This window comes from Periophthalmus magnuspinnatus, unplaced genomic scaffold (assembly GCF_009829125.3).
Source record: "Periophthalmus magnuspinnatus isolate fPerMag1 unplaced genomic scaffold, fPerMag1.2.pri scaffold_67_arrow_ctg1, whole genome shotgun sequence".
In the NCBI taxonomy this organism is placed as follows: domain Eukaryota; kingdom Metazoa; phylum Chordata; class Actinopteri; order Gobiiformes; family Gobiidae; genus Periophthalmus; species Periophthalmus magnuspinnatus.
The window spans coordinates 68,801-138,005 of record NW_022986788.1 but is presented as its reverse complement, the minus strand read 5'-3'; the positions used below and the strand labels follow the sequence as shown (position 1 = coordinate 138,005).

Sequence of the window (69,205 nt, the reverse complement as noted above, 5' to 3'; positions counted from 1 at the left end):
TGTGAGCTCTGTAGGGCAATGCCTGTGGTTGTGAGAGGACATCGAAAAAACAGGAAACGAAGGCGTATTTCGGTGGCGGTGTACGGGCGAACCGTGTGGAATTCGGAGAAAACGTGGATAACTTCTGAAAACCCATGTGTCTGGATGTGGCATGTGAAATCTGAGCTCATTTGGACCAAAAACCTGAGACTAGTAGCATTTTGAAAACACGCAACGAAAAATTTGGCGAATTTTCGATTCAATATAGCCGACTTCCTGTCCGTCCTAGGGCCGCACTATGATTGACTTTTTTGCTTGTCTCCATGAGCTCTATCACTGGTGTGAATTTTGTCAAGCTAGGGCGAAAAATGCGTGTCGGCTCCCAATTCATTTTAAAATTTTGAATTTTCTAGGTGGCGCTGTCGAGCCGGTGTGCTTCGGACATTGTCGCGATGCCAATTTTATGAAATTTTTCGCCAAGCCGGTCGATCCTATACCTATATGTGGGACTTTTCATCGACGTTCAGGGGGAGAAAAATGCGATTGTTTTGGCGGAAAAACGAAGAACAATGTTAATATGCAGTGTGGCCCTGAGCTGTGTGGCCCTGATTCTATATGAGAGGGGTCTGTGGCTTTTCACCGGCAACCGCGTACATAATACAGGTATAGTGTAATTGACTTTTTTGCCCCTTTTAATGCCCACAATTATCTCCCCAAGTGTCATGCCAATCGGACAAAGTTGTGTATTTTACCAATACTGTAGGGGGCGCTATAGTGTTCATTTAGATAACAATTAATAGTGCATTCTATTAATACCCTCACATCACACGTGTGATGTGAATTTGAGCTGTGTAGACCAATGCATGTGCGTGTCAGGAATTTTTTTATGATTTCTTTTTTAGTATTTTCGCCCCTGGTGGCCAACTGTGGAAAATGACTCATGGCCATAATGTAATTTTTTGTTTCATCTGATGCCACTGATTTATTACCCGAATTTCGAAGGAATCCGATAATGTTGTCGTTTCACCCCTATGGTAGGGGGCGCTATAGTGTTCATTTTTATTACAATTAATAATCCATTTTATTAATACCCTCACATCACACGTGTGATGTGAATTTGAGCTGTGTAGACCAATGCATGTGCGTGTCAGACATTTTTAAATGATTTTATTTGCAGTCTTTGCGCCCCTGGTGGCCAAGTGTGAAAAATGACGTATGCCCGTAATATTATTTTTTGGTCCACATCATGCCCCCAATTTATTCCCCGAATTTCATAGGAATCCGATAATGTTTGCGTTTCACCCCTATGGTAGGGGGCGCTATAGTGTTCATTTTGATTAAAATTAATATTGCATTCCATTCATGCCCCAATCTCGCATATGTGATGAGAATGTGAGCTCTGTAGGGCAATGCCTGTGGTCGTGAGAGGACATCGAAAAAACAGGAAATGAAGGCGTATTTCGGCGCCGGCGTACGGGCGAACCGTGTGGAATTTGGAGAAAACGTGGATAACTTTTGAAAACCCATGTGTCTGGATGTGGCATGTGAAATCTGAGCTCATTTGGACCAAAAACCTGAGACTAGTAGCGTTTTGAAAACACGCTGTGAATGAAGTGGCGAATTTTTGATCCAAAATGGCCGACTTCCTGTCTGTCATAGAGCAGTGCTTCAATTCATATTTATGCTTTTCCCCCCATTCTCTATCACTGTTCTGATTTTTGTGTGTGTTTTCCAAAATAAACCAGGCTCCTCTTCCATAGGGGTGAAATTTTAGGTGGCGCCGTCGAGTCAGGGGGCATGGAACATTTTGCCGACACCAATTTTATGAAATTTTTCGCCGAGCCGGTCGATTCTATACCCCCATGTGAGACTTTTCGTGAATGTTTAGGGGGTGAAAAATGCGATTGTTTTGGCGGAAAAAACGAAGAACAATGTTAATATGCAGTGTGGCCCTGAGCTGTGTGGCCCTGACTCTATATGAGAGGGGTCTGTGGCTTTGCACCGGCAACCGTGTACATAATACAGGTATGGTGTAATTGACTTTTTTTGACCCTTTTAATGCCCCCAATTATCTCCCCAAGTTTCATGCCAATCGGACAAAGTTGTGTATTTTACCAATACTGTAGGGGGCGCTATAGTGTTCATTTACATAACAATTAATGGTGCATTCTATTAATACACTAATATCACATGTGTGATGAGAATTTCAGCTGTCTAGAACCATGTATGTGCGTGTAAGAAATTTTTTAATGATTTTTTTTTTAGTATTTGCGCCCCTGGTGGCCAACCGTGGAAAATGACTCATGACCATAATGTAATTTTTTGTTTCTTCTGATGCCACTGATTTATTCCCCGAATTTCGTAGGAATCCGATAATGTTGGCGTTTCACCCCTATGGTAGGGGGCGCTATAGTGTTCATTTAGATAACAATTAATAGTGCATTCTATTAATACCCTCACATCACACATGTGATGTGAATTTGAGCTGTGTAGATCAATGCATGTGCGTGTCAGAAATTTTTTTATTAATTTTTTTTTTAGTATTTGCGCCCCTGGTGGCCAACCGTGGAAAATTTCTCATAGCCATAATGTAATTTTTTGTTTCATCTGATGCCATCGATTTATTCCCCGAATTTCGAAGGAATCCGATAATGTTAGCGTTTCACCCCTATGGTAGGGGGCGCTATAGTGTTCATTTTTACTACAATTAATAATCCATTTTATTAATACCCTCATATCACACGTGTGATGTGAATTTCAGCTGTCTAGACCAATGCATGTGCGTGTCAGACATTTTTAAATGATTTTATTTGGAGTCTTTGCGCCCCTGGTGGCCAAGTGTGAAAAATGACCTATGCCCATAATATTATTTTTTGGTCCACGTCATGCCCCCAATTTATTCCTCGAATTTCGTAGGAATCCGATAATGTTGGCGTTTCACCCCTATGGTAGGGGGCGCTATAGTGTTCATTTTGATTAAAATTATTATTGCATTCCATTCATGTCCCAATCTCGCATATGTGATGTGAATGTGAGCTCTGTAGGGCAATGCATGTGGCCGTGAGAGGACATCGAAAAAACAGGAAACGAAGGCGTATTTCGGTGGCGGCGTACGGGCGAACCGTGTGGAATTTGGAGAAAACGTGGATAACTTTTGAAAACCCATGTGTCTGGATGTGGCATGTGAAATCTGAGCTCATTTGGATCAAAAACCTGAGACTAGTAGCGTTTTGAAAACACGCAACGAAAAATTTGGCGAATTTTCGATTCAATATAGCCGACTTCCTGTCCGTCCTAGGGCCGCACTATGATTGGCTTTTTTGCTCGTCTCCATGAGCTCTATCACTGGTGTGAATTTCGTCAAGCTAGGGCGAAAAATGCGTGTCGGCTCCCAATTCATTTTAATATTTTGAATTTTCTAGGTGGCGCTGTCGAGCCGGTGTGCTTCGGACATTGTCGCGATGCCAATTTTATGAAATTTTTCGCCAAGCCGGTCGATCCTATACCTATATGTGGGACTTTTCATCGACGTTCAGGGGGAGAAAAATGCGATTGTTTTGGCGGAAAAACGAAGAACAATGTTAATATGCAGTGTGGCCCTGAGCTGTGTGGCCCTGATTCTATATGAGAGGGGTCTGTGGCTTTTCACCGGCAACCGCGTACATAATACAGGTATAGTGTAATTGACTTTTTTGCCCCTTTTAATGCCCACAATTATCTCCCCAAGTGTCATGCCAATCGGACAAAGTTGTGTATTTTACCAATACTGTAGGGGGCGCTATAGTGTTCATTTAGATAACAATTAATAGTGCATTCTATTAATACCCTCACATCACACGTGTGATGTGAATTTGAGCTGTGTAGACCAATGCATGTGCGTGTCAGGAATTTTTTTATGATTTCTTTTTTAGTATTTTCGCCCCTGGTGGCCAACTGTGGAAAATGACTCATGGCCATAATGTAATTTTTTGTTTCATCTGATGCCACTGATTTATTACCCGAATTTCGAAGGAATCCGATAATGTTGTCGTTTCACCCCTATGGTAGGGGGCGCTATAGTGTTCATTTTTATTACAATTAATAATCCATTTTATTAATACCCTCACATCACACGTGTGATGTGAATTTGAGCTGTGTAGACCAATGCATGTGCGTGTCAGACATTTTTAAATGATTTTATTTGCAGTCTTTGCGCCCCTGGTGGCCAAGTGTGAAAAATGACGTATGCCCGTAATATTATTTTTTGGTCCACATCATGCCCCCAATTTATTCCCCGAATTTCATAGGAATCCGATAATGTTTGCGTTTCACCCCTATGGTAGGGGGCGCTATAGTGTTCATTTTGATTAAAATTAATATTGCATTCCATTCATGCCCCAATCTCGCATATGTGATGAGAATGTGAGCTCTGTAGGGCAATGCCTGTGGTCGTGAGAGGACATCGAAAAAACAGGAAATGAAGGCGTATTTCGGCGCCGGCGTACGGGCGAACCGTGTGGAATTTGGAGAAAACGTGGATAACTTTTGAAAACCCATGTGTCTGGATGTGGCATGTGAAATCTGAGCTCATTTGGACCAAAAACCTGAGACTAGTAGCGTTTTGAAAACACGCTGTGAATGAAGTGGCGAATTTTTGATCCAAAATGGCCGACTTCCTGTCTGTCATAGAGCAGTGCTTCAATTCATATTTATGCTTTTCCCCCCATTCTCTATCACTGTTCTGATTTTTGTGTGTGTTTTCCAAAATAAACCAGGCTCCTCTTCCATAGGGGTGAAATTTTAGGTGGCGCCGTCGAGTCAGGGGGCATGGAACATTTTGCCGACACCAATTTTATGAAATTTTTCGCCGAGCCGGTCGATTCTATACCCCCATGTGAGACTTTTCGTGAATGTTTAGGGGGTGAAAAATGCGATTGTTTTGGCGGAAAAACGAAGAACAATGTTAATATGCAGTGTGGCCCTGAGCTGTGTGGCCCTGACTCTATATGAGAGGGGTCTGTGGCTTTGCACCGGCAACCGTGTACATAATACAGGTATGGTGTAATTGACTTTTTTGACCCTTTTAATGCCCCCAATTATCTCCCCAAGTTTCATGCCAATCGGACAAAGTTGTGTATTTTACCAATACTGTAGGGGGCGCTATAGTGTTCATTTACATAACAATTAATGGTGCATTCTATTAATACACTAATATCACATGTGTGATGAGAATTTCAGCTGTCTAGAACCATGTATGTGCGTGTAAGAAATTTTTTAATGATTTTTTTTTTAGTATTTGCGCCCCTGGTGGCCAACCGTGGAAAATGACTCATGACCATAATGTAATTTTTTGTTTCTTCTGATGCCACTGATTTATTCCCCGAATTTCGTAGGAATCCGATAATGTTGGCGTTTCACCCCTATGGTAGGGGGCGCTATAGTGTTCATTTAGATAACAATTAATAGTGCATTCTATTAATACCCTCACATCACACATGTGATGTGAATTTGAGCTGTGTAGATCAATGCATGTGCGTGTCAGAAATTTTTTTATTATTTTTTTTTTTAGTATTTGCGCCCCTGGTGGCCAACCGTGGAAAATTTCTCATAGCCATAATGTAATTTTTTGTTTCATCTGATGCCATCGATTTATTCCCCGAATTTCGAAGGAATCCGATAATGTTAGCGTTTCACCCCTATGGTAGGGGGCGCTATAGTGTTCATTTTTACTACAATTAATAATCCATTTTATTAATACCCTCATATCACACGTGTGATGTGAATTTCAGCTGTCTAGACCAATGCATGTGCGTGTCAGACATTTTTAAATGATTTTATTTGGAGTCTTTGCGCCCCTGGTGGCCAAGTGTGAAAAATGACCTATGCCCATAATATTATTTTTTGGTCCACGTCATGCCCCCAATTTATTCCTCGAATTTCGTAGGAATCCGATAATGTTGGCGTTTCACCCCTATGGTAGGGGGCGCTATAGTGTTCATTTTGATTAAAATTATTATTGCATTCCATTCATGTCCCAATCTCGCATATGTGATGTGAATGTGAGCTCTGTAGGGCAATGCATGTGGCCGTGAGAGGACATCGAAAAAACAGGAAACGAAGGCGTATTTCGGTGGCGGCGTACGGGCGAACCGTGTGGAATTTGGAGAAAACGTGGATAACTTTTGAAAACCCATGTGTCTGGATGTGGCATGTGAAATCTGAGCTCATTTGGATCAAAAACCTGAGACTAGTAGCGTTTTGAAAACACGCAACGAAAAATTTGGCGAATTTTCGATTCAATATAGCCGACTTCCTGTCCGTCCTAGGGCCGCACTATGATTGGCTTTTTTGCTCGTCTCCATGAGCTCTATCACTGGTGTGAATTTCGTCAAGCTAGGGCGAAAAATGCGTGTCGGCTCCCAATTCATTTTAAAATTTTGAATTTTCTAGGTGGCGCTGTCGAGCCAGTGTGTGTGGGCCATTTTCGTGATGCATATTTTCTTGAATTTTTTGCCAAGCCGGTCGATTTGATACCCCCATGTGAGACTTTTCGTTCACGTTCAGGGGGTGAAAATTGCGATCCCAGGGGGGGAAAAAAAATAATAATAATAATAATAAGAAGAAGAAACCCAGGAAGAACAATGCCCCTCGCCATCACTTCGTGAGTGGCGAGGGCCAATTAAAGCCGCAAGCGGCGATGATGGCCCTCGCCCCCCATGCGACCGCCCCCCCATGCAACCGCCCGGGGCTGGCCACTGCCCCCACACACCATTTTCCCCGCCCGGCCACCCCACGGCCGCAATCCGCCCCCCTTCACACAGTTTCTATATAAATATGTGTGACCAACACATTATAATGGAGGTCCACGGCGTTGAATCGGCAACCTTGTGCACAATACAGGTATGGTGTAATGGACTTTTTTGCCTCTTTTGAGGTCCACAATGATATCACCAACTTTCATGCCAATCGGACAAAGTTGAGTTTTTTACCTGTACAGTAGGGGGCGCTATGGAGGTCACTGGCCACATATTTATAATGGTTCTCTATTCACAGTTTTAATCCGCATCAGTGATTAGAATTTGAGCTTTTTAGTCTGATCCACGTGTCTGTGAGAGGGAATCAAATATGCAGGAAAGCAGTCATATTTTGACAGTGTGCTGTGCATAAACCAGAAAGAATATCCCCAAAACGTGGATGATTATTGACAATCGACATATGTACATGCTGTATGCGGAGTTTGATGTAATTCGGATGAAAAACCTAGGAGTAGATATGATTCATAGACATGCAAGTCAAAGTGCCAAGTGCCAATTTCTTTTCAATTCATTGCGCCCCTGGTGGCCAACAGTGGAAAATAACCCATGGCCCTAATGTAATTTTTTGTTTCTTCTGAGACCATGAATTGATGCCCCAAATTTCATAGGAATTGGATAATGTTGGCATTTCACCTCTATGGTAGGGGGCGCTATAGTGTTCATTTTGATTAAAATTAATATTGCATTCCATTCAAGGCCCAATCTTGCATATGTGATGTGAATGTGAGCTCTGTAGGGCAATGCCTGTGGTCGTGAGAGGACATTGAAAAAACAGGAAACTAAGGCGTATTTCGGTGGCGGCGTACGGGCGAACCGTGTGGAATTCGGAGAAAACGTGGATAACTTTTGAAAACCCATGTGTCTGGATGTGGCATGTGAAACCTGAGCTCATTTGGACCAAAAACCTGAGACTAGTAGCGTTTTGAAAACACGCTGCGAATGAAGTGGCGAATTTTTGATCCAAAATGGCCGATTTCCTGTCCATCATACAGCAGTGCTTCAATTCATTTTTATGCTTGTTCCATGGTGCTCTATCACTGTTCCGAATTTTGTGCATGTATTCCAAAATTAAACAGGCTCCTCTCCCATAGGGGTGAAATTTTAGGTGGCGTTGTCGAGTCAGGGGGCATGGGACATTTTCCCGAGACCAATTTTATGAAATTTTTCGCCGAGCCGGTCGATTCTATACCCCCATGTGAGACTTTTCGTGAATGTTCAGGGGGTGAAAAATGTGATTGTTTTGGCGGAAAAACGAAGAACAATGTTAATATGCAGTGTGGCCCTGGGCTGTGTGGCTCTGACTCTATATGAGAGGGGTCTGTGGCGTTGCACCGGCAACCACGTACATAATACAGGTATGGTGTAATGGACTTTTTTGACCCTTTTAATGCCCCCAATTATCTCCCCAAGTTTCATGCCAATCGGACAAAGTTGTATATTTTACTAATACTGTAGGGGGCGCTATAGTGTTCATTTAGATAACAATTAATAGTGCATTCTATTAATACCCTCACATCACACGTGTGATGTGAATTTGAGCTGTGTAGACCAATGCATGTGCGTGTCAGACATTTTAAAATGATTTTATTTGGAGTCTTTGCGCCCCTGGTGGCCAACCGTGGAAAATTACTCATGGCCATAATGTAATTTTTTGTTTCTTCTGATGCCACTGATTTATTCCCCGAATTTCGTAGGAATCCGATAATATTGGCGTTTCACCCCTATGATAGGGGGCGCTATAGTGTTCATTTTTATTACAATTAATAATCCATTTTATTAATACCCTCATATCACACGTGTGATGTGAATTTGAGCTGTGTAGACCAATGCATGTGCGTGTCAGAAATTTTTAAATGATTTTTTTTGGAGTCTTTGCGCCCCTGGTGGCCAAGTGTGAAAAATGACCTATGCCCGTAATATTATTTTTTGGTCCACGTCATTCCCCCAATTTATTTCCCGAATTTCGTAGGAATCCGATAATGTTGGCGTTTCACCCCTATGGTAGGGGGCGCTATAGTGTTCATTTTGATTAAAATTAATATTGCATTCCATTCATGCCCCAATCTCGCATATGTGATGTGAATGTGAGCTCTGTAGGGCAATGCCTGTGGTAGTGAGAGGACATCGAAAAAACAGGAAACGAAGGCATATTTCGGTGGCGGCATACGGGCGAACCGTGTGGAATTCGGAGAAAACGTGGATAACTTTTGAAAACCCATGTGTCTGGATGTGGCATGTGAAATCTGAGCTCATTTGGACCAAAAACCTGAGACTAGTAGCGTTTTGAAAACACGCAGCGAAAAATTTGGCGAATTTTCGATTCAATATAGCCGACTTCCTGTCTGTCATAGAGCAGTGCTTCAATTCATATTTATGCTTGTCCTCCCATTCTCTATCACTGTTCTGATTTTTGTGTGTGTTTTCCAAAATAAACCAGGCTCCTCTCCCATAGGGGTGAAATTTTAGGTGGCGCCGTCGAGTCAGGGGGCATGGGACATTTTGCCGAAACCAATTTTATTAAATTTTTCGCAGAGCTGGTCGATTCTATACCCCCATGTGAGACTTTTCGTGAATGTTCAAGGGGTGAAAACTGCGATTGTTTTGGCAGAAAAACGAAGAACAATGTTAATATGCAGTGTGGCCCTGGGCTGTGTGGCCCTGACTCTATATGAGAGGGGTCTGTGGCTTTGCACCGGCAAGCATGTACATAATACAGGTATGGTGTAATTGACTTTTTTGACCCTTTTAATGCCCCCAATTATCTCCCCAAGTTTCATGCCAATCGGACAAAGTTGTGTATTTTACCAATACTGTAGGGGGCGCTATAGTGTTCATTTACATAACAATTAATAGTGCATTCTATTAATACCCTGATATCACATGTGTGATGAGAATTTCAGCTGTCTAGAACCATGTATGTGCGTGTAAGAAATTTTTTTATGATTTTTTTTTAGTATTTGCGCCCCTGGTGGCCAACCGTGGAAAATGACTCATGGCCATAATGTAATTTTTTGTTTCTTCTGATGCCATTGATTTATTCCCCGAATTTCGTAGGAATCCGATAATGTTGGCGTTTCACCCCTATGGTAGGGGGCACTATAGTGTTCATTTTTATTACAATTAATAATCCATTTTATTAATACCCTCACATCACACGTGTGATGTGAATTTGAGCTGTGTAGACCAATGCATGTGCGTGTCAGAAATTTTTTTATGATTTTTTTTTTGTATTTGCGCCCCTGGTGGCCAACCGTGGAAAATGAGCCATGGCCATAATGTAATTTTTTGTTTCTTGTGATGCCACTGATTTATTCCCCGAATTTCGTAGGAATCCGATAATGTTGGCGTTTCACCCCTATGGTAGGGGGCGCTATAGTGTTCATTTTTATTACAATTAATAATCCATTTTATTAATACCCTCATATCACACGTGTGATGTGAATTTGAGCTGTGTAGACCAATGCATGTGCGTGTCAGGCATTTTTAAATGATTTTTTTTGGAGTCTTTGCGCCCCTGGTGGCCAAGTGTGAAAAATGGCCTATGCCCGTAATATTATTTTTTGGTCCACGTCATGCCCCCAATTTATTTCCCGAATTTCGTAGGAATCCGATAATGTTTGCGTTTCACCCCTATGGTAGGGGGCGCTATAGTGTTCATTTTGATTAAAATTAATATTGCATTCCACTCATGCCACAATCTCGCATATGTGATGTGAATGTGAGCTCTGTAGGGAAATACCTGTGGTCGTGAGAGGACATCGAAAAAACAGGAAACGAAGGCATATTTCGGTGGCGGCGTACGGGCGAACCGTGTGGAATTTGGAGAAAACGTGGATAACTTTTGAAAACCCATGTGTCTGGATGTGGCATGTGAAATCTGAGCTCATTTGGACCAAAAACCTGAGACTAGTAGCGTTTTGAAAACACGCTGCGAAAAATTTGGCGAATTTTCGATTCAATATAGCCGACTTCCTGTCCGTCCTAGGGCCGCACTATGATTGGCTTTTTTGCTTGTCTCCATGAGCTCTATCACTGGTGTGAATTTCGTCAAGCTAGGGCGAAAAATGCGTGTCGGCTCCCAATTCATTTTAAAATTTTGAATTTTCTAGGTGGCGCTGTCGAGCCAGTGTGTGTGGGTCATTTTCGTGATGCATATTTTCTTGAATTTTTTGCGAAGCTGGTCGATTTGATACCCCCATGTGCGACTTTTCGTTGACGTTCAGGGGGTGAAAATTGCGATCCAAGGGGGGGAAAAAAAATAATAATTAAAGCCGCGAGCGGCGATGATAGCCCTCGCCACCCGCGCGACCGCCACCCCACGCGACCGCCCGGGGCCGGCCATCACCCCCACGCACCATTTTCCCCGCCTGGCCACCCCACGGCCGCAACCCGCCCCCCTTCACACAGTTTCTATATAAATATGTGTGACCAACACATTATAATGGAGGTCCACGGCATTGAACCGGCAACCTCGTGCACAATACAGGTATGGTGTAATGGACTTTTTTGCCCCATTTAATGCCCACAATTATCTCCCCAAGTTTCATGCCAATCGGACAAAGTTGAGTATTTTACCAATACTGTAGGGGGCGCTATAGTGTTCATTTATATAACATTTATTAATGCATTCTATTAATACACTAATACCACATGTGTGATGAGAATTTCAGCTGTCTAGAACAATGTATGTGCATGTAACACATTTTTTAATGATTTTTTTGAGTGTTTTCGCCCCTGGTGGCCAAACGTGGAAAATGACTCATGGCCATAATGTAATTTTTTGTTTCTTCTGATGCCATCGATTTATTCCCCGAATTTTGAAGGAATCCGATAATGTTGGCGATTCACCCCTAAGTTAGGGGGCGCTATAGTGTTCATTTTTATTAAAATTAATATTGCATTCCATTCATGCCCCAGTCTCACATATGTGATGTGAATGTGAGCTCTGTATGGCAATGCCTGTGGTCGTGAGAGGACATCGAAATAACAGGAAACAAAGGCATTTTCGGCGGTGGCGTACGGGCGAACCGTGTGGAATTCGGACAAAATGTGGATGTTTTATGAAAACCCATGTGTCCAGATGTGGCATGTGAAATCTGAGCTCATTTGGACCAAAAACCTGAGACTAGTAGCGTTTTGAAAACACGCTGCGAATGAAGCGGCAAATTTTTGATCCAATATGGCCGATTTCCTGTTCGTCATAGAGCAGTGCTTCAATTCATTTTTATGCTTGTCCCCCCATTCTCTATCAGTGTTCCGATTTTTGTGCATTTATTCCAAAATAAACCAGGCTCCTCTCCCATAGGGGTGAAATTTTAGGTGGCGCTGTCGAGTCAGGGGGCATGGGACATTTTCCCGACAACAATTTTATGAAATTTTTCACCGGGCCGGTCGATCCTATACCCCCATGTGAGACTTTTCGTGCATGTTCAGGGGGTGAAAAATGCATTTGTTTGGGCAGAAAAACGAAAGGAGGGAAGGAAGAACAATGTTAATTTAAAGCCGCGAGCGGCGATGATAGCCCTCGCCACCCGCGCGACCGCCACCCCACGCGACCGCCCGGGGCCGGCCATCACCCCCACGCACCATTTTCCCCGCCTGGCCACCCCACGGCCGCAACCCGCCCCCCTTCACACAGTTTCTATATAAATATGTGTGACCAACACATTATAATGGAGGTCCACGGCGTTGAACCGGCAACCTCGTGCACAATACAGGTATGGTGTAATGGACTTTTTTGCCCCATTTAATGCCCACAATTATCTCCCCAAGTTTCATGCCAATCGGACAAAGTTGAGTATTTTACCAATACTGTAGGGGGCGCTATAGTGTTCATTTATATAACATTTATTAATGCATTCTATTAATACACTAATACCACATGTGTGATGAGAATTTCAGCTGTCTAGAACAATGTATGTGCATGTAACACATTTTTTAATGATTTTTTTGAGTGTTTTCGCCCCTGGTGGCCAAACGTGGAAAATGACTCATGGCCATAATGTAATTTTTTGTTTCTTCTGATGCCATCGATTTATTCCCCGAATTTTGAAGGAATCCGATAATGTTGGCGATTCACCCCTAAGTTAGGGGGCGCTATAGTGTTCATTTTTATTAAAATTAATATTGCATTCCATTCATGCCCCAGTCTCACATATGTGATGTGAATGTGAGCTCTGTATGGCAATGCCTGTGGTCGTGAGAGGACATCGAAATAACAGGAAACAAAGGCATTTTCGGCGGTGGCGTACGGGCGAACCGTGTGGAATTCGGACAAAATGTGGATGTTTTATGAAAACCCATGTGTCCAGATGTGGCATGTGAAATCTGAGCTCATTTGGACCAAAAACCTGAGACTAGTAGCGTTTTGAAAACACGCTGCGAATGAAGCGGCAAATTTTTGATCCAATATGGCCGATTTCCTGTTCGTCATAGAGCAGTGCTTCAATTCATTTTTATGCTTGTCCCCCCATTCTCTATCAGTGTTCCGATTTTTGTGCATTTATTCCAAAATAAACCAGGCTCCTCTCCCATAGGGGTGAAATTTTAGGTGGCGCTGTCGAGTCAGGGGGCATGGGACATTTTCCCGACAACAATTTTATGAAATTTTTCACCGGGCCGGTCGATCCTATACCCCCATGTGAGACTTTTCGTGCATGTTCAGGGGGTGAAAAATGCATTTGTTTGGGCAGAAAAACGAAAGGAGGGAAGGAAGAACAATGTTAATTTAAAGCCGCAAGCGGCGATGATGGCCCTCGCCCCCCGCGCAACCGCCCCCCCACGCGACCGCCTGGGGCCAGCCACCGCCCCCATGCACCATTTTTCCCGCCTGCTATCCGCCCCCCTTTACAGATTATTTATCTTTTTTTTGGCCACACATATATAGAAACCGTGTGAAGATAAGATATGCCTTTATTAGCCCCACAGTGGAGAAATTCAAGAAAGGTTTTTTCTGCCCCATCCAGGAATCGAACCCTGGTCTCCCACATGACAGGCAGGGATACTCACTACTAAATGTGAAAAATGTACATTAATTATCCCTTTAAAAAAAACAAAAAAAAAAAAAAACTGTGAAAGGCTGTGAAAAATGTAGATTAATAAAATAAAAATATAAAATGAAATAAATGAAGTGAAGCAATTATTCTGAGAAGAAAGACAAACAAGTGATATGATTTTCATGGACTTGTTTATTAAGTTGTTGACATGCTAGATACAAAACATTAATGTAGTACAAAGAAGTCAAAGCAAGCAAAAAGTAACAAAATGAAACTTAGATCATTTCAAAACTAAAAGAAATGCTAGTAAAAAGAAAAAAAAGTCCAAAAACATTAAAAAAAAAAAAAAAAAAAAAAAGGAAAAGTAATCGGTGATGGTAAGACATACATGTATTAGCCCTACAGTGGGGAAATTCCAGAAAGGTATTTGCTGCCCCGTCAGGGAATCGAACCCCAGTCTCAAACATGACAGGCAAGGATACTCTCCACTACACTAATTAAGAAAGACAGGGATCAGAAATGTGAAAAATGTACATTAATTATGCCTTTTAAAAAAAAAAAATAATAATAATAATAAAAATAACAATAAAAACAGTGAAAGAAAAACAGAAAAAAAGAGATAATGTTTTGTTTGTAAGTAAGTAAAAAAAAAAAAATTAACGTTGATCATTGCAAAACTAGATGAAACGCCAGTGGAAAAAAAAAAAAAAAAAGGAAGAAAACACCCAGCTGCATAAAGCCAAAAAAGAAGTTAAGACATACCTTTATTAGCACCACAGTGGAGGCATTTCAGAAAGTGATTTGCTGCATCGTCAGGGAATCGAACCCCGGTCTCCCACGTGACAGGCACGGATACTCACCACTATACTAATGGAGTAAGACAGGGATCTGAAATGTGAAAAATCTATGTTAATTATGCCTTTAAAAAAAGAATGATAAAAAAAATAAAAATAACAATAAAAACAGTGAAAGAAAAACAGAAAAAAAGAGATAATGTTGTGTTTTTAAGTAAGTGAAAAAAAAATAAATGAACGTAGATCATTTCAAAACTAGATGAAACGCCAGTGAAAAAAAATAAAATTAAAAAAAGCCAACAAAACACCAAGCTGCATAAAGCCAAAAAATAAGATAAGACAAACCTTTATTAGTATCAGAGTGGAGAAATTCCAGGAAGTGATTTGCTGCATCAGCAGGGAATCGAACCCCGGTCTCCCACGTGCCAGGCATGGATACTCACCACTATACTAATGGAGTAAGACAGGGACCTGAAATGTGAAAAATCTATGTTACTTATGCCTTTAAAAAAATAACAATAAAAAAAATAAAAATAACAAAACAGTGAAAGAAAAACAGAAAAACAAGGAAAAAAGAGATAATGTTGTGTTTTTAAGTAAATTTAAAAAAAAAAGAACGTACATAATTTCAAAAGTAGATGAAACGCCAGTGAAAAAAACAAAACAAAAAAATGGAAAAAAAAAACAAGCACCGCAGTGGAGAAATTTAAATACCCCTTCAAAAAAAAAGAAAAAGATAAAAAAAGAGATAATTGCCTGTTGTGTTTTTAAGTAAGTAAAAAAAATGACATAAAATAAAAGTAGATCGGAAGCTAGTCAAAAAGAGATGACACACAAAGCTGCATAAAAGCAAAAAAAAGGCCAAAAAAAGAAACTGAAAGGCTTAAAAAAAGGGAAATGTTATTTTAATTGGCTGTTGTGTTTTTATGCTTAAAACGACAAGCTATCCCTTCATGATCACTGAAGTAAGTTGGTACCACAATTGTGTCAACTTCAAACTGAGAGGACTTTAAGTACATGTGATCAATTAAAGTGCCTCTTTCTGTAGTGGGAGAGGCGACACATTGAACAAATCCCTTTTTTTGCATGAAATTGCAAAGACTGGAAGATTTCAATATGTCGTCATTAAAGTCCCCTACGATTGCGATGTGATTGTAATTTGAGTCAAGCCAATTCACCAGTGTGTTTAAATTTTGTTTGAATACAGTCATTGGGTATGATGTGGGGCGGTAAATGACAGCAATGAGAATGTCATGTTCAGTGAAATGTTTAGCCAAACATTCCAGATTAGTGTTTTGTAATGACACAGTGTCGTAGGAATAACCGTCTTGACAATAGATTCCAACTCCACCATGTAGCTGTGTGCGCAAATTGACCAGTGCAGGGTGACGGCTGCTTTGATATGCCAAACTGCGGGTTTGACTGTGGAAATGATATCCTGCAATGCTATTGGATTGGTGGTGTGAGCGTTCAGTGAGCCAAGTTTCTGTAACGGCAATGCAGTGGGGATGGAATTTCTGCATACATGACTGTAAGTCAGGCACATGTTGCGGAAGTCCTTGCACATTCATGAAAAACAAGTTGAAAACTTGTGTTTCATGTATGTCCAATGACGGCCCTGTGAACATGAAGGGAAGCATTGTGTCTAATGCCGGTCTGACCTTACTGTTGCAGTAGATTTTCTTTGGTTTGAATTTTTGAATGATGAGACCTTCTAAACTCCTGACACGGCTTAAGGCGACATAGGCTTGACCTGCTGTAAAAGTTTGGTCCAGACAGACCACAGCTGCATCAACAGTAAGACCTTGTACCTTGTGCACCGTGCAAGCCCATGCTAATTTAAGGGGGAACTGACGACGCTTTTCCCCCTTTTTATTAGCTTGATCTTCCACTGGCTCTATGCGTGTAGAACCAGTCAGGCCCGGTGGAGTGACAGTGCGGCTTCTTTTTTGTGCGCCAATTTTGTCGTCGTCAAATTGCACGTAAATAGCCAGTGGGAGCCTTCTGTTTGGTGGATTGTCTATGTGAGTGACGGTGCCACATATTCCATTCACCAGTCCGTCGGCTACATCCACGTTTTTAATCAGCATGACCCGTGCATTGACACCAACAGGCAATTCATCGAGTAGCGAGGTATGCTTTGTTTTAACAACCCCGTCTGTGAATTCAATGAGTTTGCCAGTTTTTTTACTGTAGCTGTAATCTTGAGCTGTGATGGTGATGTAATCTGGGCAGATGCGTTGGACCTGTTCAGAGTTGTGATACTGGACTTGCGTGTTAGTGGGGAAGATGTGTAGGGCAGTAGATGTTTGTCCTGTGACACGACTTCTTAAAATGGCTTCATCTTCTGGGAGCAGGGGCGTGTCTCTTGACCGGGTTCTTAGGCGATTGAGTAGATCAGCAAATGTGGTGTCTTGCTGTCTTACAACTGTTGTCAGCTCTGCAATGTGAAACAAATCTTGCCAAAGATTATAGCCAACTCGTGTGTCATACAAAGGTTTACCTTTAACTGGAGGTAATTGGTAAAAGTCTCCGACTGCAATAACGCTAACGTTTCCAAATGGGGAATCACCAGTTTGTTTGATCTGCCGTAATCTACCATGAATGTAAACCAGCAAGTTGTAGGAGACCATAGAAACCTCATCTATGATGAGAATGTGAACATCCTGGAACTGAACTCTCAGAGTATTGATTTTCTCTTCACCGAGTGGAACATAGGGGAGGCGGCAGTCCATGCCTATGCTAAATGAAGAGTGAATGGTTGCAGCCTTTAGATTATATGCTGCTATTCCAGTAGGTGCAGTTAGCAAAACGCTAACACCATCTGGAGTAGAGCATAAAGGTGCCAAAAGTCTTGTAGCTTCGTATTGTATTGCTCTAATGAGATGGCTTTTTCCAGTGCCTGCTCCGCCGGTAATGAATGTGTGTAGTGGCTCTGGGTTTTGATTATTAATTTTTTGCAAGCACCAGTGTCGAATTTGGGTGAAAATGGCCATCTGTTGTTCATTTAACGATCGGATTAAGTTTAAACCCTCTTGTCTAGTTAATGTTTTGGTTTTTTCAAATGGATTGATAGATGATTGGATACTGTCTGTTGGAATGGCCAATTCAGGAATTTCGACAAAGTCAGCATGGTCTTCCCCCGCCATCTCCACAACCTCTTCCTTATCTTCCATCCTTTCAAGTTGTTGTACTGGGCAGAGAGCAGACCATGCATCTTCCAGATTTGCATTGACGCTGACTTCATTACAAAGTGTTTCCAAGTCCTCAGTGTGTTTGTCAAATCTGTTTCTATTTGCATCAACCACAGATTTAACTGAACACACTGATCCATTGGAAAGAACAATGTGTCCGTGAGTGTAAAACTGTTCAAACGCAGTGAATGGAGGTGGCATGAGGTCGCTCTCTGCACGATAGGGGAGAAACAACTGTAAAATACTCTGATGGAACAGTTCTGGATGTTCAGTTTGAGAGAAGCGGGCATACCTAATCACTGCAGGTTGGGTACGAATGCGCTTTGTTATGGCACCCATAGAGTTTTGGAGCAGAATTGGGTTCCGGCTGGTTTGACCTTTGCACAACACACGATATTCGGACACAAAAACAGAAATGCACATGTCATTAAAAGTACTGTCATCTGGCCTATTGATATAACGGTCTGTTATGTTAGTCATCCAAATGTCCTCAGATGAACTGTTTTCAAGCTGTTTTATGGGTTTAGTAAGCCGGACTATGTTATCACCTGTAGGAATAAAAGACACTTTGCGGGAGAATTCTTTGAGATGCATTCCAGTGACTCGATAAGCAGCTTCCTGGGCTGACACCTCACGATTTTGTACATACACATTTCCCATTTTTTTCATAGCATCTTTAGCACTTTCATTGCCTTCTAATGCTTCCTTGTGTGCGTTTCCAAGCAGCAAGCCCACTTCTGTTTCACTTTTAGAGATGTATGTCACCATGTAAGCCGCACAAGCAAAACCATCAACGACATACTGGATATCAATATTAGCCGCCCAACAAAACAGCAGAAAACCGTTAAATTGATTGTTCCACATATCAGACAGTTCCCTTTTTAAAATAATACTGGTGTGGCCGTCTGAAACTTGAAAGGCTTCTTCATAAAGTTCCTGTGTGATGCCAAGTCGTGCAAACAGTTCTGCGTTGTCTTTGGGCGGGTCAATGACACTCAGCGCAGCCTCTTTCACGTCAGATATAATGCGATCTGCACGCTCTTTGGACATGCGATTTGGGTCATCTGGTGGACATACACAGAGTGCATCATCTTTTTTCAAATGGCATTTTGGACAAATGGGGGTTTGCCGTGCCCTTTTGATAAAAGTTCTCCGAGATGGTGGGCGTGGGAATTTAAATCTACAGACTGTCTTCTTTTTTCGACAACTTTTAGAGTGGTGTTTTGAGTGGGTCTGCAGAGTTTTCACCATTTCCGCCAGTTTGGGATCATTTTGTGGAACCTCACAGGTGACATATTTATCAATAAAAGTAGTGACTTCTTCATCGGTGTTTTCATCAATTCTAGGGGCATTTTCTACCCAGAAGAGAGCGTGTATGTGGGGGGAGCCTCTAGCCTGGAACTCAACCCGGCAAAAATAATCCACAATTTTTCCAATGGGATTAGCAGGGGACATGAGAATCAACTTCAAGAACCAATGCCATCTGTAGTCAAACATTTGAGCTGCAACCAGAGGGTTCTTCCTCAAAAGATTACACCGTTCAGCCCAGTTCAAATGTTCAACTGTCTGTGTTCTTCCATCCTGTATGAGAAGTGCTTCAATTAGATTTTCCCAGCGCAAGTCAGCAGCACTGAAAGAACAGAACCAAGTTGGAATTCCTAGCTGACGTATCATTGAAAAAACCTCACGCTTACATTGTTGCCAGTAAGCAGGTGAGCCAACGATTGGTGACAAAAACCGGAAACCACCATTAAACTGAACCACGTGTCTCAAAACGTTACCGTCACTGTCCTGAGCGTTACCTCTTGTAATGCCATCAAATTGTCCTTTGCGTGTTGCAATGGAGACACAATTAATGACATTATATAAGATCAACGTGTTATCTGCATAAAACAGATATTCTATATTGTTTGCACATCTCGTGTCAGCGTTCAAAAGGCGTAATTTGAAATATTTGGATAAAGTGAGTGGAAATTTTCTCGGGGTATGAAATGTATTTGTGCCAGTCACAAAAATGGCGGGAAAACATTTGGCCTCGTTTGTATGGTCATGGAGTTTGCTCACTGGGTTGTTTCCTTCAGCCGGAGCAACACTAACGACATTATCAAGATACTGGTCCAGCGTCTCCTGACCCAGGTCTAGTGGCATAGAGCATGTGTCATTGTAGACACCATGCTGCTGGTTCTCATACAGATGTTCAGCTTCTATGGGGTCTTGTGGCCGTGGATCGGTATGTTCAGCAGTGACTTCATTTGTGTCTTGTTGTTCTTGTTGTTCCTCAGGCTCCTCTCTGCTAAAATCATTGATCCAGTCTTGATTGAACTCGATGTCTTCATAGTGAATGTTAATTTGTTTAAGGCACGCCAAAGCTTCTGTCACATTTTGAGTGTTTGCAAACTGATACTCATAATGACCTTTATAAGACATTTTGCGTTTCAGTTTGACTTGCACCAGGCCAGGGGAGCCCGTTCGGGGCAACAATTTGTCACAGGTCTCTGTAACCCTACTTTGAACGCACACCACGGGACCTCGAATGCCTCGCTGTTTTGTTTTAGGCAATGTCATGTATTTACAAAACATAATGTTTGGTGAAATAAGATGAGTTTCTATACTGTTTAATCGTGTAAGTTCCTCAGGTACTGGGGGGAGTTCCAAATTGTTAGCTGCACACTCAGCCGGGATGGTACCTCGAATCAATTTACTGTTACAGGTGTGGCATATGTTTAGCTTTCCTCTATACACAGACATGTTACATGGCTTAGGGCAAGTCATGTCACATGTGTGTACATATTTATCAGAAATGCAAAAATCGAGATCTGACTGTGACATGTTCACATAATGTGACCTTTTGCAAGCCAAAACACCAGTTTGGAAGAAGCGTTTGTGGCACACACAACACACAAACTGTGGTCCATATTTGATCTTGCCTGAAAACATTTGCCTAACATGCTTCAAAATGTTGGATTTTTCCTTCCGTTGTTGTTTTCTGCTGAGGCTTCTGGATACAACATGTAGCTTGTGTTCAGGGTCGCTATATTTGTGTTTACTTAAATTTTTGCGTTTGTTCCGATAGTTTTCATCTGTTGCATATTTGTGGACACTAGTAGCTTTCTTGAGTTCCCGATGGTCCGAATTGGTTGAATATTTCTGACGGCTTAAATTCTTCAAATTTTGTCTGTGGATTTCATTTGTTTTATACTTATCAATGCTTTGTTTTTGAACAATTTGTCTGTGGCTTTCATCTGTCTTATACTTATGGATGCTTTTATTTTTAACAATTTGTCTGTGGCTTTCATTTGTTTTATACTTATGAATACTTCTCTGTTGCACATTATGACGATGGGCTGTGTTTTCATGGTACTTAATGACACTTTGTGATTGTAACTGTTGTCTATATGTTACATTTTCAGCATATTTTTTCATGCCAGCTTCTCTGAGTTTTTGTTGGTATTTTGGAGTGTTATGATATTTAGTTAAAACTTGCTTTATTTTCTTATTGCGTTCAAATTGGTCTGATTGATATTTAGCTTTTTTCTGCATGTTTTTCTTCGCTAAGATATATTTTGAGGATGTGGCTTGACATACATCAGAGTTACTCTCCCTGGTAGCTGTCTTTAGACATCGAGTTTTGTATGGTCTGACATTAACATTATCTTTACACAAGTTATAGCAACCCTGTCCATCAGCCAGAGAAACACAGATGACAGTTTCATAGTGATTTTCATTACAATGTTCCAAATAAATTGCAGCATCTGACAACTGTTGAGTGTTAGAACTATACCTAATCCAACGATTACTTGTGTAAGTATAGACACTGACACCCAAATAATCAGCCATTGCTTGAATTTCAGTTTGAGTAGCCCAAGTGTGAATTTTGTTCATCTTTGTGTTCTCAATGTATTCTTGAACAGATGAATATCCTTCAAATAAACCTGTGTATATGTGAGGATATTTTTTGAGCTGTTTCACTGCTGCGACCCTAAATTTTCTGTGATTTTTTTGTGTGCCACAAACTGCTTGGGAAATTGCACGGAAAAAACAGTTACCATCACCAACAATACTCTCATTTTTGCATGGATTGCCCAACAAACCAACAATGTCAATTGGAGGATAATCACTTTTTTCAAAGTCTATGTTCAATTTGTCACACAATTGTCTACAGACTTGTTCAGTCAAAGGTTTGAAGTGCAGGGCTGTGGTGGTCTCTCCAATAAACTGCACATCCAAATCCAATAGAGGAGCATCTGGCATGGAATGAGTAGTGGTGAAGTTAGCAGTTACACCTTGAATTTCAAAGTCCTTCTTCTTAAAACTTTTAGCCAATGAGCAAATGTGAATATATAAATCTTCCAAGCAACCAAAATATGCCACAATGCTTTTACCGTCAGGATGAATTAAACCAGTGGGAGAACGGGAATGAGAATCAACCACAGCATAGCAACCATTATTAGCAATAATTGCACAGGTGTTACAACCAACTGTGAGGAGGCAAGAATCATTCTGTGAAACAATCTTGCTCAAACCATCTCTTAAGTTAAATAATACACCATCTCGGATGAATTTACTATCATTGACATTGACATTTCCACTAACTGCATCCCCAAATGTAAATGTAAAGTGGTGGTCATCAACAATGTATTGTTTTGGCAAATCACCAACACACATAAAGTCATCTTTATCTGGATTATGGCACTGTGCGTACATTTGATCACCCAAATGAAGCACATTATCCAAATCAAATTGTTTCCATGTGAAAACATTTTTACGTTTATGTTGAGAAATGGCAACTAAAGCAATGGGCATGCACTGTTTCCCAGGGCACAACAGAGAGGACACCCCCTGATGAAAAGACCCCCGTATGTTGTTTGGGACAGGAAGAGATTGCGTATTTGATATAGCAATACAAGAAGCAGGAGGACATTGAACAGAAAGCATTTCTTCATCTGTGATCTCAGAGGTACTGTCAGGTTGACTACTAGCAACAGTGATTATTGCAGCATTAGTAACTTTACATGTCCTGCCATCGTGACTGTCGGCTACAGAAAGCATTTCAGCGTCAGTTACTTCTAATGAAAACTGAGCAACACCAGAGGCACGGCGGCCATCAGCAACAACTTGTGAAGCAAGACGACCATCAATAGCATAGCATGACTTAACTTTGTTGTCTTCATCAGAGCTTGCCTGGTGTTCTTGTGGGTTGCCCGGGGATGTCGTCTCTGGCACCTGAATGGGCAGAAAAGAGAAGACATGATTATTATATTGCTTAATTATGATATCAATTTATATGTCTTTACATCAGCGTGATAAGAGTGGTAAATGATTTACTTACCATGTGCAAGGTTGCACTTTGCTGCTCCCCTGCTGGCCGTGGAAGATGTGGGAACACCTCCAAGTCATGCAGCTGTATGAACACCAGACAAATGTATTACAATCAGCTCTGCATTTGATGAAATTCAATGCAATTGGAAAAAAAAAAAAAAAAAAAAAGACAACTAAAACAACAAACCTCCAAAGAAGATGTGGAGCTTTCAGAGGAACTTCTTGCATGCCTCCTGTAGCTCCTCTCGTCGACCGCCTCGTCGACCCTCTACATACAGAAACGCGAGTTAATATAGTAAAGACATGATGATTAATACAAATATTGCAAGCACATGTCAACCAACCTGTCTCTTCACGCGACGCTTCTTGTTCTTGGTCTTTGCACGCTTGAGAGAAGAAGTCTAAACACAAAGAAACACCATATTATTTTACATTTCTATGCAATACTGCCCAATATTATCCCTGAATCATTACTATCTCCTCTTACTAGTACATCTGTTAACAAGTTGAAATTACCTTTTCTGTTGCCGGGCATGATGTAGGTTTGTCACCGCTGGACAGACAAATGTTCTCCATCTCTACGGCCATGGCAGGGCTGAAGAGAACGGGTGACAGTGGGATGCCAACCTCGGTGACCTTCAAGGATAAATAGTAGATATGTTAATAATCATGAATTTTTGATTCCGACATGTTATAAAGGAAATATACAAACCTGTTCTGCAGTCTCAGGTGAACATGGTCTAAAAGGTGCGAACTCCCCAGATGGCAACTTCTGGTAACAACAAAACATAACACATGTTATTCATACAATAAAGGCGTCTATGTTAAATTGATGTATGTAGATGACATTGTTCCTTACCCTGCGAAAGCTTACAGATCCTTCAGGGCTGACGTCACGTACAAGGCGTGTGCGCTGCCTGGTGGAAGCTCTGCGAGGGGCTGCGGCGGGGACTGGAGGAGACACAGGCGCGGGAGGTGCGGGACGACGGCGGGGCTTGGCGTAGGTGGGAGATGGCAGCTTGGGGGGGCTGGGAGGAGACCGCTCGAACTCGTGAGTGCATGCGTCCAGCAGCTGCTCGACAAGAATGCAGAGGCCATGGTCATCACTGAGATGGGTCTGAAGCAGGAAAAAGAAAAAAAAAAAATGTTATCTACAGCATATATACATATATGGATGAAATCAAAATGAAAGTAAAACTGTATCATTGCCCTTACCCCATCTGTAGCCCACAGCTTGGTGTCACTCATGGAGAAATGGTGTGCAAGTAGGTGGTACGTGACTCCTGTAGGAATATAAATGAAATGTCCATTAAAAAGAAGCTTGTTGAACAGCGTATTACAAAAAAACAACATGTGCATTTACTTACCGGCTGTCGCTGCTACCCTGTGGTATTCCTGCCCAAGAGCTGTCTGATACTCGTCGTTGAAAGACAGACGAGGCGGGAAATCGATAACACACACCTGAGAACACATTGAAATGATATAAATATATTGGACATAAATGTATTAGAAATGTGTCAGTGCAACAAATTATCACAACATGTTTACCTTTCCGCACTTCTCCTTGGCAGATGCCAGTAGGTTCTTGAAGGTCCTGGCTGCCTCATCAATAGGGGTGATGTGGTCACGGGGCATGTTGGACGGCGCCAGAAGGCACAACAGGTCAGGCTCTAAAACAACAAAGTTGTACACATTAAAAGGAGAAGTTATATTGGGCTGAGACAAATCTTAACATCTTCTGCAGTCTACATACCGTAGTCGTCGTCTTTCATGTGCTTGTGATCCTCCCTCATTTTCACGTAATCAGCTCCAAGCTCCATCTGCAGCTGTGATGCAGTCGCCCCAGGAGTGCAGGAGAAGCCGAAAGTGAAGCTGTCCTCTGGCAAGTGCACTCTCTTGTCCACGATGGAGCTAAGATGAGAGTCCCCAGCAAACAGGACCAACTGGAAAAACAAGTCACATTTTAGTATACATGCATGAACATACACATGTGACAAGTGGGGAAAAAACATTTACCTTCTTGCTGGGGCTCTTTCTGGGCAGGAAGAAGTAGTGGCGCTTCTTGGTAACTCCTTCGCCCCACTCCTTTGCACGACCCGGCGTAGCACGGGACCCAGTGCCCCGTCCTAAATGACAAAACAATTTCAATTACATACTGATCCAAACACTCAACTATAGAGTAATGACAGATAACACTTACGTCCGTTGCTGTCACGCGCAACGTACTCAGGATGGCGGCGTTCGTAGCTCTCACCCTGCGCATGACAGTGGCCAGTGCCCGCTCCTGAAAGACAAAACAAATTCAATTACATATGGTTCCAAACACTGAAATATAGAGTAATGAGAGATAACACTTACGTGTCTTGCTCTCAAGCTGAGCAGCTCTGCGGTGCTGAGCAGCAACAGACTTGCGCAAAGGCCTCGGCATCTGAAAATTATAAGAAATGTATTATATCTATCTGTAAGTGCTAATACTTACACATTTGAAGTTACAATTTGGAAAGCCATAAGTAAGATTTGGACAGCGATGAGTAAAGTTTCACTGCTAATGTACTGACTAGAACATAAAAACATTATATGATTACATGTGACAAAGCAGCACACAGAGAAGGAAAACAGCAGCACATAGACAATAAAGATCAGAAGCACACAGACAAGAAATAAGATTTGGTTACAGTGTTTCTGGACTAAAGACCCCCCCCCCCCCACCCCCCCCATACACACACACACCCAGTACTGTCGCTCTCTCATGCACGCACACACACACGCACACACGCTCACACCCATGGAACATTTCAGTGTTAAGGCAAGTATATGTTCAAGTTAAATAATCAGTGAAGTAAAATTAGCATAAGTATACAATTAAGTATAATATGAGACATAATGACAGAAAATAGTTCTTACCTTCTTTGCAGATACACAAATTCAGTAGAATGTGTTTCTTCTCAGAAGATGCCCAAAATCACGAATGGGAGAAAAGATAAGAAAGAAAGAAATGATAGTATCCTTGACAAAGAAAAAAAGAAGGTCACTGTAACCAACAAAATAAAGAAATCGCCTTGAAACAGCTGTGAAAACACTTTGCTTCTTCAAGTAAGAGGGTGGATGTTTTCCATGGGCTTTTATAGAGACATACCTATATGTAAAAGGGGGTGGGGTCTAGAGCAGTGTCTAATGCATGTGATTGGTCTGTCAAATTTTTCAAGTCTAAGAGGCCAGAGCTAACTACCATCCTCCATCAGGAAAAATGTGTTTCATTTACATGTAAATGCTTAAACACAGTAGCTGCACTCACCGGTAAAGAAAACATAAGATTGTTACATTGGACTTAATAAGAACTGCAGAAAGTGCACTTTTTGCATGATTTTCTATTACTATTATATCATACATGATGCAGGTTTATATAAGTATTATCTTAAAATATAAAACAGTATATTCCTTTGTACACGATTGTGACAGCAAATATTGAGTCTAATTACTGTATTAAGTATTTATTGACTATTTACAACTAACAAAAGTGACAAAAGATAGGTCAAACAATAAAAATAAAAACAAAACAAACAAATGCCATATAAAATGTTTAGATTTCAAATATTTACATTCCAGATAAAATTGTATTGTTGGGTTCAAAGAGGTAGAGAGATGGTCGCAATTGGGGGGAGCTGCATAGATGTGACTGGGAGGAGGTGGGGGGAGTCGATGTCTCCTGGTTAGTTTTTGTGGAAGCTGTGGAAGTATCATGTGTTATTACACATGTTATCTAATGTAAATGTAAATTTAAATGCAGTATTTAATTACAGTACATACATACATACGTATATAATTATACATACTGGTTCCATCTTCATACAAATTCAGTCTTTCTTACTGTTGGAGAATTTTTTCTGTGGGCGCACCCGCTCCCCCACACCACCTCCTTGTCATATTCTCCCCATTTGGGCAATGCCCAGCCGCTATCCACCCCCATTCACACCTCTTCTAGAAGGCAGTGCGGCCATCGCATTATAATGGCTGTATTGGCCAAAGTTAGTGTGATTCTAATAATGTTGGAGGTGAAATGTATGTATTAAATAAATGTAAATGAACGAATGAGTACTTTTATGAGTAATGAAAGACCAATGGCCAATTGGCTCATTACTCTGCTTATTCAATGTGTTCTTTTGTATCAGCGTTTAAAATTTTAGCTCTTTAGGCTAATAAGTATTATATGAATATAGAAAATCATTTTACATTGTTCAATTTGTATTGTGTATGTATGTATGTACGGCGACCTTGAGAGCCTTGAAAGGCGCTTAACAAATAAAATGTATAATTATTATTATTATTATTATTATTATTATTATTATTATTATAAAATAGTGTATTCCTTTGTACACAATTGTAACAGCTATTATTGAGTCTCAATTTCTGATAATTATGTCTTTGAATAATATGACATGTCACTTACACAACACTATGTATTCATAGTTCATAAATAGAAAAGCAGGTCATTGCTTATTACTGTCCAAAGTATTTATTTGGTATTTACAAAAAACACACATCAAAAGATAACTCACATACAATATAAAAAACAAAATGTCAAAAACTAAAACCCTATTAACAATGTTAATATGTCAACTATTTACAGTCCTCATTAAGAGGCATTTTTGGCTTCATTTACTTAGAAGGTCGGAGATATTGGCAAGTCTGGCTGGGAGGAGGTGGGGGAAGGCGATGTCTCACAGCTAGCTTCTTCTGCTGTGGAAGGCTCTGGAAGTACAAATGTAAGCAGTTATTTCTGAACTTGTCTACATTTGTAATGTACATGTAGTATTTTATTACAGTACATACACAAATAGTTATACATACCGGTTCCATCCCAGTCCCCTTCATAAAGTTCAAGTCTTTCTTGTTGATCCTTATTCTTCTCTTTGGCCTCTTCCAATTCTTTATTTCTTGTAGTCAATTGTTTGGACAAATACTGGATTTGGTGACGAGCCGCCTTTAGCTGACGTGTCAGGGTGATTACTGCACTTGAATAATTATGTAGATTGGCAGCAAGTTCGTGCCGCGGATATTCTGGATCTTGTGCTTGATACTGACAAGACATGAAATGTAAATATTACTCACATGTAACCATTTGAAGATTCATTTGCTACAACAATTTTGTTGTGGAAGAGTATTTCTGTCATGACATTTGTGGTGTACTCATGCTACTGAATGTAAATTCATTTACAGTCCAAGTGGCAGTGGAAAGAAGCATAACCTAACAAGGCCGAAACTACTTGTGTGTGGCTGAGACAATGAAGACAGTACAGGCAAAGTTTTAGTCAAAAAGTAAAGGGTTTGATTACGTCAATGTGGAGACATTTGATGGATAGAAATATGTGTAGTTTAGAACACATTTGGGTATTGAATTGGCCACTTTTAATCATTATTGCCTTGACATGTAAGAAAAAAATCTGATATATTCATTGTGGAATGAAAAGGTAATTGTACTATGCTGAATATGAGGTCTACAAAATATATGTCAAATGTTTTAATTCCATTTGGCAACGTGACACTGACATTACCAAATAATGCTGAGAATTATTGGACTACAGTGGGTGGAAGTAATGGTTACTTGTCTTTTGCTATGTGGATGTTAGTAGTTGTTTAACATTGGATGTATGTTTTCCGTACAACACAGGATTTACAATGCGTCAAGTTATACACAGTACTTACAGACAAAAGCTGAAGATGACTGCGGTGAAAGCGCCCCTCCTCTGAGTCGACAGCAGGTACTTTTGAAGGGGACGTCATCCTGTTGGCCATTCTATAAAGGACCAAAGTGTTACCATTGAATCGTGTTTCACTAGTGGACAAAACAAACAAAACATTGATTATGTTAACTTACCTGTTAGGAATTCTCTGCATAAAATGCTGAAAACGTCTGGACAGTGTTCAGCACAAAACAAGATACTTCTGAGACGATGCTCAAAATCACGAATGGGAAAAAGATAAGAAAGGAAGAAATGATAGTATTCTTGACAAATAAAAAAAGAAGGACACTGTAACCAACAAAATAAAGAAATCGCCTTGAAACAGCTGTCAAAACACTTTGCTTCTTCAAGTAAGAGGGTGGATGTTTTCCATGGGCTTTTATAGAGACATACCTATATGTGGGGTGCAGGGCGTGTCTAATGCATGTGATTGGTCTGTTAAAATTTCAAGTCTAAGAGGCCAGAGCTAACTACCATCCTCCATCAGGAAGAATGTGTTTCATTTACATGTAAATGCTTAAACACAGTAGCTGCACTCAGGTAAAAGTGTTCACCGGTAAAGAAAACATAAGATTGTTACATTGGACTTAATAAGAACTGCAGAAAGTGCACTTTTTGCGTGATTTTCTATTACTATTATATCATACATGATGCAGGTTTATATAAGTATTATCTTAAAATATAAAACAGTATATTCCTTTGTACACGATTGTGACAGCTAATATTGAGTCTAATTACTGTATTAAGTATTTATTGACTATTTACAACTAACAAAAGTGACAAAAGATAGGTCAAACAATAAAAATAAAAACAAAACAAACAAATGCCATATAAAATGTTTAGATTTCAAATATTTACATTCCAGATAAAATTGTATTGTTGGGTTCAAAGAGGTAGAGAGATGGTCGCAATTGGGGGGAGCTGCATAGATGTGACTGGGAGGAGGTGGGGGGAGTCGATGTCTCCTGGTTAGTTTTTGTGGAAGCTGTGGAAGTATCATGTGTTATTACACATGTTATCTAATGTAAATGTAAATTTAAATGCAGTATTTAATTACAGTACATACATACATATGTATATAATTATACATACTGGTTCCATCTTCATACAAATTCAGTCTTTCTTACTGTTGGAGAATTTTTTCTGTGGGCGCACCCGCTCCCCCACACCACCTCCTTGTCATATTCTCCCCATTTGGGCAATGCCCAGCCGCTATCCACCCCCATTCACACCTCTTCTAGAAGGCAGTGCGGCCATCGCATTATAATGGCTGTATTGGCCAAAGTTAGTGTGATTCTAATAATGTTGGAGGTGAAATGTATGTATTAAATAAATGTAAATGAACGAATGAGTACTTTTATGAGTAATGAAAGACCAATGGCCAATTGGCTCATTACTCTGCTTATTCAATGTGTTCTTTTGTATCAGCGTTTAAAATTTTAGCTCTTTAAGCTAATAAGTATTATATTAATAGAAATAGAATATAGTGTATTCCTTTGTACACAATTGTAACAGCTATTATTGAGTCTCAATTTCTGATAATTGTGTCTTTGGATAATATGACATGTTACTTTGGAGCTTTGCAATAGAAAGGTTAATGTAAATGGTTGTGTGTGACTTGATGGCAGTCTGTGAATGTGTATTCTACAGTGTAGTATGCAGTGTAGTATGTCTGGTAGGTTCGGGAATGTAAAGTAACTCATATAGTGCTGTATAATATAGTGTTTCATAAACCTCCAACATTCTCATGGCCTATACATCCATTATAATGCGATGGCCGCACTGCCTTCTGGAAGAATGTAAAAATGTACGTAGTTGTAGTTATAGTTACAAGATACTTCTCCCAAAAAGGAACTGAGTTAGTAACTCAGTTACTTTTTAAGTACTTACTAGGCACAGTAACTATGCGTTTACTTATTATTATATCTGTCAAATGGACAAATCTTGTAATAATAATAATAATAATACATTTTATTTGTTAGGCGCCTTTCAAGGCTCTCAAGGTCGCCGTACATACATACGTACACAAAATTGAAACAATGTAAAATGATTAAAAATACATTTAAAAACAAATATAGATTAAAGCAAATATAGATTAAAAGACAGTGCAGTTATGGTCAGAGAGGTCAGGGTGAGAAGGCCTTTCTAAACAGATGAGTTTTGAGTTTAGATTTGAAGTGTGGGAGTGAGTGTGTGTTGCGGAGGTCACGGGGGAGGGAGCTGGGGAGCAGAGCAGCTGAAGGCTCTGCTCCCCATAGTGACAAGACGGGCAGGAGGGACAGTGAGGTGCAGGGAAGAGGAGGAGCGGAGGGAGCGGGCAGGTGTGGAGATGTGAATGAGGTCAGACAGGTATGGAGGGGCCAGGTTGTGGAGAGCTTTGTATGTGAGGAGTATGATTTTTTAGTGTATGCGGTGCGTGATGGGGAGCCAGTGGAGCTGGTGCAGGACAGGTGTGATGTGGTGATGGGAGGGTGTGTGTGTGATAATGTGGGCGCTGAGTTTTGGACCAGTTGGAGTTTATGGAGGGATTTCTGTGGGAGTCCGAACAGAAGAGAATTGCAATAGTCTATACGGGAAGTGACCAGGCTATGGATGAGGATGGCGGTGGTGTGTGGGGTGAGTGACGGACGGAGGCGGTGGATGTTTCTGAGGTGGAAGTAGGCGGACCGGGTGATGTTGTTGATATGGGAGGTGAAGGAAAGTGTGCTGTCGAGGATGACACCCAGACTCTTTACCTGAGGGGAGGGGGAAATAGAGGAGCCATCAATGGATATGGAAAAAGGATTTCTTTTGCTTAGGGTGGATCTGGTGCCGATGAGTAGGAGTTCTGTTTTATTGCCATTAAGTTTGAGGAAGTTTGAGGTGAACCAGGTTTGTATTTCTGTGAGGCAGTCTGTCAGGGAGGAGGGTGGAAGTGTAGAGTTGGGTTTACTGGAAATGTAGAGCTGGGTCTCATCCGTGTAACCTTTAAGTGAATGTGGTGTTTTCTAAAGATAGAAACAAGGAGTAAAAGATAGATTAGAAAGAGCAGAGGACCGAGGACAGAACCCTGAGGAACACCTGACATGACAGGGAAGGGGTGTAAGGTGAATGACTTGAGCTGCATAAACTGAGAGCGATCTGAGAGATAGGAGTGGAACCAGGAGAGGGGAGTACCACAGACACCAGACCCCTGATAATTGTGTCTTTGAATAATATGACATGTCACTTACATGTATGAATTCATAGTTCGGTGTTCAAATAAAAATGCAGGTCATTGCTAATTACTGTGTTAAGTATTTATTGACTATTTACAACAAACAAAAGTGACAAAAGATAGGTCAGATTCTATATATTAAGCCAAGGAAAAAAACAGGGAACGAAGTCATATTTTGATGGCATGCTACTCATGAACCATAAAGAATATCCCCAAAATGTGGATGATTATTAACAATAATCATGTGTATATGCTGTATGTAGAGTTTGAGGTAATTTGTATGAAAAACCTAGGACTAGAAAGGTTTCACGTATGTGACAGTGGTTTGGGAATTTCTATTCAATAATTAACTAACTTTTGATGGCGAGCTACACCAAAACCATAATGAATATTTCCAAAACGTCGACGATTATTGATGAACAACATCTATAGATGTGGCATGTGGAGTTTGAGCTCATTCGGATGAAAAACCTAGGAGTAGATACGTTTCATAGACATGCACGTCAAAGTTCCATGGGAATATATTTTCAATTCATTGCGCCCCTGGTGGCCAATCGTTGAAAATACCCCATGACCATAATGTAATTTTTTGGTTCTTTTCATAGTACCAATTGATTCCCCAAATTTCATACAAATTGGATAATGTGAGCGTTTCACCTCTATGGTAGGGGGCGCTATAGTGTTCATTTTGATTAAAATTAATATTGCATTCCATTCATGCCCCAATCTCGCATATGTGATGTGAATGTGAGCTCTGTAGGGCAATGCCTGTGGTCGTGAGAGGACATCGAAAAAACAGGAAACGAGGGCATATTTCGGTGGCGGCGTACGGGCGAACCGTGTGGAATTCGGAGAAAACGTGGATAACTTCTGAAAACCCATGTGTCTGGATGTGGCATGTGAAATCTGAGCTCATTTGGACCAAAAACCTGAGACTAGTAGCGTTTTGAAAATACGCAGCGAAAAATTTGGTGAATTTTCGGTTCAATATAGCCGACTTCCTGTCCGTCCTAGGGCCGCACTCTGATTGGCTTTTTTGCTTGTCTCCATGAGCTCTATCACTGGTGTGAATTTCGTCAAGTTAGGGTGAAAAATGCGTTTCGGCTCCCAATTCATTTTAAAATTTTGAATTTTCTAGGTGGCGCTGTCGAGCCAGTGTGTGTGGGTCATTTTCGTGATGCATATTTTCTTGAATTTTTTGCGGAGCCGGTCGATTCTATACCCCCATGTGAGACTTTTCGTGAATGTTCAGGGGGTGAAAAATGTGATTGTTTTGGCGGAAAAACGAAGAACAATGTTAATATGCAGTGTGGGCCTGAGCTGTGTGGCCCTGACTCTATATGACAGGGGTCTGTCGCTTTGCACCGGCAACCACGTACATAATAAAGGTATAGTGTAATTGACTTTTTTGCCCCTTTTAATGCCCCCAATTATCTCCCCAAGTTTCATGCCAATCGGACAAAGTTGTGTATTTTACCAATACTGTAGGGGGCGCTATAGTGTTCATTTAGATAACAATTAATAGTGCATTCTATTAATACCCTGATATCACACGTGTGATGTGAATTTGAGCTGTGTAGACCAATGCATGTGCGTGTCCGAAATTTTTTAATGATTTTTTTTTTAGTATTTGCGCCCCTGGTTGCCAACCATGGAAAATTACTCATAGCCATAATGTAATTTTTTGTTTCTTCTGATGCTACTGATTTATTCCCCGAATTTCGTAGGAATCCGATAATGTTGGCATTTCACCCATATGGTAGGGGGCGCTATAGTGTTCATTTTTATTACAATTAATAATCCATTTTATTAATACCCTCATATCACACGTGTGATGTGAATTTGAGCTGTGTAGACCAATGCATGTGCGTGTCAGAAATTTTTTTATGATTTTTTTTTTAGTATTTGCGCCCCTGGTGGCCAACCGTGGAAAATGACTCATGGCCATAATGTAATTTTTTGTTTCTTCTGATGCCACTAATTTATTCCCCGAATTTCGTAGGAATCCGATAATATTGGCGTTTCACCCCTATGTTAGGGGGCGCTATAGTGTTCATTTTTATTACAATTAATAATCCATTTTATTAATACCCTCATATCACACGTGTGATGTGAATTTGAGCTGTGTAGACCAATGCATGTGCGTGTCAGACATTTTTAAATGATTTTTTTTGGAGTCTTTGCGCCCCTAGTGGCCAAGTGTAAAAAATTACCTATGCCTGTAATATTATTTTTTGGTCCACGTCATGCCCCCAATTTATTCCCCGAATTTCGTAGGAATCCGATAATGTTTGCGTTTCACCCCTATGGTAGGGGGCGCTATAGTGTTCATTTTGATTAAAATTAATATTGCATTCCACTCATGCCACAATCTCGCATATGTGATGTGAATGTGAGCTCTGTAGGGCAATGCCTGTGGTCGTGAGAGGACATCGAAAAAACAGGAAACAAAGGCGTATTTCGGTGGCGGCGTACGGGCGAACCGTGTGGAATTTGGAGAAAACGTGGATAACTTTTGAAAACCCATGTGTCTGGATGTGGCATGTGAAATCTGAGCTCATTTGGACCAAAAACCTGAGACTAGTAGCGTTTTGAAAACACGCTGCGAATGAAGTGGCGAATTTTTGATCCAAAATGGCCGACTTCCTGTCTGTCATAGAGCAGTGCTTCAATTCATATTTATGCTTGTCCCCCCATTCTCTATCACTGTTCTGATTTTTGTGTGTGTTTTCCAAAATAAACCAGGCTCCTCTCCCATAGGGGTGAAATTTTAGGTGGCGCCGTCGAGTCAGGGGGCATGGGACATTTTGGCGACACCAATTTTATGAAATTTTTCGCAGAGCCGGTCGATTCTATACCCCCATGTGAGACTTTTCGTGAATGTTTAGGGGGTGAAAAGTGCGATTGTTTTGGCGGAAAAACGAAGAACAATGTTAATATGCAGTGTGGCCCTGAGCTGTGTGGCCCTGACTCCATATGAGAGGGGTCTGTGGCTTTGTACCGGCAACCACGTACATAATACAGGTATAGTGTAATTGACTTTTTTGACCCCTTTAATGCCCCCAATTATCTCCCCAAGTTTCATGCCAATCGGACAAAGTTGTGTATTTTACCAATACTGTAGGGGGCGCTATAGTGTTCATTTAGATACTAATTAATAGTGCATTCTGTTAATACCCTCATATCACACGTGTGATGTGAATTTGAGCTGTGTAGACCAATGCATGTGCGTGTCAGACATTTTTAAATGATTTTATTTGGAGTCTTTGCGCCCCTGGTGGCCAAGTGTGGAAAATGACTCATGGCCATAATGTAATTTTTTTTTTCTTCTGATGCCATTGATTTATTCCCCGAATTTCGTAGGAATCCGATAATATTGGCGTTTCACCCCTATGATAGGGGGCGCTATAGTGTTCATTTAGATACTAATTAATAATCCATTTTATTAATACCCTCATATCACACGTGTGATGTGAATTTGAGCTGTGTAGACCAATGCATGTGCGTGTCAGATATTTTTAAATGATTTTATTTGGAGTCTTTGCGCCCCTGGTGGCCAAGTGTGAAAAATGACCTATGCCCGTAATATTATTTTTTGGTCCACATCATGCCCCCAATTTATTCCCCGAATTTCGTAGGAATCCGATAATGTTTGCGTTTCACCCCTATGGTAGGGGGCGCTATAGTGTTCATTTTGATTAAAATTATTATTGCATTCCATTCATGCCCCAATCTCGCATATGTGATGTGAATGTGAGCTCTGTAGGGCAATGCCTGTGGTCGTGAGAGGACATCGAAAAAACAGGAAACAAAGGCGTATTTCGGTGGCGGCGTACGGGCGAACCGTGTGGAATTTGGAGAAAACGTGGATAAGTTCTGAAAACCCATGTGTCTGGATGTGGCATGTGAAATCTGAGCTCATTTGGACCAAAAACCTGAGACTAGTAGCGTTTTGAAAACACGCAGCGAAAAATTTGGCGAATTTTCGATTCAATATAGCCGACTTCCTGTCCGTCCTAGGGCCGCACTATGATTGGCTTTTTTGCTTGTCTCCATGAGCTCTATCACTGGTGTGAATTTCGTCGAGCTAGGGCGAAAAATGCGTGTCGGCTCCCAATTCATTTTAAAATTTTGAATTTTCTAGGTGGCGCTGTCGAGCCAGTGTGTGTGGGTCATTTTCGTGATGCATATTTTCTTGAATTTTTTGCCAAGCCGGTCGATTTGATACCCCCATGTGAGACTTTTCGTTGACGTTCAGGGGGTGAAAATTGCGATCCCAGGGGGGGAAAAAAAATAATAATAATAAGAAGAAGAAACCCAGGAAGAACAATGCCCCTCGCCATCACTTCGTGAGTGGCGAGGGCCAATTAAAGCCGCAAGCGGCGATGATAGCCCTCGCCACCCGCGCGACCGCCCCCCCACGCGACCGCCCGGGTCTGGCCACTGTCCCCATGTACAATTCCTCCCGCCTGGCCACCCCACGGCCGCAATCCGCCCCCCTTCACACAGTTTCTATATAAATATATGTGACCAACATATTATAATGGAGGTCCACGGCGTTGAACCGGCAACCTCGTGCACAATACAGGTATGATGTAATGGACTTTTTTGCCTCTTTCGAAGTGCACAATTATCTCCCTAAGTTTCATGCCAATCGGACAAAGTTGTGTATTTTACCAATACTGTAGAGGGCGCTATATTGTTCATTTATATAACAATTAATAGTGCATTCTAATAATGCCCTGACATCACATGTGTGATGAGAATTTCAGCTGTCTAGAACAATGTATGTGCGTGTAACACATTTTTTTATGATTTTTTTGAGTGTTTGCGCCCCTGGTGGCCAAACGTGGAAAATGACTCATGGCCATAATGTAATTTTTTGTTTCTTCTGATGCCATCGATTTATTCCCCGAATTTTGAAGGAATCCGATAATGTTGGCGATTCACCCCTATGGTAGGGGGCGCTATAGTGTTCATTTTTATTACAATTAATATTGCATTCCATTCATGCCCCAATCACACATATGTGATGTGAATGTGAGCTCTGTAGAGCAATGTCTGTGGTCGTGAGAGGACATCGAAATAACAGGAAACAAAGGCGGGTTTTTTTGGCGCCGTACGGGCGAACCGTGTGGAATTCGGACAAAACGTGGATGTTTTATGAAAACCTATGTGTCTGGATGTGGCATGTGAAATCTGAGCTCATTTGGACCAAAAACCTGAGACTAGTAGCGTTTTGAAAACACGCTGCGAATGAAGTGGCGAATTTTTGATCCAATATGGCCGATTTCCTGTTCGTCATAGAGCAGTGCTTCAATTCATTTTTATGCTTGTCCCCCCATTCTCTATCACTGTTCCGATTTTTGTGCATGTATTCCAAAATTAACCAGGCTCCTCTCCCATAGGGGTGAAATTTTAGGTGGCGCTGTCGAGTCAGGGGGCATGGGACATTTTCCCGACACCAATTTTATGAAATTTTTCACCGAGCCGGTCGATTCTATACCCCCATGTGAGACTTTTCGTGCATGTTCAGGGGGTGAAAAATGCATTTGTTTGGGCAGAAAAAAAGAAAGGAGGAAAGGAAGAACAATGTTAATTTAAAGCCGCAAGCGGCGATGATGGCCCTCGCCCCCCATGCGACCGTCCCCCCATGCAACCGCCCGGGGCCGGCCACTGCCCCCACACACCATTTTCCCCACCCGGCCACCCCACGGCCGCAATCCGCCCCCCTTCACACAGTTTCTATATAAATATGTGTGACCAACACATTATAATGGAGGTCCACGGCGTTGAACCGGCAACTTCGTGCACAATACAGGTATGGTGTAATGGACTTTTTTGCCCCTTTTGAGGTTCACAATTATCTCCCCAAGTTTCATGCCAATCGGACAAAGTTGTGTTTTTTACCAGTACAGTAGGGGGCGCTATAGAGGTCACTGTCCATCTGCTCATTATGTTTCTCTATTCACAGTTTTATTCTGTATCAGTGATTAGAATTTGAGCTTTTTAGGCTGATCAATGTGTCTGTGAGAGGGAATCAATTATGCAGGAAAGCAGTCATATTTTGACAGTGTGCTGTGCATAAACCAGAAACAATATCCCCAAAACGTGGTTGATTATTGACAATCGACATATGTACATACTGTATGTGGAGTTTGATGTAATTTGGATGAAAAACCTAGGAGTAGATATAATTCATAGACATGTAAGTCAAAGTGCCAAGTGCCAATTTCTTTTCAATTCATTGCGCCCCTGGTGGCCAACAGTGGAAAATAACCCATGGCCATAATGTAATTTTTTGTTTCTTCTGATGCCACCGATTTATTCCCCGAATTTCGTAGGAATCCGATAATGTTGGCGTTTCACCCCTATGGTAGGGGGCGCTATAGTGTTCATTTTGATTAAAATGAATATTGCATTCCATTCATGCCCCAATCACACATATGTGATGTGAATGTGAGCTCTGTAGGGCAATGCCTGTGGTCGTGAGAGGACATCGAAAAAACAGGAAACTAAGGCGTATTTCGGTGGCGGCGTACGGGCGAACCGTGTGGAATTTGGAGAAAACGTGGATAACTTTTGAAAACCCATGTGTCTGGATGCGCCATGTGAATTCTGAGCTCATTTGGACCAAAAACCTGAGACTAGTAGCGTTTTGAAAACACGCTGCGAATGAAGTGGCGAATTTTTGATCCAAAATGGCCGACTTCCTGTCTGTCATAGAGCAGTGCTTCAATTCATATTTATGCTTGTCCCCCCATTCTCTATCACTGTTCTGCTTTTTGTGTGTGTTTTCCAAAATAAACTAGACTCCTCTCCCATAGGGGTGAATTTTTAGGTGGCGCCGTCGAGTCAGGGGGCATGGGACATTTTGCCGACACCAATTTTATGAAATTTTTCGCAGAGCCGGTCGATTCTATACCCCCATCTGAGACTTTTGGTGAATGTTCAGGGGGTGAAAAATGTGATTGTTTTGGCGGAAAAACAAAGAACAATGTTAATATGCAGTGTGGCCCTGAGCTGTGTGGCCCTGACTCCATATGAGAGGGGTCTGTGGCTTTGCACCGGCAACCATGTACATAATACAGGTATAGTGTAATTGACTTTTTTGCCCCTTTTAATGGCCACAATTATCTCCCCAAGTTTCATGCCAATCGGATAAAGTTGTGTATTTTACCAATACTGTAGGGGGCGCTATAGTGTTCATTTAGATAACGATTAATAGTGCATTCTATTAATACCCTCACATCACACGTGTGATGTGAATTTGAGCTGTGTAGACCAATGCATGTGTGTGTCAGAAATTTTTTTATGATTTTTTTTTTTGTATTTGCGCCCCTGGTGGCCAACCGTGGAAAATGACTCATGGCCATAATGTAATTTTTTGTTTCTTCTGATGCCACTGATGTATTCCCCGAATTTTGTAGGAATCCGATAATGTTGGCGTTTCACCCCTATGGTAGGGGGCGCTATAGTGTTCATTTTTATTACAATTAATAATCCATTTTATTAATACCCTCATATCACACGTGTGATGTGAATTTGAGCTGTGTAGACCAATGCATGTGCGTGTCAGACATTTTTAAATGATTTTTTTTGGAGTCTTTGCGCCCCTGGTGGCCAAGTGTGAAAAATGACCTATGCCCGTAATATTATTTTTTGGTCCACGTCATGCCCCCAATTTATTTCCCGAATTTCGTAGGAATCCGATAATGTTGGCGTTTCACCCCTATGGTAGGGGGCGCTATAGTATTCATTTTTATTAAAATTAATATTGCATTCCATTCATGCCCCAATCTCGCATATGTGATGTGAATGTGAGCTCTGTAGGGCAATGCCTGTGGTCGTGAGAGGACATCGAAAAAACAGGAAACGAAGGCATATTTCGGTGGCGGCGTACGGGCGAACCGTGTGGAATTTGGAGAAAACGTGGATAACTTTTGAAAACCCATGTGTCTGGATGTGGCATGTGAAATCTGAGCTCATTTGGACCAAAAACCTGAGACTAGTAGGGTTTTGAAAACACGCTGCGAAAAATTTGGCGAATTTTCGATTCAATATAGCCGACTTCCTGTCCGTCCTAGGGCCGCACTATGATTGGCTTTTTTGCTTGTCTCCATAAGCTCTATCACTGGTGTGAATTTCGTCGAGCTAGGGTGAAAAATGCGTGTCGGCTCCCAATTCATTTTAAAATTTTGAATTTTCTAGGTGGCGCTGTCGAGCCATTGTGTGTGGGTCATTTTCGTGATGCATATTTTCTTGAATTTTTTGCCAAGCCGGTCGATTTGATACCCCCATGTGAGACTTTTCGTTGACGTTCAGGGGGTGAAAATTGCGATCCCAGGGGGAGAAAAAAAATAATAATAATAAGAAGAAGAAACCCAGGAAGAACAATGCCCCTCGCCATCACTTCGTGAGTGGCGAGGGCCAATAATAATAATAAGAAGAAGAAACCCAGGAAGAACAATGCCCCTCGCCATCACTTCGTGAGTGGCGAGGGCCAATTAAAGCCGCGAGCGGCGATGATAGCCCTCGCCACCCGCGCAACCGCCCCCCCACGCGACCGCCCGGGTCTGGCCACTGTCCCCATGCATCATTCCTCCCGCCCGGCCACCCCACGGCCACAATCCGCCCCCCTTCACACAGTTTCTATATAAATATGTGTGACCAACACATTACAATGGCTTTGCAAGGCGTTGGACCGGACACCACGTACATAAAACAGGTATGGTGTAAATGACTTTTTTGCCCCTTTTAATGCCCAAAATTATCTTCACAAGTTTCATGCCAATAGGACAAAGTTGAGTATTTTACCAATACTGTAGGGGGCGCTATAGTGTTCATTTAGATAACAATTAATAGTGCATTCTATTAATACCCTGATATCACATGTGTGATGAGAATTTCAGCTGTCTAGAACAATGTATGTGCGTGTAAGAAATTTTTTAATGATTTTTTTTGAGTGTTTGCGCCCCTGGTGGCCAAACGTGGAAAATGACTCATGGCCATAATGTAATTTTTTGTTTCTTCTGATGCCATCGATTTATTCCCCGAATTTCAAAGGAATCCGATAATGTTGGCGATTCACCCCTATGGTAGGGGGCGCTATAGTGTTCATTTTGATTAAAATTAATATTGAATTCCATTCATGCCCAAATCTCGCATATGTGATGTGAATGTGAGCTCTGTAGGGCAATGCCTGTGGTCGTGAGAGGACATCGAAATAACAGGAAACAAAGGCGGGTTTCTTTGGCGGCGTACGGAAGAACCGTGTGGAATTCGGACAAAACGTGGATGTTTTATGAAAACCCATGTGTCCAGATGTGGCATGTGAAATCTGAGCTCATTTGGACCAAAAACCTGAGACTAGTAGCGTTTTGAAAACACGCTGCGAATGAAGTGGCGAATTTTTGATCCAATATGGCCGACTTACTGTTCGTCATAGAGCAGTGCTTCTATTCATTTTTATGCTTGCCTCCCCATTCTCTATCACTGTTCCGATTTTTGTGCATGTATTCCAAAATAAACCAGGCTCCTCTCCCATAGGGGTGAAATTTTAGGTGGTGCCGTCGAGTCAGGGGGCATGGGACATTTTCCCGACACCAATTTTATGAAATTTTTCACCGAGCCGGTCGATCCTATACCCCCATGTGAGACTTTTCGTGCATGTTCAGGGGGTGAAAAATGCATTTGTTTGGGCAGAAAAAACGAAAGGAGGAAAGGAAGAACAATGTTAATTTAAAGCCGCGAGCGGCGATGATAGCCCTCGCCACCCGCGCGACCGCCACCCCACGCGACCGCCCGGGGCCGGCCACCGCCCCCACGCACCATTTTCCCCGCCTGGCCACCCCACGGCCGCAATCCGCCCCCTTCACACAGTTTCTATATAAATATGTGTGACCCACACATTATAATGGAGGTCCACGGCGTTGAACCGGCAACCTCGTGCACACTACAGGTATGGTGTAATGGACTTTTTTACCCCATTTAATGCCCACAATTATCTTCCCAAGTTTCATGCCAATCGGACAAAGTTGAGTATTTTACCAATACTGTAGGGGGCGCTATAGTGTTCATTTGTATAACAATTATTAATGCATTCTATTAATACACTAATACCACATGTGTGATGAGAATTTCAGCTGTGTAGAACAATGTATGTGCGTGTAAAACATTTTTTAATGATTTTTTTTGAGTGTTTGCGCCCCTGGTGGCCAAATGTGGAAAATGACTCATGACCATAATGTAATTTTTTGTTTCTTCTGATGCCCTCGATTTATTCCCCGAATTTCGAAGGAATCCGATAATGTTGGCGATTCACCCCTATGGTAGGGGGCGCTATAGTGTTCATTTTGATTAAAATTAATATTGCATTCCATTCATGCCCCAATCACACATATGTGATGTGAATGTGAGCTCTGTAGAGCAATGCCTGTGGTCGTGAGAGGACATCGAAATAACAGGAAACAAAGGCGTTTTTTTTTGGCAGTGTACAGGCGAACCGTGTGGAATTCGGACAAAACGTGGATGTTTTATGAAAACCTATGTGTCTGGATGTGGCATGTGAAATCTGAGCTCATTTGGACCAAAAACCTGAGACTAGTAGCGTTTTGAAAACACGCTGCGAATGAAGTGGCGAATTTTTTTTCCAAAATGGCCGACTTCCTGTCTGTCATAGAGCAGTGCTTCAATTCATATTTATGCTTGTCTCATGGTGTTCTATCACTGTTCCAGTTTTTGTGCATGTATTCCAAAATTAACCAGGCTCCTCTCCCATAGGGGTGAAATTTTAGGTGGCGCCGTCGAGTCAGGGGGCATGGGACATTTTCCCGACACCAATTTTATGAAATTTTTCACCGAGCCGGTCGATCCTATACCCCCATGTGAGACTTTTCGTGCATGTTCAGGGGGTGAAAAATGCATTTGTTTGGGCAGAAAAACGAAAGGAGGGAAGGAAGAACAATGTTAATTTAAAGCCGCAAGCGGCGATGATGGCCCTCGCCCCCCGCGCGACCGCCCCCCCACGCGACCGCCCGGGGCCGGCCACCGCCCCCACGCACCATTTTCCCCGCCTGGCCACCCCACGGCCGCAATCCGCCCCCCTTCACACAGTTTCTATATAAATATGTGTGACCAACACATTATAATGGAGGTCCACGCCGTTGAACCGGCAACCTCGTGCACAATACAGGTATGGTGTAATGGACTTTTTTGCCTCTTTTGAGGTCCACAATGATATCACCAACTTTCATGCCAATCGGACAAAGTTGAGTTTTTTACCTGTACAGTAGGGGGCGCTATGGAGGTCACTGGCCACATGTTTATAATGGTTCTCTATTCACAGTTTTAATCCGCATCAGTCATTAGAATTTGAGCTTTTTAGTCTGATCCATGTGTCTGTGAGAGGGAATGAAATATGCAGGAAAGCAGTCATATTTTGACAGTGTGCAGTGCATAAACCAGAAAGAATATCCCCAAAACGTGGATGATTATTGACAATAATCATGTGTACATGTTGTATGTGGAGTTTGAGGAAATTTGGATGAAAAACCTAGGACTAGACAGGTTTCATTTGCACTTAGGAAAAGTCGTGTAGGAATTTAAATCCAATGACGAAGTCATATTTTGAGGGCATCCTACTCATGAACCATAAAGAATATCCACGTTTTGGGGATATTCTTTATTTATGGATGATTATTGACAATCGACATATGTACATACTGTATGTGGAGTTTGATGTAATTCGGATGAAAAACCTAGGAGTAGATATGATTCATAGACATGCAAGTCAAAGTGCCAAGTGCCAATTTCTTTTCAATTCATTGCGCCCCTGGTGGCCAACAGTGGAAAATAACCCATGGCCATAATGTAATTTTTTGTTTCTTCTGAGACCATGAATTGATGCCCCAAATTTCATAGGAATTGGATAATGTTGGCATTTCACCTCTATGGTAGGGGGCGCTATAGTGTTCATTTTGATTAAAATTAATATTGCATTCCATTCAAGGCCCAATCTCGCATATGTGAAGTGAATGTGAGCTCTGTAGGGCAATGCCTGTGGTTGTGAGAGGACATCGAAAAAACAGGAAACGAAGGCGTATTTCGGTGGCGGTGTACGGGCGAACCGTGTGGAATTCGGAGAAAACGTGGATAACTTCTGAAAACCCATGTGTCTGGATGTGGCATGTGAAATCTGAGCTCATTTGGACCAAAAACCTGAGACTAGTAGCATTTTGAAAACACGCAACGAAAAATTTGGCGAATTTTCGATTCAATATAGCCGACTTCCTGTCCGTCCTAGGGCCGCACTATGATTGACTTTTTTGCTTGTCTCCATGAGCTCTATCACTGGTGTGAATTTTGTCAAGCTAGGGCGAAAAATGCGTGTCGGCTCCCAATTCATTTTAAAATTTTGAATTTTCTAGGTGGCGCTGTCGAGCCGGTGTGCTTCGGACATTGTCGCGATGCCAATTTTATGAAATTTTTCGCCAAGCCGGTCGATCCTATACCTATATGTGGGACTTTTCATCGACGTTCAGGGGGAGAAAAATGCGATTGTTTTGGCGGAAAAACGAAGAACAATGTTAATATGCAGTGTGGCCCTGAGCTGTGTGGCCCTGATTCTATATGAGAGGGGTCTGTGGCTTTTCACCGGCAACCGCGTACATAATACAGGTATAGTGTAATTGACTTTTTTGCCCCTTTTAATGCCCACAATTATCTCCCCAAGTGTCATGCCAATCGGACAAAGTTGTGTATTTTACCAATACTGTAGGGGGCGCTATAGTGTTCATTTAGATAACAATTAATAGTGCATTCTATTAATACCCTCACATCACACGTGTGATGTGAATTTGAGCTGTGTAGACCAATGCATGTGCGTGTCAGGAATTTTTTTATGATTTCTTTTTTAGTATTTTCGCCCCTGGTGGCCAACTGTGGAAAATGACTCATGGCCATAATGTAATTTTTTGTTTCATCTGATGCCACTGATTTATTACCCGAATTTCGAAGGAATCCGATAATGTTGTCGTTTCACCCCTATGGTAGGGGGCGCTATAGTGTTCATTTTTATTACAATTAATAATCCATTTTATTAATACCCTCACATCACACGTGTGATGTGAATTTGAGCTGTGTAGACCAATGCATGTGCGTGTCAGACATTTTTAAATGATTTTATTTGCAGTCTTTGCGCCCCTGGTGGCCAAGTGTGAAAAATGACGTATGCCCGTAATATTATTTTTTGGTCCACATCATGCCCCCAATTTATTCCCCGAATTTCATAGGAATCCGATAATGTTTGCGTTTCACCCCTATGGTAGGGGGCGCTATAGTGTTCATTTTGATTAAAATTAATATTGCATTCCATTCATGCCCCAATCTCGCATATGTGATGAGAATGTGAGCTCTGTAGGGCAATGCCTGTGGTCGTGAGAGGACATCGAAAAAACAGGAAATGAAGGCGTATTTCGGCGCCGGCGTACGGGCGAACCGTGTGGAATTTGGAGAAAACGTGGATAACTTTTGAAAACCCATGTGTCTGGATGTGGCATGTGAAATCTGAGCTCATTTGGACCAAAAACCTGAGACTAGTAGCGTTTTGAAAACACGCTGTGAATGAAGTGGCGAATTTTTGATCCAAAATGGCCGACTTCCTGTCTGTCATAGAGCAGTGCTTCAATTCATATTTATGCTTTTCCCCCCATTCTCTATCACTGTTCTGATTTTTGTGTGTGTTTTCCAAAATAAACCAGGCTCCTCTTCCATAGGGGTGAAATTTTAGGTGGCGCCGTCGAGTCAGGGGGCATGGAACATTTTGCCGACACCAATTTTATGAAATTTTTCGCCGAGCCGGTCGATTCTATACCCCCATGTGAGACTTTTCGTGAATGTTTAGGGGGTGAAAAATGCGATTGTTTTGGCGGAAAAACGAAGAACAATGTTAATATGCAGTGTGGCCCTGAGCTGTGTGGCCCTGACTCTATATGAGAGGGGTCTGTGGCTTTGCACCGGCAACCGTGTACATAATACAGGTATGGTGTAATTGACTTTTTTGACCCTTTTAATGCCCCCAATTATCTCCCCAAGTTTCATGCCAATCGGACAAAGTTGTGTATTTTACCAATACTGTAGGGGGCGCTATAGTGTTCATTTACATAACAATTAATGGTGCATTCTATTAATACACTAATATCACATGTGTGATGAGAATTTCAGCTGTCTAGAACCATGTATGTGCGTGTAAGAAATTTTTTAATGATTTTTTTTTTAGTATTTGCGCCCCTGGTGGCCAACCGTGGAAAATGACTCATGACCATAATGTAATTTTTTGTTTCTTCTGATGCCACTGATTTATTCCCCGAATTTCGTAGGAATCCGATAATGTTGGCGTTTCACCCCTATGGTAGGGGGCGCTATAGTGTTCATTTAGATAACAATTAATAGTGCATTCTATTAATACCCTCACATCACACATGTGATGTGAATTTGAGCTGTGTAGATCAATGCATGTGCGTGTCAGAAATTTTTTTATTAATTTTTTTTTTAGTATTTGCGCCCCTGGTGGCCAACCGTGGAAAATTTCTCATAGCCATAATGTAATTTTTTGTTTCATCTGATGCCATCGATTTATTCCCCGAATTTCGAAGGAATCCGATAATGTTAGCGTTTCACCCCTATGGTAGGGGGCGCTATAGTGTTCATTTTTACTACAATTAATAATCCATTTTATTAATACCCTCATATCACACGTGTGATGTGAATTTCAGCTGTCTAGACCAATGCATGTGCGTGTCAGACATTTTTAAATGATTTTATTTGGAGTCTTTGCGCCCCTGGTGGCCAAGTGTGAAAAATGACCTATGCCCATAATATTATTTTTTGGTCCACGTCATGCCCCCAATTTATTCCTCGAATTTCGTAGGAATCCGATAATGTTGGCGTTTCACCCCTATGGTAGGGGGCGCTATAGTGTTCATTTTGATTAAAATTATTATTGCATTCCATTCATGTCCCAATCTCGCATATGTGATGTGAATGTGAGCTCTGTAGGGCAATGCATGTGGCCGTGAGAGGACATCGAAAAAACAGGAAACGAAGGCGTATTTCGGTGGCGGCGTACGGGCGAACCGTGTGGAATTTGGAGAAAACGTGGATAACTTTTGAAAACCCATGTGTCTGGATGTGGCATGTGAAATCTGAGCTCATTTGGATCAAAAACCTGAGACTAGTAGCGTTTTGAAAACACGCAACGAAAAATTTGGCGAATTTTCGATTCAATATAGCCGACTTCCTGTCCGTCCTAGGGCCGCACTATGATTGGCTTTTTTGCTCGTCTCCATGAGCTCTATCACTGGTGTGAATTTCGTCAAGCTAGGGCGAAAAATGCGTGTCGGCTCCCAATTCATTTTAAAATTTTGAATTTTCTAGGTGGCGCTGTCGAGCCGGTGTGCTTCGGACATTGTCGCGATGCCAATTTTATGAAATTTTTCGCCAAGCCGGTCGATCCTATACCTATATGTGGGACTTTTCATCGACGTTCAGGGGGAGAAAAATGCGATTGTTTTGGCGGAAAAACGAAGAACAATGTTAATATGCAGTGTGGCCCTGAGCTGTGTGGCCCTGATTCTATATGAGAGGGGTCTGTGGCTTTTCACCGGCAACCGCGTACATAATACAGGTATAGTGTAATTGACTTTTTTGCCCCTTTTAATGCCCACAATTATCTCCCCAAGTGTCATGCCAATCGGACAAAGTTGTGTATTTTACCAATACTGTAGGGGGCGCTATAGTGTTCATTTAGATAACAATTAATAGTGCATTCTATTAATACCCTCACATCACACGTGTGATGTGAATTTGAGCTGTGTAGACCAATGCATGTGCGTGTCAGGAATTTTTTTATGATTTCTTTTTTAGTATTTTCGCCCCTGGTGGCCAACTGTGGAAAATGACTCATGGCCATAATGTAATTTTTTGTTTCATCTGATGCCACTGATTTATTACCCGAATTTCGAAGGAATCCGATAATGTTGTCGTTTCACCCCTATGGTAGGGGGCGCTATAGTGTTCATTTTTATTACAATTAATAATCCATTTTATTAATACCCTCACATCACACGTGTGATGTGAATTTGAGCTGTGTAGACCAATGCATGTGCGTGTCAGACATTTTTAAATGATTTTATTTGCAGTCTTTGCGCCCCTGGTGGCCAAGTGTGAAAAAATGACGTATGCCCGTAATATTATTTTTTGGTCCACATCATGCCCCCAATTTATTCCCCGAATTTCATAGGAATCCGATAATGTTTGCGTTTCACCCCTATGGTAGGGGGCGCTATAGTGTTCATTTTGATTAAAATTAATATTGCATTCCATTCATGCCCCAATCTCGCATATGTGATGAGAATGTGAGCTCTGTAGGGCAATGCCTGTGGTCGTGAGAGGACATCGAAAAAACAGGAAATGAAGGCGTATTTCGGCGCCGGCGTACGGGCGAACCGTGTGGAATTTGGAGAAAACGTGGATAACTTTTGAAAACCCATGTGTCTGGATGTGGCATGTGAAATCTGAGCTCATTTGGACCAAAAACCTGAGACTAGTAGCGTTTTGAAAACACGCTGTGAATGAAGTGGCGAATTTTTGATCCAAAATGGCCGACTTCCTGTCTGTCATAGAGCAGTGCTTCAATTCATATTTATGCTTTTCCCCCCATTCTCTATCACTGTTCTGATTTTTGTGTGTGTTTTCCAAAATAAACCAGGCTCCTCTTCCATAGGGGTGAAATTTTAGGTGGCGCCGTCGAGTCAGGGGGCATGGAACATTTTGCCGACACCAATTTTATGAAATTTTTCGCCGAGCCGGTCGATTCTATACCCCCATGTGAGACTTTTCGTGAATGTTTAGGGGGTGAAAAATGCGATTGTTTTGGCGGAAAAACGAAGAACAATGTTAATATGCAGTGTGGCCCTGAGCTGTGTGGCCCTGACTCTATATGAGAGGGGTCTGTGGCTTTGCACCGGCAACCGTGTACATAATACAGGTATGGTGTAATTGACTTTTTTGACCCTTTTAATGCCCCCAATTATCTCCCCAAGTTTCATGCCAATCGGACAAAGTTGTGTATTTTACCAATACTGTAGGGGGCGCTATAGTGTTCATTTACATAACAATTAATGGTGCATTCTATTAATACACTAATATCACATGTGTGATGAGAATTTCAGCTGTCTAGAACCATGTATGTGCGTGTAAGAAATTTTTTAATGATTTTTTTTTTAGTATTTGCGCCCCTGGTGGCCAACCGTGGAAAATGACTCATGACCATAATGTAATTTTTTGTTTCTTCTGATGCCACTGATTTATTCCCCGAATTTCGTAGGAATCCGATAATGTTGGCGTTTCACCCCTATGGTAGGGGGCGCTATAGTGTTCATTTAGATAACAATTAATAGTGCATTCTATTAATACCCTCACATCACACGTGTGATGTGAATTTGAGCTGTGTAGACCAATGCATGTGTGTGTCAGAAATTTTTTTATTATTTTTTTTTTTAGTATTTGCGCCCCTGGTGGCCAACCGTGGAAAATTTCTCATAGCCATAATGTAATTTTTTGTTTCATCTGATGCCATCGATTTATTCCCCGAATTTCGAAGGAATCCGATAATGTTAGCGTTTCACCCCTATGGTAGGGGGCGCTATAGTGTTCATTTTTACTACAATTAATAATCCATTTTATTAATACCCTCATATCACACGTGTGATGTGAATTTCAGCTGTCTAGACCAATGCATGTGCGTGTCAGACATTTTTAAATGATTTTATTTGGAGTCTTTGCGCCCCTGGTGGCCAAGTGTGAAAAATGACCTATGCCCATAATATTATTTTTTGGTCCACGTCATGCCCCCAATTTATTCCTCGAATTTCGTAGGAATCCGATAATGTTGGCGTTTCACCCCTATGGTAGGGGGCGCTATAGTGTTCATTTTGATTAAAATTATTATTGCATTCCATTCATGTCCCAATCTCGCATATGTGATGTGAATGTGAGCTCTGTAGGGCAATGCATGTGGCCGTGAGAGGACATCGAAAAAACAGGAAACGAAGGCGTATTTCGGTGGCGGCGTACGGGCGAACCGTGTGGAATTTGGAGAAAACGTGGATAACTTTTGAAAACCCATGTGTCTGGATGTGGCATGTGAAATCTGAGCTCATTTGGATCAAAAACCTGAGACTAGTAGCGTTTTGAAAACACGCAACGAAAAATTTGGCGAATTTTCGATTCAATATAGCCGACTTCCTGTCCGTCCTAGGGCCGCACTATGATTGGCTTTTTTGCTCGTCTCCATGAGCTCTATCACTGGTGTGAATTTCGTCAAGCTAGGGCGAAAAATGCGTGTCGGCTCCCAATTCATTTTAAAATTTTGAATTTTCTAGGTGGCGCTGTCGAGCCAGTGTGTGTGGGCCATTTTTGTGATGCATATTTTCTTGAATTTTTTGCCAAGCCGGTCGATTTGATACCCCCATGTGAGACTTTTCGTTCACGTTCAGGGGGTGAAAATTGCGATCCCAGGGGGGGAAAAAAAATAATAATAATAATAATTAAAGCCGCAAGCGGCGATGATGGCCCTCGCCCCCCGCGCGACCGCCCCCCGCGCGACCGCCCCCCGCGCGACCGCCCCCCCATGCGACCGCCCGGGGCCGGCCACCGCCCCCACGCACCATTTTCCCCGCCTGCCCACCCCACGGCTGCAATCTGCCCCCTTCACACAGTTTCTATATAAATATGTGTGACCAACAGATTATAATGGAGGTCCACGGCGTTGAACCGGCAACCTCGTGCACAATACAGGTATGGTGTAATGGACTTTTTTGCCTCTTTTGAGGTCCACAATGATATCACCAACTTTCATGCCAATCGGACAAAGTTGAGTTTTTTACCTGTACAGTAGGGGGCGCTATGGAGGTCACTGGCCACATGTTTATAATGTTTCTCTATTCACAGTTTTAATCTGCATCAGTGATTAGAATTTGAGCTTTTTAGTCTGATCCACGTGTCTGTGAGAGGGAATCAAATATGCAGGAAAGCAGTCATATTTTGACAGTGTGCTGTGCATAAACCAGAAAGAATATCCCCAAAACGTGGATGATTATTGACAATAATCATGTGTACATGCTGTATGTGGAGTTTGAGGAAATTTGGATGAAAAACCTAGGACTAGATAGGTTTCATTTGCACTTAAGGAAAAGTCGTGTAGGAATTTAAATCCAATGACGAAGTCATATTTTGAGGGCATCCTACTCATGAACCATAAAGAATATCCCCAAAACGTGGATGATTATTGACAATCGACATATGTACAGCATGTGGAGTTTGATGTAATTCGGATGAAAAACCTAGGAGTAGATATAATTCATAGACATGCAAGTCAAAGTGCCAAGTGCCAATTTCTTTTCAATTCATTGCGCCCCTGGTGGCCAACAGTGGAAAATAACCCATGGCCCTAATGTAATTTTTTGTTTCTTCTGAGACCATGAATTGATGCCCCAAATTTCATAGGAATTGGATAATGTTGGCGATTCACCCCTATGGTAGGGGGCGCTATAGTGTTCATTTTGATTAAAATTAATATTGCATTCCATTAATGCCCCAATCTCGCATATGTGATGTGAATGTGAGCTCTGTAGGGCAATGCCTGTGGTCGTGAGAGGACATCGAAAAAACAGGAAACGAAGGCGCATTTCGGTGGCGGCGTACGGGCGAACCGTGTGGAATTTGTAGAAAACGTGGATAACTTTTGAAAACCCATGTGTCTGGATGTGGCATGTGAAATCTGAGCTCATTTGGACCAAAAACCTGAGACTAGTAGCGTTTTGAAAACACGCTGCGAATGAAGTGGCGAATTTTTGATCCAAAATGGCCGACTTCCTGTCTGTCATAGAGCAGTGCTTCAATTCATATTTATGCTTGTCCCCCCATTCTCTATCACTGTTCTTCTTTTTGTGTGTGTTTTCCAAAATAAACCAGGCTCCTCTCCCATAGGGGTGAATTTTTAGGTGGCGCCGTCGAGTCAGGGGGCATGGGACATTTTCCCGACACCAATTTTATGAAATTTTTTGCCGAGCCGGTCGATTCTATACCCCCATGTGAGACTTTTCGTGAATGTTCAGGGGGTGAAAAATGCGATTGTTTTGGCGGAAAAACGAAGAACAATGTTAATATGCAGTGTGGCCCTGAGCTGTGTGGCCCTGACTCTATATGAGAGGGGTCTGTGGCTTTGCACCGGCAACCGTGTACATAATACAGGTATGGTGTAATGGACTTTTTTGACCCTTTTAATGCCCACAATTATCTCCCCAAGTTTCATGCCAATCGGACAAAGTTGTGTATTTTACCAATACTGTAGGGGGCGCTATAGTGTTCATTTAGATAACAATTAATACTCCATTCTATTAATACCCTCACATCACACGTGTGATGTGAATTTGAGCTGTGTAGACCAATGCATGTGCGTGTCAGAAATTGTTTTATGATTTTTTTTTTAGTATTTGCGCCCCTGGTGGCCAACCGTGGAAAATGACTCATGGCCATAATGTAATTTTTTGTTTCTTCTGATGCCACTGATATATTCCCTGAATTTCGTAGGAATCCGATAATATTGGCATTTCACCCCTATGATAGGGGGCGCTATAGTGTTCATTTTTATTACAATTAATAATCCATTTTATTAATACCCTCCCATCACACGTGTGATGTGAATTTGAGCTGTGTAGACCAATGCATGTGCGTGTCAGACATTTTTAAATCATTTTTTTTGGAGTCTTTGCGCCCCTGGTGGCCAAGTGTGAAAAATTACCTATGCCCATAATATTATTTTTTGGTCCACGTCATGCCCCCAATTTATTCCCCGATTTTCGTAGGAATCCGATAATGTTTGCGTTTCACCCCTATGGTAGGGGGCGCTATAGTGTTCATTTTGATTAAAATTAATATTGCATTCCATTCATGCCCCAATCACGCATATGTGATGTGAATGTGAGCTCTGTAGGGCAATGCCTGTGGTCGTGAGAGGACATCGAAAAAACAGGAAACGAAGGCGCATTTCGGTGGCGGCGTACGGGCGAACCGTGTGGAATTCGGAGAAAACGTGGATAACTTTTGAAAACCCATGTGTCTGGATGTGGCATGTGAAATCTGAGCTCATTTGGACCAAAAACCTGAGACTAGTAGCGTTTTGAAAACACGCAGCGAAAAATTTGGCGAATTTTCGATTCAATATAGCCGACTTCCTGTCCGTCCTAGGGCCGCACTATGATTGGCTTTTTTGCTTGTCTCCATGAGCTCTATCACTGGTGTGAATTTCGTCGAGCTAGGGCGAAAAATGCGTGTCGGCTCCCAATTCATTTTAAAATTTTGAATTTTCTAGGTGGCGCTGTCGAGCCAGTGTGTGTGGGTCATTTTCGTGATGCATATTTTCTTGAATTTTTTGCCAAGCCGGTCGATTTGATACCCCCATGTGAGACTTTTCGTTGACGTTCAGGGGGTGAAAATTGCGATCCCAGGGGGAGAAAAAAAATAATAATAATAAGAAGAAGAAACCCAGGAAGAACAATGCCCCTCGCCATCACTTCGTGAGTGGCGAGGGCCAATAAGAAGAAGAAACCCAGGAAGAACAATGCCCCTCGCCATCACTTCGTGAGTGGCGAGGGCCAATTAAAGCCGCGAGCGGCGATGATAGCCCTCGCCACCCGCGCGACCGCCACCCCACGCGACCGCCCGGGGCCGGCCACCGCCCCCACGCACCATTTTCCCCGCCTGGCCACCCCACGGCCGCAATCCGCCCCCCTTCACACAGTTTCTATATAAATATATGTGACCAACATATTATAATGGAGGTCCACGGCGTTGAACCGGCAACCTCGTGCACAATACAGGTATGATGTAATGGACTTTTTTGCCTCTTTTGAAGTGCACAATTATCTCCCCAAATTTCATGCCAATCGGACAAAGTTGTGTATTTTACCAATACTGTAGGGGGCGCTATAGTGTTCATTTATATAACAATTAATAGTGCATTCTATTAATACACTAATATCACATGTGTGATGAGAATTTCAGCTGTCTAGAACAATGTATGTGCGTGTAACACATTTTTTAATTATTTTTTTTTAGTGTTTGCGCCCCTGGTGGCCAAACGTGGAAAATGACTCATGACCATAATGAAATTTTTTGTTTCTTCCGATGCCATCGATTTATTCCCCGAATTTCGAAGGAATCCGATAATGTTGGCGATTCACCCCTAAGGTAGGGGGCGCTATAGTGTTCATTTTGATTAAAATGAATATTGCATTCCATTCATGCCCCAATCACACATATGTGATGTCAATGTGAGCTCTGTAGAGCAATGCCTGTGGTCGTGAGAGGACATCGAAATAACAGGAAACAAAGGCGTTATTTTTTGGCGTCGTACGGGCGAACCGTGTGGAATTCGGACAAAACGTGGATGTTTTATGAAAACCTATGTGTCTGGATGTGGCATCTGAAATCTGAGCTCATTTGGACCAAAAACCTGAGACTAGTAGCGTTTTGAAAACACACAGCGGAAAAAGATGGCGAATATTCGATCCAATATGGCCGACTTACTGTTTGTCATAGAGCAGTGCTTCTATTCATTTTTATGCTTGTCCGATGGTGCTCTATCACTGTTCCGAATTTTGTGCGTGTTTTCCAAAATTAAACAGGCTCCTCTCCCATAGGGGTGAAATTTTAGGAGGCGCTGTCGAGTCAGGGGGCATGGGACATTTTCCAGACACCAATTTTATGAAATTTTTCACCGAGCCGGTCGATCCTATACCCCCATGTGAGACTTTTCGTGCATGTTCAGGGGGTGAAAAATGCATTTGTTTGGGCAGAAAAAACGAAAGGAGGGAAGGAAGAACAATGTTAATTTAAAGCCGCGAGCGGCGATGATAGCCCTCGCCACCCGCGCGACCGCCCCCCCACGCGACCGCCCGGGGCCGGCCACCGCCCCCACGCATTATTTTCCCTGCCTGGCCACCCCACGGCCGCAATCCACCCCCTTCACACAGTTTCTATTTAAATATGTGTGACCAACACATTATAATGGAGGTCCACGGTGTTGAACCGGCAACCTCGTGCACAATACAGGTATGGTGTAATTGACTTTTTTGCCCCTTTTAATGCCCAAAAGTATCTCCCCAAGTTTCATGCCAATCGGACAAAGTTGAGTATTTTACCAATACTGTAGGGGGCGCTATAGTGTTCATTTAGATAACAATTAATAGTGCATTCTATTAATACACTAATATCACATGTGTGATGAGAATTTCAGCTGTCTAGAACAATGTATGTGCGTGTAAAAAAATTTTTAATGATTTTTTTTGAGTGTTTGCGCCCCTGGTGGCCAAATGTGGAAAATGACTCATGACCATAATGTAATTTTTTGTTTCGTCTGATGCCCTCGATTTATTCCCCGAATTTCAAAGGAATCCGATAATGTTGGTGATTCACCCCTAAGGTAGGGGGCGCTATAGTGTTCAATTTTGATTAAAATTAATATTGCATTCCATTCATGCCCCAATCACACATATGTGATGTGAATGTGAGCTCTGTATAGCAATGCCTGTGGTCGTGAGAGGACATCGAAATAACAGGAAACAAAGGCATTTTTCGGCGGCGGTGTACGGGCGAACCGTGTGGAATTCGGACAAAACGTGGATGTTTTATGAAAACCTATGTGTCTGGATGTGGCATGTGAAATCTGAGCTCATTTGGACCAAAAACCTGAGACTAGTAGCGTTTTGAAAACACACAACAGAAAAAGATGGCGAATATTCGATCCAATATGGCCGACTTACTGTTCGTCATAGAGCAGTGCTTCTATTCATTTTTATGCTTGTCCGATGGTGCTCTATCACTGTTCCGAATTTTGTGCATGTTTTCCAAAATTAACCAGGCTCCTCTCCCATAGGGGTGAAATTTTAGGTGGCGCTGTCGAGTCAGGGGGCATGGGACATTTTCCTGACACCAATTTTATGAAATTTTTCACCGAGCCGGTCGATCCTATACCACCATGTGAGACTTTTCGTGCATGTTCAGGGGGTGAAAAATGCATTTTTTTGGGCAGAAAAAACGAAAGGAGGGAAGGAAGAACAATCTTAATTTAAAGCCGCAAGCGGCGATGATAGCCCTCGCCTCCCGCGCGACCGCCCTCCCACGCGACCGCCCAGGGCCGGCCACCCCCCCACGCACTGTTTTCCCCGCCTGGCCACCCCACGGCCGCAATCCACCCCCTTCTCACAGTTTCTATTTAAATATGTGTGACCATTACATTATAATGGAGGTCCACGGTGTTGAACCGGCAACCTCGTGCACAATACAGGTATGGTGTAATGGACTTTTTTGCCCCTTTTAATGCCCAAAATTATCTCCCCAAGTTTCATGCCAATCGGACAAAGTTGAGTATTTTACCAATACTGTAGGGGGCGCTATAGTGTTCATTTATATAACAATTAATAGTGCATTGTATTAATACACTAATATCACATGTGTGATGAGAATTTCAGCTATCTAGAACAATGTATGTGCGTGTAACAAATTTTTTAATGATTTTTTTTGAGTGTTTGCGCCCCTGGTGGCCAAACGTGGAAAATGACTCATGACCATAATGTAATTTTTTGTTTCTTCTGATGCTATCGATTTATTCCCTGAAATTCGTAGGAATCCGATAATGTTGGCGATTCACCCCTAAGGTAGGGGGCGCTATAGTGTTCATTTTGATTAAAATTAATATTGCATTCCATTCATGCCCCAATCACACATATGTGATGTGAATGTGAGCTCTGTAGAGCATTGCCTGTGGTCGTGAGAGAACATCGAAATAACAGGAAACAAAGGTGTTTTTTTTTGGCGGCGTACGGGCGAACCGTGTGGAATTCGGACAAAACGTGGATGTTTTATGAAAAACCATGTGTCTGGATGTGGCATGTGAAATCTGAGCTCATTTGGACCAAAAACCTGAGACTAGTAGCGTTTTGAAAACACACAGCGGAAAAAGATGGCGAATATTCGATCCAATATGGCCGACTTACTGTTCGTCATAGAGCAGTGCTTCTATACATTTTTATGCTTGTCCAATGGTGCTCTATCACTGTTCCGAATTTTGTGCGTGTTTTCCAAAATTAACCAGGCTCCTCTCCCATAGGGGTGAAATTTTAGGTGGCGCTGTCGAGTCAGGGGGCATGGGACATTTTCCCGACACCAATTTTATGAAATTTTTCACCGAGCCGGTCGATCCTATACCCCCATGTGAGACTTTTCGTGCATGTTCAGGGGGTGAAAAATGCATTTGTTTGGGCTGAAAAAACGAAAGGAGGAAAGGAAGAACAATGTTAATTTAAAGCCGCAAGCGGCGATGATGGCCCTCGCCCCCCGCGCAACCGCCCCCCCACGCGACCGCCTGGGGCCAGCCACCGCCCCCATGCACCATTTTTCCCGCCTGCTATCCGCCCCCCTTTACAGATTATTTATCTTTTTTTTGGCCACACATATATAGAAACCGTGTGAAGATAAGATATGCCTTTATTAGCCCCACAGTGGAGAAATTCAAGAAAGGTTTTTTCTGCCCCATCCAGGAATCGAACCCTGGTCTCCCACATGACAGGCAGGGATACTCACTACTAAATGTGAAAAATGTACATTAATTATCCCTTTAAAAAAAACAAAAAAAAAAAAAAACTGTGAAAGGCTGTGAAAAATGTAGATTAATAAAATAAAAATATAAAATGAAATAAATGAAGTGAAGCAATTATTCTGAGAAGAAAGACAAACAAGTGATATGATTTTCATGGACTTGTTTATTAAGTTGTTGACATGCTAGATACAAAACATTAATGTAGTACAAAGAAGTCAAAGCAAGCAAAAAGTAACAAAATGAAACTTAGATCATTTCAAAACTAAAAGAAATGCTAGTAAAAAGAAAAAAAAGTCCAAAAACATTAAAAAAAAAAAAAAAAAAAAAAAAGGAAAAGTAATCGGTGATGGTAAGACATACATGTATTAGCCCTACAGTGGGGAAATTCCAGAAAGGTATTTGCTGCCCCGTCAGGGAATCGAACCCCAGTCTCAAACATGACAGGCAAGGATACTCTCCACTACACTAATTAAGAAAGACAGGGATCAGAAATGTGAAAAATGTACATTAATTATGCCTTTTAAAAAAAAAAAATAATAATAATAATAAAAATAACAATAAAAACAGTGAAAGAAAAACAGAAAAAAAGAGATAATGTTTTGTTTGTAAGTAAGTAAAAAAAAAAAAATTAACGTTGATCATTGCAAAACTAGATGAAACGCCAGTGGAAAAAAAAAAAAAAAAAGGAAGAAAACACCCAGCTGCATAAAGCCAAAAAAGAAGTTAAGACATACCTTTATTAGCACCACAGTGGAGGCATTTCAGAAAGTGATTTGCTGCATCGTCAGGGAATCGAACCCCGGTCTCCCACGTGACAGGCACGGATACTCACCACTATACTAATGGAGTAAGACAGGGATCTGAAATGTGAAAAATCTATGTTAATTATGCCTTTAAAAAAAGAATGATAAAAAAAATAAAAATAACAATAAAAACAGTGAAAGAAAAACAGAAAAAAAGAGATAATGTTGTGTTTTTAAGTAAGTGAAAAAAAAATAAATGAACGTAGATCATTTCAAAACTAGATGAAACGCCAGTGAAAAAAAATAAAATTAAAAAAAGCCAACAAAACACCAAGCTGCATAAAGCCAAAAAATAAGATAAGACAAACCTTTATTAGTATCAGAGTGGAGAAATTCCAGGAAGTGATTTGCTGCATCAGCAGGGAATCGAACCCCGGTCTCCCACGTGCCAGGCATGGATACTCACCACTATACTAATGGAGTAAGACAGGGACCTGAAATGTGAAAAATCTATGTTACTTATGCCTTTAAAAAAATAACAATAAAAAAAATAAAAATAACAAAACAGTGAAAGAAAAACAGAAAAACAAGGAAAAAAGAGATAATGTTGTGTTTTTAAGTAAATTTAAAAAAAAAAGAACGTACATAATTTCAAAAGTAGATGAAACGCCAGTGAAAAAAACAAAACAAAAAAATGGAAAAAAAAAACAAGCACCGCAGTGGAGAAATTTAAATACCCCTTCAAAAAAAAAGAAAAAGATAAAAAAAGAGATAATTGCCTGTTGTGTTTTTAAGTAAGTAAAAAAAATGACATAAAATAAAAGTAGATCGGAAGCTAGTCAAAAAGAGATGACACACAAAGCTGCATAAAAGCAAAAAAAAGGCCAAAAAAAGAAACTGAAAGGCTTAAAAAAAGGGAAATGTTATTTTAATTGGCTGTTGTGTTTTTATGCTTAAAACGACAAGCTATCCCTTCATGATCACTGAAGTAAGTTGGTACCACAATTGTGTCAACTTCAAACTGAGAGGACTTTAAGTACATGTGATCAATTAAAGTGCCTCTTTCTGTAGTGGGAGAGGCGACACATTGAACAAATCCCTTTTTTTGCATGAAATTGCAAAGACTGGAAGATTTCAATATGTCGTCATTAAAGTCCCCTACGATTGCGATGTGATTGTAATTTGAGTCAAGCCAATTCACCAGTGTGTTTAAATTTTGTTTGAATACAGTCATTGGGTATGATGTGGGGCGGTAAATGACAGCAATGAGAATGTCATGTTCAGTGAAATGTTTAGCCAAACATTCCAGATTAGTGTTTTGTAATGACACAGTGTCGTAGGAATAACCGTCTTGACAATAGATTCCAACTCCACCATGTAGCTGTGTGCGCAAATTGACCAGTGCAGGGTGACGGCTGCTTTGATATGCCAAACTGCGGGTTTGACTGTGGAAATGATATCCTGCAATGCTATTGGATTGGTGGTGTGAGCGTTCAGTGAGCCAAGTTTCTGTAACGGCAATGCAGTGGGGATGGAATTTCTGCATACATGACTGTAAGTCAGGCACATGTTGCGGAAGTCCTTGCACATTCATGAAAAACAAGTTGAAAACTTGTGTTTCATGTATGTCCAATGACGGCCCTGTGAACATGAAGGGAAGCATTGTGTCTAATGCCGGTCTGACCTTACTGTTGCAGTAGATTTTCTTTGGTTTGAATTTTTGAATGATGAGACCTTCTAAACTCCTGACACGGCTTAAGGCGACATAGGCTTGACCTGCTGTAAAAGTTTGGTCCAGACAGACCACAGCTGCATCAACAGTAAGACCTTGTACCTTGTGCACCGTGCAAGCCCATGCTAATTTAAGGGGGAACTGACGACGCTTTTCCCCCTTTTTATTAGCTTGATCTTCCACTGGCTCTATGCGTGTAGAACCAGTCAGGCCCGGTGGAGTGACAGTGCGGCTTCTTTTTTGTGCGCCAATTTTGTCGTCGTCAAATTGCACGTAAATAGCCAGTGGGAGCCTTCTGTTTGGTGGATTGTCTATGTGAGTGACGGTGCCACATATTCCATTCACCAGTCCGTCGGCTACATCCACGTTTTTAATCAGCATGACCCGTGCATTGACACCAACAGGCAATTCATCGAGTAGCGAGGTATGCTTTGTTTTAACAACCCCGTCTGTGAATTCAATGAGTTTGCCAGTTTTTTACTGTAGCTGTAATCTTGAGCTGTGATGGTGATGTAATCTGGGCAGATGCGTTGGACCTGTTCAGAGTTGTGATACTGGACTTGCGTGTTAGTGGGGAAGATGTGTAGGGCAGTAGATGTTTGTCCTGTGACACGACTTCTTAAAATGGCTTCATCTTCTGGGAGCAGGGGCGTGTCTCTTGACCGGGTTCTTAGGCGATTGAGTAGATCAGCAAATGTGGTGTCTTGCTGTCTTACAACTGTTGTCAGCTCTGCAATGTGAAACAAATCTTGCCAAAGATTATAGCCAACTCGTGTGTCATACAAAGGTTTACCTTTAACTGGAGGTAATTGGTAAAAGTCTCCGACTGCAATAACGCTAACGTTTCCAAATGGGGAATCACCAGTTTGTTTGATCTGCCGTAATCTACCATGAATGTAAACCAGCAAGTTGTAGGAGACCATAGAAACCTCATCTATGATGAGAATGTGAACATCCTGGAACTGAACTCTCAGAGTATTGATTTTCTCTTCACCGAGTGGAACATAGGGGAGGCGGCAGTCCATGCCTATGCTAAATGAAGAGTGAATGGTTGCAGCCTTTAGATTATATGCTGCTATTCCAGTAGGTGCAGTTAGCAAAACGCTAACACCATCTGGAGTAGAGCATAAAGGTGCCAAAAGTCTTGTAGCTTCGTATTGTATTGCTCTAATGAGATGGCTTTTTCCAGTGCCTGCTCCGCCGGTAATGAATGTGTGTAGTGGCTCTGGGTTTTGATTATTAATTTTTTGCAAGCACCAGTGTCGAATTTGGGTGAAAATGGCCATCTGTTGTTCATTTAACGATCGGATTAAGTTTAAACCCTCTTGTCTAGTTAATGTTTTGGTTTTTTCAAATGGATTGATAGATGATTGGATACTGTCTGTTGGAATGGCCAATTCAGGAATTTCGACAAAGTCAGCATGGTCTTCCCCCGCCATCTCCACAACCTCTTCCTTATCTTCCATCCTTTCAAGTTGTTGTACTGGGCAGAGAGCAGACCATGCATCTTCCAGATTTGCATTGACGCTGACTTCATTACAAAGTGTTTCCAAGTCCTCAGTGTGTTTGTCAAATCTGTTTCTATTTGCATCAACCACAGATTTAACTGAACACACTGATCCATTGGAAAGAACAATGTGTCCGTGAGTGTAAAACTGTTCAAACGCAGTGAATGGAGGTGGCATGAGGTCGCTCTCTGCACGATAGGGGAGAAACAACTGTAAAATACTCTGATGGAACAGTTCTGGATGTTCAGTTTGAGAGAAGCGGGCATACCTAATCACTGCAGGTTGGGTACGAATGCGCTTTGTTATGGCACCCATAGAGTTTTGGAGCAGAATTGGGTTCCGGCTGGTTTGACCTTTGCACAACACACGATATTCGGACACAAAAACAGAAATGCACATGTCATTAAAAGTACTGTCATCTGGCCTATTGATATAACGGTCTGTTATGTTAGTCATCCAAATGTCCTCAGATGAACTGTTTTCAAGCTGTTTTATGGGTTTAGTAAGCCGGACTATGTTATCACCTGTAGGAATAAAAGACACTTTGCGGGAGAATTCTTTGAGATGCATTCCAGTGACTCGATAAGCAGCTTCCTGGGCTGACACCTCACGATTTTGTACATACACATTTCCCATTTTTTTCATAGCATCTTTAGCACTTTCATTGCCTTCTAATGCTTCCTTGTGTGCGTTTCCAAGCAGCAAGCCCACTTCTGTTTCACTTTTAGAGATGTATGTCACCATGTAAGCCGCACAAGCAAAACCATCAACGACATACTGGATATCAATATTAGCCGCCCAACAAAACAGCAGAAAACCGTTAAATTGATTGTTCCACATATCAGACAGTTCCCTTTTTAAAATAATACTGGTGTGGCCGTCTGAAACTTGAAAGGCTTCTTCATAAAGTTCCTGTGTGATGCCAAGTCGTGCAAACAGTTCTGCGTTGTCTTTGGGCGGGTCAATGACACTCAGCGCAGCCTCTTTCACGTCAGATATAATGCGATCTGCACGCTCTTTGGACATGCGATTTGGGTCATCTGGTGGACATACACAGAGTGCATCATCTTTTTTCAAATGGCATTTTGGACAAATGGGGGTTTGCCGTGCCCTTTTGATAAAAGTTCTCCGAGATGGTGGGCGTGGGAATTTAAATCTACAGACTGTCTTCTTTTTTCGACAACTTTTAGAGTGGTGTTTTGAGTGGGTCTGCAGAGTTTTCACCATTTCCGCCAGTTTGGGATCATTTTGTGGAACCTCACAGGTGACATATTTATCAATAAAAGTAGTGACTTCTTCATCGGTGTTTTCATCAATTCTAGGGGCATTTTCTACCCAGAAGAGAGCGTGTATGTGGGGGGAGCCTCTAGCCTGGAACTCAACCCGGCAAAAATAATCCACAATTTTTCCAATGGGATTAGCAGGGGACATGAGAATCAACTTCAAGAACCAATGCCATCTGTAGTCAAACATTTGAGCTGCAACCAGAGGGTTCTTCCTCAAAAGATTACACCGTTCAGCCCAGTTCAAATGTTCAACTGTCTGTGTTCTTCCATCCTGTATGAGAAGTGCTTCAATTAGATTTTCCCAGCGCAAGTCAGCAGCACTGAAAGAACAGAACCAAGTTGGAATTCCTAGCTGACGTATCATTGAAAAAACCTCACGCTTACATTGTTGCCAGTAAGCAGGTGAGCCAACGATTGGTGACAAAAACCGGAAACCACCATTAAACTGAACCACGTGTCTCAAAACGTTACCGTCACTGTCCTGAGCGTTACCTCTTGTAATGCCATCAAATTGTCCTTTGCGTGTTGCAATGGAGACACAATTAATGACATTATATAAGATCAACGTGTTATCTGCATAAAACAGATATTCTATATTGTTTGCACATCTCGTGTCAGCGTTCAAAAGGCGTAATTTGAAATATTTGGATAAAGTGAGTGGAAATTTTCTCGGGGTATGAAATGTATTTGTGCCAGTCACAAAAATGGCGGGAAAACATTTGGCCTCGTTTGTATGGTCATGGAGTTTGCTCACTGGGTTGTTTCCTTCAGCCGGAGCAACACTAACGACATTATCAAGATACTGGTCCAGCGTCTCCTGACCCAGGTCTAGTGGCATAGAGCATGTGTCATTGTAGACACCATGCTGCTGGTTCTCATACAGATGTTCAGCTTCTATGGGGTCTTGTGGCCGTGGATCGGTATGTTCAGCAGTGACTTCATTTGTGTCTTGTTGTTCTTGTTGTTCCTCAGGCTCCTCTCTGCTAAAATCATTGATCCAGTCTTGATTGAACTCGATGTCTTCATAGTGAATGTTAATTTGTTTAAGGCACGCCAAAGCTTCTGTCACATTTTGAGTGTTTGCAAACTGATACTCATAATGACCTTTATAAGACATTTTGCGTTTCAGTTTGACTTGCACCAGGCCAGGGGAGCCCGTTCGGGGCAACAATTTGTCACAGGTCTCTGTAACCCTACTTTGAACGCACACCACGGGACCTCGAATGCCTCGCTGTTTTGTTTTAGGCAATGTCATGTATTTACAAAACATAATGTTTGGGTGAAATAAGATGAGTTTCTATACTGTTTAATCGTGTAAGTTCCTCAGGTACTGGGGGGAGTTCCAAATTGTTAGCTGCACACTCAGCCGGGATGGTACCTCGAATCAATTTACTGTTACAGGTGTGGCATATGTTTAGCTTTCCTCTATACACAGACATGTTACATGGCTTAGGGCAAGTCATGTCACATGTGTGTACATATTTATCAGAAATGCAAAAATCGAGATCTGACTGTGACATGTTCACATAATGTGACCTTTTGCAAGCCAAAACACCAGTTTGGAAGAAGCGTTTGTGGCACACACAACACACAAACTGTGGTCCATATTTGATCTTGCCTGAAAACATTTGCCTAACATGCTTCAAAATGTTGGATTTTTCCTTCCGTTGTTGTTTTCTGCTGAGGCTTCTGGATACAACATGTAGCTTGTGTTCAGGGTCGCTATATTTGTGTTTACTTAAATTTTTGCGTTTGTTCCGATAGTTTCATCTGTTGCATATTTATGGATAATTTTAGTTTTCTTGAGTTCCCGATGGTCTGAATTGGTTGAATATTTGTGCCGGCTTAAATTCTTCAGATTTTGTCTGTGGATTTCATCTGTCTTATACTTATCAATGCTTTGTTTTTTAACAATTTGTCTGTGGGCTTCATCTGTCTTATACTTATCAATGCTTTGTTTTTTAACAATTTGTCTGTGGGCTTCATCTGTCTTATACTTTTGAATACTTCTCTGTTGCACATTATGACGATGGGCTGCATTTTCATGGTACTTAATGACACTTTGTGATCGTAAATGTTGTCTATATGTTACATTTTCAGCATATTTTGTCATGCCAGCTTCTCTGAGTTGTTGTTGGTATTTTGGAGTGTTATGATATTTAGTTACAACTTGCTTAATTTTCTTATTGCGTTCCAATTGGTCTGATTGATATTTTGCTTTTTGCTGCATGTTTTTCTTCTTTAAGATATATTTTGAGGGTGTGGCTGGACATACAGAGTTACTCTCCCTGGTAGCAGTCTTTAGTGATCGAGTTTTGTATGGAGTGACATTAACGTCATCTTTACACAAGTTATAGCAACCCTGTCCATCAGCCAGAGAAACACAGATGACAGTTTCGTAGTGATTTTCATTACAATGTTCTAAATAAATTCCAGCATCTGACAACTGTTCATTGTTAGAACTATACCTAATCCAACGATTACTTGTGTAAGTATAGACACTGACACCCAAATAATCAGCCATTGCTTGAATTTCAGTTTGAGTAGCCCAAGTGTGAATTTTGTTCATCTTTGTGTTCTCAATGTATTCTTGAACAGATGAATATCCTTCAAATAAACCTGTGTATATGTGAGGATATTTTTGAGCTGTTTCACTGCTGCGACCCTAAATTTTCTGTGATTTTTTTGTGTGCCACAAACTGCTTGGGAAATTGCACGGAAAAAACAGTTACCATCACCAACAATACTCTCATTTTTGCATGGATTGCCCAACAAACCAACAATGTCAATTGGAGGATAATCACTTTTTTCAAAGTCTATGTTCAATTTGTCACACAATTGTCTACAGACTTGTTCAGTCAAAGGTTTGAAGTGCAGGGCTGTGGTGGTCTCTCCAATAAACTGCACATCCAAATCCATAGAGGAGCATCTGGCATGGAATGAGTAGTGGTGAAGTTAGCAGTTACACCTTGAATTTCAAAGTCCTTCTTCTTAAAACTTTTAGCCAATGAGCAAATGTGAATATATAAATCTTCCAAGCAACCAAAATATGCCACAATGCTTTTACCGTCAGGATGAATTAAACCAGTGGGAGAACGGGAATGAGAATCAACCACAGCATAGCAACCATTATTAGCAATAATTGCACAGGTGTTACAACCAACTGTGAGGAGGCAAGAATCATTCTGTGAAACAATCTTGCTCAAACCATCTCTTAAGTTAAAATAATACACCATCTCGGATGAATTTACTATCATTGACATTGACATTTCCACTAACTGCATCCCCAAATGTAAATGTAAAGTGGTGGTCATCAACAATGTATTGTTTTGGCAAATCACCAACACACATAAAGTCATCTTTATCTGGATTATGGCACTGTGCGTACATTTGATCACCCAAATGAAGCACATTATCCAAATCAAATTGTTTCCATGTGAAAACATTTTTACGTTTATGTTGAGAAATGGCAACTAAAGCAATGGGCATGCACTGTTTCCCAGGGGCACAACAGAGAGGACACCCCCTGATGAAAAGACCCCCGTATGTTGTTTGGGACAGGAAGAGATTGCGTATTTGATATAGCAATACAAGAAGCAGGAGGACATTGAACAGAAAGCATTTCTTCATCTGTGATCTCAGAGGTACTGTCAGGTTGACTACTAGCAACAGTGATTATTGCAGCATTAGTAACTTTACATGTCCTGCCATCGTGACTGTCGGCTACAGAAAGCATTTCAGCGTCAGTTACTTCTAATGAAAACTGAGCAACACCAGAGGCACGGCGGCCATCAGCAACAACTTGTGAAGCAAGACGACCATCAATAGCATAGCATGACTTAACTTTGTTGTCTTCATCAGAGCTTGCCTGGTGTTCTTGTGGGTTGCTCGGGGATGTCGTCTCTGGCACCTGAATGGGCAGAAAAGAGAAGACATGATTATTATATTGCTTAATTATGATATCAATTTATATGTCTTTACATCAGCGTGATAAGAGTGGTAAATGATTTACTTACCATGTGCAAGGTTGCACTTTGCTGCTCCCCTGCTGGCCGTGGAAGATGTGGGAACACCTCCAAGTCATGCAGCTGTATGAACACCAGACAAATGTATTACAATCAGCTCTGCATTTGATGAAATTCAATGCAATTGGAAAAAAAAAAAAAAAAAAAAAGACAACTAAAACAACAAACCTCCAAAGAAGATGTGGAGCTTTCAGAGGAACTTCTTGCATTGCCTCCTGTAGCTCCTCTCGTCGACCGCCTCGTCGACCCTCTACATACAGAAACGCGAGTTAATATAGTAAAGACATGATGATTAATACAAATATTGCAAGCACATGTCAACCAACCTGTCTCTTCACGCGACGCTTCTTGTTCTTGGTCTTTGCACGCTTGAGAGAAGAAGTCTAAACACAAAGAAACACCATATTATTTTACATTTCTATGCAATACTGCCCAATATTATCCCTGAATCATTACTATCTCCTCTTACTAGTACATCTGTTAACAAGTTGAAATTACCTTTTCTGTTGCCGGGCATGATGTAGGTTTGTCACCGCTGGACAGACAAATGTTCTCCATCTCTACGGCCATGGCAGGGCTGAAGAGAACGGGTGACAGTGGGATGCCAACCTCGGTGACCTTCAAGGATAAATAGTAGATATGTTAATAATCATGAATTTTTGATTCCGACATGTTATAAAGGAAATATACAAACCTGTTCTGCAGTCTCAGGTGAACATGGTCTAAAAGGTGCGAACTCCCCAGATGGCAACTTCTGGTAACAACAAAACATAACACATGTTATTCATACAATAAAGGCGTCTATGTTAAATTGATGTATGTAGATGACATTGTTCCTTACCCTGCGAAAGCTTACAGATCCTTCAGGGCTGACGTCACGTACAAGGCGTGTGCGCTGCCTGGTGGAAGCTCTGCGAGGGGCTGCGGCGGGGACTGGAGGAGACACAGGCGCGGGAGGTGCGGGACGACGGCGGGGCTTGGCGTAGGTGGGAGATGGCAGCTTGGGGGGGGCTGGGAGGAGACCGCTCGAAACTCGTGAGTGCATGCGTCCAGCAGCTGCTCGACAAGAATGCAGAGGCCATGGTCATCACTGAGATGGGTCTGAAGCAGGAAAAAGAAAAAAAAAAAAATGTTATCTACAGCATATATACATATATGGATGAAATCAAAATGAAAGTAAAACTGTATCATTGCCCTTACCCCATCTGTAGCCCACAGCTTGGTGTCACTCATGGAGAAATGGTGTGCAAGTAGGTGGTACGTGACTCCTGTAGGAATATAAATGAAATGTCCATTAAAAAGAAGCTTGTTGAACAGCGTATTACAAAAAAAACAACATGTGCATTTACTTACCGGCTGTCGCTGCTACCCTGTGGTATTCCTGCCCAAGAGCTGTCTGATACTCGTCGTTGAAAGACAGACGAGGCGGGAAATCGATAACACACACCTGAGAACACATTGAAATGATATAAATATATTGGACATAAATGTATTAGAAATGTGTCAGTGCAACAAATTATCACAACATGTTTACCTTTCCGCACTTCTCCTTGGCAGATGCCAGTAGGTTCTTGAAGGTCCTGGCTGCCTCATCAATAGGGGTGATGTGGTCACGGGGCATGTTTGGACGGCGCCAGAAGGCACAACAGGTCAGGCTCTAAAACAACAAAGTTGTACACATTAAAAGGAGAAGTTATATTGGGCTGAGACAAATCTTAACATCTTCTGCAGTCTACATACCGTAGTCGTCGTCTTTCATGTGCTTGTGATCCTCCCTCATTTTCACGTAATCAGCTCCAAGCTCCATCTGCAGCTGTGATGCAGTCGCCCCAGGAGTGCAGGAGAAGCCGAAAGTGAAGCTGTCCTCTGGCAAGTGCACTCTCTTGTCCACGATGGAGCTAAGATGAGAGTCCCCAGCAAACAGGACCAACTGGAAAAAACAAGTCACATTTAGTATACATGCATGAACATACACATGTGACAAGTGGGGAAAAAACATTTACCTTCTTGCTGGGGCTCTTTCTGGGCAGGAAGAAGTAGTGGCGCTTCTTGGTAACTCCTTCGCCCCACTCCTTTGCACGACCCGGCGTAGCACGGGACCCAGTGCCCCGTCCTAAATGACAAAACAATTTCAATTACATACTGATCCAAACACTCAACTATAGAGTAATGACAGATA

At 41.7% G+C, this 69,205-nt stretch overlaps 2 protein-coding genes across 2 annotated transcripts in view; both read right to left on the bottom strand.

Moving 5' to 3' along the window:
• Positions 1-15,018: 15,018 nt before the first annotated feature.
• Positions 15,019-25,503, bottom strand: LOC117393642 (uncharacterized). Its single transcript, XM_055232487.1, has 15 exons — positions 25,434-25,503; positions 25,276-25,359; positions 25,092-25,201; positions 24,829-25,018; positions 24,624-24,745; positions 24,443-24,536; positions 24,291-24,358; positions 23,935-24,192; positions 23,788-23,847; positions 23,592-23,711; positions 23,420-23,476; positions 23,263-23,343; positions 23,086-23,157; positions 21,342-22,979; positions 15,019-20,576 (listed from the first exon to the last, which is right to left on the bottom strand). Exons 1-15 carry the CDS (start codon positions 25,501-25,503, stop codon positions 15,468-15,470), a joined length of 8,133 nt encoding a protein of 2,710 aa, XP_055088462.1. The 3' UTR covers positions 15,019-15,467.
• Positions 25,504-58,954: 33,451 nt separating this feature from the next.
• Positions 58,955-69,205, bottom strand: part of LOC117393641 (uncharacterized) — a 16,162-nt gene continuing 5,911 nt past the window's right edge. Inside the window, 18 exon segments of the mRNA XM_033991634.2 lie at positions 58,955-60,686; positions 60,689-64,280; positions 64,282-64,512; positions 65,277-65,647; positions 65,650-65,902; positions 65,962-66,228; positions 66,230-66,493; positions 66,753-66,911; positions 67,018-67,089; positions 67,353-67,409; positions 67,525-67,603; positions 67,721-67,780; positions 67,883-68,127; positions 68,227-68,294; positions 68,380-68,473; positions 68,561-68,683; positions 68,813-68,956; positions 69,030-69,139. Coding sequence (XP_033847525.1) covers positions 59,404-60,686; positions 60,689-64,280; positions 64,282-64,512; positions 65,277-65,647; positions 65,650-65,902; positions 65,962-66,228; positions 66,230-66,493; positions 66,753-66,911; positions 67,018-67,089; positions 67,353-67,409; positions 67,525-67,603; positions 67,721-67,780; positions 67,883-68,127; positions 68,227-68,294; positions 68,380-68,473; positions 68,561-68,683; positions 68,813-68,956; positions 69,030-69,139 — 7,472 coding nt within the window. The 3' untranslated portion in view covers positions 58,955-59,403.

Bases quoted from the DNA above. Each gene is read 5' to 3' on its own strand.
- LOC117393642 (XM_055232487.1), bottom strand. From the start codon at position 25,503: ATGCCGAGGCCTTTGCGCAAGTCTGTTGCTGCTCAGCACCGCAGAGCT. The intron at 24,359-24,442 runs GTAAGTAAATGC...ATATTCCTACAG, and splicing joins CAGGGTAGCAGCGACAGCCG to GAGTCACGTACCACCTACTT. The intron at 23,477-23,591 runs GTAATTTCAACT...CTTTGTGTTTAG, and splicing joins CATGCCCGGCAACAGAAAAG to ACTTCTTCTCTCAAGCGTGC.